The 72,089-nt window shown below is 35.6% G+C and overlaps 1 long non-coding RNA gene across 2 annotated transcripts; it reads right to left on the bottom strand.

Moving 5' to 3' along the window:
• Window positions 1-24,083: 24,083 nt before the first annotated feature.
• Window positions 24,084-52,100, bottom strand: LOC127835117 (uncharacterized). 2 transcript variants are annotated; one of them, XR_008028356.1, is made up of 11 exons: window positions 50,946-52,100; window positions 47,653-47,872; window positions 43,180-44,018; window positions 42,576-42,632; window positions 41,845-42,100; window positions 41,207-41,272; window positions 37,479-37,611; window positions 33,381-34,270; window positions 31,324-31,499; window positions 28,269-28,455; window positions 24,084-27,766 (listed from the first exon to the last, which is right to left on the bottom strand). It is a non-coding gene; the product is annotated as an uncharacterized LOC127835117 (long non-coding RNA). The 2 variants fall into 2 exon arrangements; XR_008028357.1 differs by lacking the exons at window positions 42,576-42,632; window positions 47,653-47,872; window positions 50,946-52,100 and adding an exon at window positions 47,075-47,185.
• Between the last annotated feature and the right edge of the window lie 19,989 nt (window positions 52,101-72,089).

Raw genomic sequence — 72,089 nt, 5'->3', positions numbered from 1 at the left:
GATTTTTGTACACCTGAGCAATTTAAATCCAACCGCTATTCAATTTTTCAATATCTCTCGATTAGCTCGCTGTGTAGATATACATTGATAATACACCTCGATGTAAAGCATCTGGTTTAAATGTGGAAGAATAAACGACGTAAAATACAGTTTGCGTTCGTCTGTTGTGGTGCAACATAGTAAACCGATGTTATTATACTTTTCTGGATTAATTTAGCAAAGTTTTTTTTCCTAAAATTACAATTAAAAAGTTCTGAAATAAATTACATCTTTTATTTTTATACTGTACATAAATAATATTGATACAGATCGTACAGTATACCGTCCTATGTAACGTAGAATGTAAGAACATAAAACAACACAGACAGAGGACAGGGGCGAAAAAGACATGCAAAATAACTTGCTGAAACTTAGAATAGTGAAAAGAAACTGCACCATATCTGTTTTGAATAGATGCTTATTAAATTGACAAAGATTAGCATACAAGATCTAGTTGGTAAAAGTCGGTGTTAAAAGCTCATGTTAAATAAAATTACGCGTACACGTTACACCGTAATGCCTTCTTCTGATTGGTTCATATTTAAATCAGTTTCATGGCATGGCTACAGGTCAGTGATTGTTTTTAGATTTAAGCAGAAGTTTAACTGAAGAATATATGCCTTTCTAACTTCAATTCGACAATATTTGAGGTAAAAATAGACTTCAGAACTAAAACTGAATGAGTTGGTCAAGTTCTTTTGCAATTTTACGCAAATTGATGAAAATTTAAACGTTCTGGTGTCCAACACATTTGAGACTTTTCCCCGATGAGACGTTCCAAAGAATTTAGCCCATATGGTTGTTACTGGTTGAGTCGTGGGCTCTGTTTGATTCATGGGTATAGAAATCGTGTGAAATCAGTTCGTTACGGAAAAATGTTTTGACACGGTCACCATATTTTCCAATCAAAAATGCGTCAAAAACAAGTAAATAGTCATTAGTGTAATTCATCATAACTTGATAGGTCCTTATGAAATATTTCCTCATTTATGTATTGTTCATGTAGTGTTTCAAAGTAACACAAAATCGTTTATTTTGGAGTATTTACCATGCTACATCGTCTGTTGACATTTTTTCACAAGAAATTAACCTGTCCTGCAAGGTCAGTTAAAAGGCTATTTATAATATGGAAATTTTGAAATTCTGGCAGCCAATCAGAACCCACGAATCAACCGGAAGCTAATTTTCATGATGGTAGTTTGACACTATCAACACAGTCGATTATTTTAATGTTTAAAGACAATAAACATTTGGAAAAGCATTAAACTTTAAAGAAGAAAGGTTAATAATTATTTTCATAATGATTCATGATCATATATTTATAAAATATTTGTGATGTAACAACTTTATGAAAATTACCCACGACTCAACCAGTCTATAGCATACAAAAAGTATCACTTAATAATTTGCACGTCCTATAAATGAGACTAATAGAAAATGTTTTACTTTTTGCCATTGACAGGTTGTACGAGGCTGCTATTTTGAGGAAAAACAATCACTGCTTTAGAAAGAGTAATCAAACTAGACCTGCATTACATGTTGTATTGGCAATTCAGAGCACGGTATCAACTAACTTTAAACCTAATATGATTTTAGGTGCTACCTAATTTACGGGCAAAAGCTTTTTAAGTTTTTTTAAAAACTAAGTATTTTTAATAAATATATTGACATGATTGTGTTCAAAATATTATAATTGTTGCAATAATTAAGTAATGCATCCAAAAAAAAATCAATCTTAAAACAAGTTACATGTTCCAAGCTTAAAGATCTAGCATCTTATATTTTTTTGTTTTCTAGCCACAGGAATTTATAGCTGGTTCGGTGTCTGTGGTATAGTGGATGGGGTGTCTGCTAACTGGCTTAGTCACTGGGAGGTCTCTGTATTGATCTCTTAAGTGGGAGCATTCTTTAGATAACCCTAAAGACATACTATGGCGTACCATTTGGGTTGAAAGTCAAGAAGGCCTACAAGTTAAACAGAGAAATGTACGTCAAAGTACAATAATTGTACGTCGACATAAAGATAAAATACACTTCGAAGTATATATTTGTACGTCAAAGTACAATTTGTACTTCGACATACATGTTTGTACTTCGACGTACACATTTTTTGAACAGCCAATCAAAACACTAGTCTCTTGAGCCGCTTTTCCTTCAGATTTATTCATAACTAGAAATGGCGCGGCAGAGGCCGACGCGTATCCCCACGCCGAATGTTTGACCTAGGTGTGCCCCAGGGTTGGTAATGGGGCCATGCATAGCTGAGATTGACCGTATTGTCATAAGAAAAGTTCATCATCAATTAGAAGTGAATTGGTGTAGAAATGAAGAAGTTATAGTAAAAGGCAATTTTGGGTGGGTGTGACATATGTGGGCAGGGCGCCCCAGGGTTGGTAATTGTGCCATGCATAGTTGAGATTGACCGTATTGTCATAAGAGAAGTTCAGTATCAATTTGAAGTGAATTGGTGTAGAAATGAAGAAATTATAGTAAAAGGCAATTTTGGGCAGGTGTGGTCTATGTGGGCGGGGCCCCAGGGTTGGTAATGGGGCCATGCATAGTTGAGATTGACCGTATTGTCATAAGAGAGGTTCAGTATCAATTTGAAGTGAATCGGTGTACAAATGAAGAAATTATAGTAAAAGGCAATTTTGGGTGGGTGTGGTCTATGTGGGCGGGGCGCCCCAGGGTTGGTAATGGGGCCATGCATAGTTGAGATTGACTGTATTGTCATAAGAGAAGTTCAATATCAATTTGAAGTGAATCGGTGTAAAAATGAAGAAATTATAGTAAAGGCAATTTTGGGTGGGTGTGGTCTATGTGGGCGGGGCCCCAGGGTTGGTTATGGGGCCATGCATAGTTGAGATTGACCCTAATGTCATAAGAGAAGTTCAGTATCAATTTGAAGTGAATCCGTGTAGAAATGAAAAAATTATAGTAAATGGAATTTTTCGGTGGGTGTGGCCTATGTGGGCGGGCGCCCCAGGGTTGGGATTGGGGCCATGCATAGTTGAGATTGACCCTAATGTCATAACAAAAGTTCAGTATCAATTTGAAGTGAATCCGTGTAGAAATGAAAAAATTATAGTAAATGGAAATTTTTGGTGGGTGTGGCCTATGTGGGCGGGGCGCCCCAGGGTTGGGAATGGGGCCATGCATGGTTGAGATTGACCGTATTGTCATAAGAGAGGTCCAGTATCAATTTGAAGTGAATCGGTGTAGAAATAAAGAAGTAAATGTAAAATAACCTAAAAAAATGAGTGATAATTTCTGACGCGGCCCCACCCCAACCGCTATAACTTTTGACCCAGGGGTCAGATCAAAATTCCAAATAGTGCAGGGTCGCACATATGCTCATAGCTACCATGTGTGTAAGTTTCAAGGTTCTAGTGCTTTTAGTGTAGGAGGAGATAGTGGCCAGGACGGACGGACAGACAGACGGACGGACGGACGGACGGACGGACGGCGGAGATAACCACAATATCCCCACCTTTTTTTCAAAAAGCGTGGGGATAATAAATGTTTAAAATCTCTTTTTTAATTGAGGACAAAATGAATAAAAATATCAGAATGGCAAAAAAACAACACATAGAAGTTTCAAGTATTTAATGCATTGAAATAGATTATATACAAATTTGAAGAAGATTCAATTGTTACCTTTTTAAAATTAAAATTATTCAGCATATTGTGAGTATTTATTGATCATGCGGGGCGGAGTATCACAACCGCCTAGTACATTACTGTGTAGGAAATTCCCAACGGTAACCAAACAGTTACCAAGCATTAACGGGATAAATAATGTATTATAACCTCTCCGTTGGTCGTATTTTGTGATAACCATAACTTGCATAAGTCAGAGGTTAATTCCACCACGCCAGGTCAATAAATACGCACAATATCTATGAGTTAGCGGTCGATAGTCGCATAATTTGGTATAAATTATAATAATAATAATGTTTAATAAATACGCACAATATCTATGAGTAAGCGGTCGATAGTCGCATAATTTGGTATAAATAATAATAATACTTATGTTCAATGTCAAATATCTCTAAAAGCAACAGATGTAAGGTGTCTTCTGATTGGCTTACACTCAAGGGTCGGTGAAAACTGTACGTCGAAGTACATTTCTCGTTCTACCTTAAGTAGGTCTTGTAGACTTTCGACGTCATGGTACGTCATATAGACACTAAGTACTGGTCCTACCCAGGAACCAGTTTGTTTCATCAAATGTCTCAATTCAACTTGACAGCTTGCTAAAGCAGTTGCATTTAGCTTACAGTACATGTGATGTGTCAAATCAATTTTGATTGACACATTTGACAGGATTTTTTTTTAATCCAATAAGTTTTAGACTGCCAAATAACACGCACTACGTATTGAAAGCCATACCTGGAGCTTTCGTCTGTATACCACTGACTTCATCAGAAGAATGATTTCTACTGTTGGGAAACGTTAACACCACTAATTGTCTTCTTATTTATTATCAATGTATAATTATGTGTAACAGCATAACAACATACTTGTTTCGCAATTAAAATATTTAATAAATACAGGTATCTTGTAGGTTTCTAATTTTCTTTTGCAAACTATTGTTGAATAGTTTAAATTGTGTCGCCACTAAAAAACTAGCCATTTTGTAGCAATTCTAAAATCACAGTCTAAACTGCATACACTTAGCTCTATAGTTACAATTTGAATGCAAATATTAGAATGCATCATGTTATATCATCCATATTTTTTTATTTAAACATTCAAATAACACATAATACAGTACATATATAAAAAGATATGTGGTATTGTGTGGATATACATAACACTTCACATCATTTATTTGCACATAAAATAATAGTTACAAAATAAGTAAAACTCATCAACCTACATTTCAAGAATATTTACGTTTCTGAAATTACAAAGTGGTGTTATTGTATTACCTTTTACTAAATTAACATTGCTGGTTTTGTACTAGCCATAAAACATTTATCATGGATTAGCAAGTAACAACCAATTTATTAATTACACAATAGAACGGAAATCATATTAATTGCATTATGCATTTACTAAACAAGCTATTTGCTACTGTTTAGAATTACACTATCTTACTAAAAATGATCACTGGTACTTAGTGCTTTTACATACTTGTGGTAAGTTTTGTATTACTAGTTTGACAATGATCGGCAGACACTTGTCGATATACAGACAAAATTTGCATGGAAACTTTTCATATTTTTTCAGCATAATTGCCTTCAAGTTGTTAATTTAACAACCCTTTGACATTGTTTGCACATCTGATCTTATTATACCATAGCTGATTTTGGTTTATAGATAGACATATATAGACTTTTCAAAGTTCTATAAAAGTTCACACATGTTCCATCCAAGTAAACAAACAGAACCAATAAAGATCACCACAGATAATAAATGTGTGTATAGCTTGGAAATTTTGATAGTTCGGGAATCCCTCCTTTGTTGATTTCTGTAAACCAAAACTGTCAGTTTTGCTGGATATAATGGCTTGTATAATGCCCAGCTCTTGCCTTGGCAGAACAGCTTCTAAAAACAGAAAACCAACAAATATCTTAAAATTTGATCAATAATGCAGACAATTTATAAATGTCTTGTTTTTTGTTGATTTCGAATCTGGAAGATTTTTTACGTAAGATTGTGGTACGAAAATTCCAACGGTATCGGATTTTGTGGCTTTAGGCCTAAACTATTTATAGTGATCAGGGATCATATTTTTTTCGGTTTTGTCGGTCCTAGACCGATATGGGTCATGAAAGACCGATTGAAAATCCCAAACAGTCGGTCCGAATCTGTTTGCTATTAAGATTCCCATGTCATGAAATCGATTACACAGTGTACATGCTAACACACCCTAATGACATTCTTATCTCGATTAGGTGTGGTAAACCATTTGCTGCAGTCTCTAAACCAGTCAGGACCGGTTTATTGCACGTCAGACCAAGAATCAAAAACTTGTGAACAGCGGATTAAAGACGCATCCCAAAAGACGCGTCTGAATGTGCGCTGTAACTAAACAAAACATGCCGATATATTTTCCACCAGCGTAACTATCCGGTAATATAATTATGAATGAAAGTCGCGGATCTGATCGACAGAACAGCCGAAAGTTATTTTTATGGGCGAAACTTCACATTAAACAGTACACAAGAATAATAATATACATTGAATAAATCTTTAGTAAAACCGTGTTAGAATCAAAATAATTCGTGTACTCTATACTTTGTTGTTGAATAGCTCACGACCGGAAAATTAGATGCGTGGTTTCAAATGCTTTGCTCTCGTGATTAAATCCCTACGCATCTAAACTATCGGCCGTGGGTTATTTGACAACAAATTATTTCTTAAATATTTGGTTTGTTATTGTCAGTAGCCAACCTACGCACAGACATTTGTTTGGTTCAGTGCATGTTTGTAAGCTATTATCGAGTCGACAACAGTTTAAAACATCGGTATAGACTTACACAGATTAATAATATTGACAACGATGAAAAAAGTCTGATAAAACAGCACACGAAACAAAAATGAAATACCAAATGATAAAACCAGTTGAGAAAACTTGTTCCGTTTAAAAAAAAATGCCTAAGGGAATTTTACTTGTACATGTATTATACCACCTTCATGAATGGCAAAATCAATGGTATATATTTTAACGTAATGTGTCATGATTTCGGATATACATTTTCGGATACTTTTCCCCATTTATATCCGGACCGATTGATGTTGTGGGAAAATATGATCCCTGATAGTGATATGTAACCTTTTGGGATATCGGTAAAGTGCGAGCAGACGAGGTGAAAATACTTTAGAAATTAAAGCTAAAAGACTAAAAAGTTAGATCTGAATATCTTAAAAATGTGTGAATAAATGCGTTTCTGGTGGGTAACAACGACAACTTACCAGAATATTGCTCATGATCAAACGTAAAACTTCTTTCTGAGAGCGAATGGAAAATGCGTCACAAATTCTGATACATAAACAGTAGGGTGTCGTTATTGAAATACCGCGAGAATACTTGAAGAATAGAGATGCAAACTATAGTGTTTAAAACAAATAATTTTTTAACAAGCGTTTGTGATTTGTCAGGATAATAATAACAATAAGATATCGAAAAGATCAAAGCAAACAAATTCGACAGAAATCGGAGATTCGGCAATATATTAAAGACGGGTTATGTTACCCTAAATTGTGTTCGGTGAAGACTGTTACTATATGTAGTGAACCAGTCTTCGGCTTATACCCACTGAAGAAGAGCATTCAGGGGAGATAATTGAGTAATGACCTAATTCTGGAACGGTTGCGAAGAAAAACAAATAATGCAAGAATATTTAGTGCGATTCGCTACACAATTATGATGTCATTGATATAACTTTTTCTGAGGTATGTATTTACATGTGATTTAGCATATGTTAGTGTTTTTGATTTGTTCAAGTTCATAAATAGCATCGCGAAAATATATGTAGCGTGGCAAATTTTTTTGAGACGTATCCATATGTGGTATTCTTATGTAATTTTATGTCTAAATTCCCATATGTATGAACGGTCAACGCGGGTGCTGAACGTTTCGTGCCACTACCAGTTCGTGCCACTGATATTTGTGTAGAGGGCATTGGACGTTTCGTCCCACTGATAATATATAGGCAGATAGGTGTGAATAATACCATATAGGTGTGAAATAAAAAACTATAATAGGAAACTTTCGCACCTTTGATTGTAACATCTGTTCATGGGACAACAACATTGTTTTTTTTCAAGATTGTTTAAGAGTCAATTTAAATTTATATAATCCATTAACAATACATTACATAAATATATTAAAACAGCAGAAGTGAATGCAAACATACATTTTAAACAAAAAAAGTGCATCCTACCCAATCTTGTAGGATTATCTTGTGTTGGCAGAGATTACATAACTATATATAAACATTTGCAATAAATTGACATTTACAACATCAGAGGCGAATGCATGCATACATTTTAACAATATCTAGATTGATTACATAAATATATTCAAACATTGTTGTAATACACATAATGACATATACAAAAGTGCACAAATTGAAAACACAAATACAACAGCATACTATTCTATCATACACATACACAAATCATATATACAATGTATTGCATTTCAGAAGTCCTTATCGTGGATGTCATCCTGGGTTGTGCTCGGTCCCAGCCCGATGATATGGCTGCACGCTCTCAGCAGTTGAGTAGTTGTCATGTCATTGTCTTCGTACTTCTCCCAGATCTCGAAGAGCCGCCCGTGCACTTCTTTGAAGATTTTCCGGTGTACCCGAGTCAGGGCGTGCTCCGACACAAGGGGGATATTCAGATCCACTGTTTCTGCCTCACGGCGCAACAGGGGGACGAGCACGTAAAACCCTAGGTCGGGACGCCCTGCTCGACCGTTGATTCTGCGATGCCATCCTGGAAAAAAAAATATGTTGTGAACTATGATGTATATTAGTTTGTATTTAATAATATTTAAATTATAACTATCCAATGAAAATATGATATATTAGTTTTTATAAGATATTTAAATTATAACTATCAATTGAAAATAATATATTGCTTTATTATTCTATACATGTAAAAAAAAATACCTTTAACATCGTTGTTCGTTCGTACCGTCTGGCGGTATAATATACTGTGTGTTCAATTGACTAAAAATATTAACTCTTTCAATGAATTACACAGTTTACCTCAAAGACCTCGTGAAGAGACCGGTAGGACCTGTAAATAAACTCTGATACACAGTTTGTATCATAATTAAAGCAGTGAGTTGTTTACTAATTGGTTACTAATTGGCCATTAAAGGCCCGTGTTGGTAAATTAAAGGCCCGAGTTGGTAATTAATTGTTTGCTTATTACGTAAAGACACATACGGCTAATTGAAAGTTTGTGAGTCAATACCCATTTATACCAAATACGCAGAATATGAGTTAGCGGTCGATAGTCGCATAATTTGGTATAAATTACCCACTTAAGGGATCAATACAGAGACCTCCCAGTGACTAAGCCAGTTAGCAGACACTCCATCCACTATACCACAGACACCGAACCAGCTATAAATTCCTGTGGCTAGAAAACAAAACAAAATAAGATGCTAGATCTTTAAGCTTGGAACATGTAACTCGTATTAAGATTGATTTTTTTGGATGCATTACTTAATAATTGCAACAATTACAATATTTTGAACAAAATCATGTCCATATATTTATTAAAAATACATGGTTATCAAAAAATAAATAAAAAGCTTTTGCCCGCAACTTAGGTAGCACCTATAATCATATTACACTATTTACAAATATTAGTATACTAACGATAAATCATTTTATTTGTTTGTTATTTATAATCATAATTGTCAACATTGTTGTAATTTTCTACATTTATATACACCCCAATATCATTCACACCTATACGGCATTATTCACACCTATCCGCCTATATATTATCAGTGGGACGAAACGTCTACCCCTTTTCAACACAAATATCAGTGGCACGAACTGGTAGTGGCACGAAACGTCCATAAACCGTCAACGCCCGCTTCGCGGGCTTTTGCCCGTATTAGTATTAACGGCCATGCAAACGGGATCGAACTTGTCGTGGGGCGAATTATATCAGTGTCTTCTTGTGGTTCAATTTCATTATTTATACTTAAATATATGGCAAACAAACATTATGATTGTATTATGAGAAAGGCCTACCACATCTTCATTGTTGTTGATGCAGAATGGAGCTTTTTTGTCGTTTATTGGAAATATACGAGATATTCCCGCGTTGTTTACTGCGTCAATATTTGATGTGGTCGTGAAAAAAGCTTCTTTTAGATCAATTCGTTCCTCCGAATTTCGTACCAAAAATTTAAATAAATTCCTTATCCCAACTCGGTGATAGCGTCGTTGTTATGCCGAATTATGATTCAGCAAAAGTATACAATTTCCTTGAAAATAATTTTGCCAAATAATCAGTTGCTTCATAATCACATAAATTTCACAAAAGAGGCACTTTTGCTGCCTTCGTCGCGAGGGATATGATTGAAGACCGCAGAGGGTCCATATCCGCGGAAAGGGTTTTAATTGAACGGAAATGGCAATATGTACTTTATTTTTAACCTTTACAAGCGTATAAACAATAGTGTAATACATATCTCTTTTAAATACGTTCGCACTGAAAATTTTCCCCATTGTCATGAAATATTCATGATTCGCGAATTATTTTCAGGTCCAACGATAGTTAGATACTGAAAGTGCCAAACACAGTGAAAAGGGCCAAACAGTTTCGTAAAAAGAACGAATGATGTCCTTTTTCGTTGAGTAAATAAGGGCCACGTGTCATATCGTACACAGCTTTATATAACCAGTATCGATAATCAGTGTAAATATATATTTTACACATAGCTACGTATATGTATAGCCATATATAGGTGTAGGTATACGAAAGCCTACATTTGTATCATATGCAATCAAGAGATTTCGTAATTTTTGTATAATGTTCCACTGATAAGACGAAAACGCAAACCACAACGGAAAGCAGGTAGTCTGTACACTCGCGAACCATATTAATAGAACGTGAAACATATTAACAGATCGTTAATCAAGTACTATTATTTGTAAGCGACGGAAAATAAAAAAAGTTGAATCATATTAAATTCTGAAATAATGTGTGCAATGCGTCCAACTAGACCTGCGAGCCGTTATACATGCCGCAAAAACTGTTACACTGATCTGTTTTTAAACACCTTCTGTTGTAGCAGTATATATTACTTATGAAAGCTTGTAGGCGTAGTAATTTGTACTTTTAATACTTTCATCAAACGTTATTAATGATAATCAAGAAAGCCAGTAAACAGCACTGTTACCTCCCCCGTACTACGAATGGAACTACATGTATAAATTAATTTTCTTTGAAATCTGTTTGGAAAACCAAGCTTGGGAAATGTTTGTTAGAAAAAAAGTCAATTAAAAACGAATTTCATCAACTCGAAAAATCATTGTCTGAACGTAAATGCATTTACACGTTTTATCTAAATTTATAGATTTCTGTAATCATATTAAAATCTTTCAACGAAAACAGATTCGAACAAAAACCCACCAACACCATGAACTGAAAATCTAAGTGAAAAGTAACAATTTACTTAAGCAAAGAAGGAATGGCGTATGTTATAAAAGTTAGACCTCCGTAAACAAAAATGATTCCAGCCCATAAGGCATAAGCACGCCATAGTCGGGATAGTGTATTACTGGACCCAAATGGACGACATGCAGTAAGATTGTCGTAGAGTCTAAAGCGAGCCAAGAACCATTTATGCGCCGTTCCGCGGAAACCTACGTCTGCGTCTCATCGGTGTATCAATGCGCTCTACCAAGTTGCTGTTGCAAAGACGCCACCAGTAAGATGAACTTCGGGTTTTACTTAGAAGTATATGGGGCGATATTGGTTATCCAGAAAGCAAGATGTCTGTTTAACGCAGTGGTTCGTACACGAGCTTCTCACGTTGGCGACCCGGGTTCGATCCCCGCTCAAGACCAATGTCGTTTGGTCGTCATCATTGAATGTATTTTAGCCAACACTGTATTACTGAGTAGCTGGAAATTGCAACTGTAGTTAAAAGTTAATTTCAATTGTGAGTCTATCAGAAAATTCATTATTAGTTCTCGGACATACTCTGGGTACACACACAATGCAGCCTTTGACAAAAAAGAGAACTGAATGTTTGAACATGTTCTTTAAAACATGTATATAAAACAATATCAGATGCCGGGCCATATGAAAACCGCATGATGCGCTGCTACTTTATGTTATTTAACGTCGATCATATTCAAAAGCACACATATAGAGTGTCAGTTGTATGTTTGTATGTGATTAACACAAATCCGTATCATAGACCGGTAAGTGAGCCTAGCGGGCCGCGTACACAGCTTTAGTTTGGTACAAGGACGAAAGCACAGTTTCATTAAAACACTCATCTATTTTTCATAAAATTAAAGAAAATAATGGGAATTTTAAAATTTGAATCAATTTAGTAAAACAAGTATCAGATGCCATTTAACACTTCTTCTCATGTTTGTAATGAGGATTTCTTAATCTTATTACACTATATCGATGTTTCTTATTTGTAAATTTACTAAAACTTACATTTCCTCCTTGATAAGGCATTTGACTTTAAAATTCCTCTATGGGAGTGCATTGGTCCATTTTCTCAGGAGTGGGAATATGCCGTGTTATAAGTTTAGCCGCGCTGTGGGATAACTAGGCTTTATACATGTGCGTAAGTGTCTAAGTCTAATCAGGAACGACACTTTTCGTCTTAACTGGATTTTAAATTTGGACGACACCTCCTTAAACGATAAAAAATCATTAAAAGAGGAAAGTGTCGTCCCTGATAATCAGGCGCGGACTTCACAGGCGTATCTAGGATAACACTTTACGCATTAAGCCCAGTTTTCCCAGAACGCTTCTCATTTGTATACGTGTATGTTATTCAAATCATTTACCTTTTTATGAACCGGCATCTAAGATTATTTTATTTAATAAAAAATATTTTTTTGAATAATGTTTATCAAGTTTCTATTTTTATCAGGAACACTAATTACATAAATGTGTATTTTTAAATATTCATAATTAAGTTATTGCTTTGGAAGATCGTTTACCTTATTGCTTAATTTGGTCACACAACTCATGTTTCTGAACTAATATGACTTACGCAATAATAAGACGTCGTTTAAAGACTGCTCATAAAACGTATATTGAAGTGGCGTAACATTTTCCCTTATTGTCTGTGTTCTTTGGAAACTGTTTTATCAATATTTGGTGGCTTTTTTCGGAGACCGAAACAAGTGTTATTAAGGGACATTAAGGACGATTTACCGTTGATCATTATAGATGCGATTTTATTAATTGATTATATTCGTGTATGCCATAAATAATTGCCCACGTGCATGTTATTGATCCTTTGGTGATCTGTTCCGTTCAAAGTACAGAATGGAGCCTCGTTCTGGAAAACCTGGGCTTCATGCATGTGGGTAAATTATCGTCCCAGATTAGACTGTGCAGTCCGCATATTCTAGTCAGGGACGACACTTGGGCTTCATGCATGTGGGTCAATTATCGTCCCAGATTAGACTGTGCAGTCCGCACCATCTAGTCAGGGACGACACTTTCCGCCTACACAAGATTGTCTTTTAGAATCGACTTTGTGTAAACGCAAAATTTCATGAAAGCGGCGTCACTCAATAGTCTAGCTTTTCGTTATAGCGGTCAACCTGTGAACATTCAATAAAATTAACGATTACTAGTACATCAATAATCGCAAAAATCATGTTTGATTTATAATAAAAAAATCACTATTATTTGCGGTATACCTGTACAAGAAACGATCAAATAACTCGTTAATGGATGGCACACATAAGTTGCAAAATAGTTCTTTATTTATGTCAGAAAGCACTACAGTAGTATATCCAGTTCAACCAAATATCAATCATATTCCGCTGCAATTACTAATTATTCTTTACCTAAAATGTACCATCGAAAGAGTCGCATGCGTCATATGAGATGAAAGAAAAAACATAACAAGATGCACTACGGGTAAAACGACAATGCGACAGTGCGATGACGACTGTGCGACAATACGATGGCGAGAATGCAAGAACGCGATGGCGAGAATGCGATGATGCGATGGCGACAGTACGATATGACTATCGCATTTTCGCCATCGTACTATCGCACTGTCGCCATCGTATTGTCGCACAGTCGCATTGTCGTCATCGTACTATCGCGTTCTCAAGATACACTACGGGTAAAATTACAGTGCGACATTTCGATGACGACTGTGCGACAATACGATGGCGACAGTGAGAGAGTACGATAGCGACAATGCGAGAACGCGAGAGTACGATGACGAGAATGCGACAATACAATGACGACAGTGCGACAATACGATGGCGAGAATGCAAGAACGCGATGGCGAGAATGCGATGATACGATGGCGACAGTACGATATGACTATCGCATTTTCACCATCGTACTATCGCACTGTCGCCATCGTATTGTCACACAGTCGCATTGTCGCCATCGTACTATCGCGTTCTCGAATTCTCGCCATCGCGTTATCGCATTCTCGCCATCGTATTGTCGCATTCTCGTCATCGTACTTTCGCATTCTCGCCCTCTGGATTTTAATGTGTAACCACGATGGCACTAACGGTATTCCGTAGGGAATCATATAATATAAAATATAACCTATTTAAGTCTAAACAAATAGGTAAAAAAACGTGTGCATAATAACAAATAACATGTAAGACTATGCAATACATTAATGCGTGAAAACATGCAATGATACATATACTAAATGGTTTACTTTCTCAGATCTAAGTTTAAAAACTTCTGTCAAGAACTTGGCAATGGTTTTAAGTTTTAGAACATTTGTGCAAGACATCAGTGATATGTATTTACTAATGGTAGGCCAGGATGTTCTGATATTATATTTTATACGCAATATGTTATCTAATGGGCAACAAAGTAAAAGTGATATTCAGATTTGCATACATTTTGATAACAAAGTTTACACGTCCGCTCTTCTCGGGATATCTTATTATATCTGCCAATTTCTATTTCAAGACAATGTTTACTTAATCGAAATGTGCTCATTAGGATTCTTGAGTTTTCGTTGGATATGCAATCAACGTGTTTTTCATATTCGAAGCTTTTTTAAAATTTTGAATAGAATTCCATTTTCGGCTGTAAATATAATGTATCACAACATTCTTGTACCAATTGATCTTTCAGTCTTTGAGTTACCTTGCATTCAATATCGTCTGTTAATTCAGGTGTATTTAGCATATAGCTTAAGCCAAGGTTGTCTTAACTTAATTATAAAGCCTTGCACCGTAGATTATTTTTCGTGCAATTGGTTACAATATGCATCTGCTCCGGAAACACTTGATATACCAATAATACTGAATTCTGATTACTTACAAGTTTCATCCAATAGCGCAAAGCCCTTAGTTTGGCTATAACAACTAAAGGAAATCTACCCAGTTCACTAAGTACAGCATAGTTAGAAGTAGATTGCTTTACACAAAGAGCATTTTTGCAAAATTTGTAATGCAATTTATCATTATCAGAGATGACAAAGATGCCCCAAACTTCATAAGCATACAGGGTCATTGGCGGTAACATGATTAAAAATGTAACAGCGATTAATACACGGTAATGCAAAATAAAAATAACAAGGTCGTACATGTTTTATATAATGCATTTAATGGTGTGCGGTAAAAATGCCAGAGGTAAAAATGCCATAGGTAAAAATGCCATAGGTAAAAATGCCAGTGGTAAAAATGCCAGAGGTAAAGTGGTAAAAATGCCATAGATAAAAATGCCATAGGTAAAAATGCCAGACGTTATATAGCAAAACAGATTTTTGAGCAATATTTTTTAAGGATATTGAGTATTGTACGGAAACATTTTTTTTTATTTGAACATGTTGTTAATGGTTGGGAATTTGTGTTTCTTTGATGAATCGGTCATTCAAGAAAACTTGTTAAATTCATTGTAAAAGGATATTGAGTATTGTACGGAAACATTTTTTTAATTAAACATGTTGTTTGAGAATAATGTGTCAGTAATACATGTATTCTAAAGATTCACATGCTTTTTTTAAGAAATGAAAGATTCAAATGTGTCTTATTTATATTGTATCTGTGTCTTAAATGTGTCTTATTTATATGTGACTACGTGCTTATTTTTTGAAGAAATGAACGATTCATATGTGGCATATTTGTATTTTATCCATGTCTTAAATGTGTCTTATTTAAGACTACATGCTATACCGCCAGTGCGATGCAATAGATCTTATTTCTTAATCTCCACTTTCACACTTAGCGCTGTCTTTAATTAGGCTACCTCTATTTCAAGGACAGATTACTGAAAACTAAATAAAAAGTACAACGGTGATGTTGATCCATGTTGATGTTGATTCTAGCTCGATCATATTTAAGTAAATAATATTAGTTCGGAATTATACAATTGCGTATGATATGGTTAGAATATATAGACATTTATTAACATTTATTAACTGTACTGATATCCACATCAAATAATGATTTTACCTGTATTATTTGCCATTGAAAGCGTATTTAAAATAATAATGGTAAATAAAACGGACGCTTGCAATAATTGTCATTAAATATTTCAAACGGTATAAATATAAGACAATGGTAGAGCTTTTACTATTTATTGAAGTATTTTTAAGGTACACAACAATTTAGCAATAAATGAAATCAGTTATTTTGGCAGTAAATCAAATTTTTCCAGTACAGTAGCCAGGTGCCTGTGTATTGAGCTAATAAGAAAGCGGTTACTAGATTTACCGAAAGCGCGCGAACTATTTATCGAACTATTTTACAGTTGCGCACTACGGTACGTTTAAACAAGTGATTGGAAGCGTTTGAGATCGCAATACTTGTTATCATCCGTAAAGGATTAATATGATGATACATTATTTGTTTTTCTTTTTTTTCTCAAAAATATTTTTTATTAATTTGCATGTGTATGTGTTTCAGGTGAAAGGAAATGGGCTTCCTGTTACCTATGCACTCCAACCACCCGACTTAAAAGCAGTACATCGAATAGCTAGTTTTTTTCAGTCTTTCAGTTAACGGATTAATTGAGTTGCGTTCTGAGAAAACTGGGCATATTGCATGTGCTTAAAGTGTCATACCAGATTAGCTTGTGCAGTCCGCACAGGCTAATCTGGGACGACACTTTCCGCACATGCAATATGCCCAGTTTTCTCAAAACGCGACTCAATTAATGGATGTCAAAAATTATTTGACCGGTTAATTGTTTAAAAACATGTTGCATCCCTCACAGTAGTGATTGTTTAGTTATAAAAAGAGTATTTCTGTTATGAAATGAATAAAATAAATAAACGTATGTTATTTTATTTGTCGTCACTCTTGTGCACAATAATACAAAGTCAACCATTCACTTGCATTGAATGAGATACTTAACACCTGAAAAAAACCCAGCCCGAGCACACACTTTCTCAAGAACAAGAACAATTGACACATACAGTGTGTAATGCGCTAAAGAAATTATATTCCACCTTCCACAAGTAATTAGCGCTGTCTTTAATAATCGAGACCTATATTTAAAGAGCAGATTACTGAGAACTTAATAAGAAAAAGCCGAATAATTAGAAGCATACGGTTATAGCACATATATATATTGTTGTTTCCAAAAGCTCACAATTTGAAGCGGCAATGTGTTTCATTTTGATGTGACATTAAATCTCAAAGGAAACTCAAGATGACACATGTGTATAAGCAGGTTGCTAATACACTTTTTATCATATGGATTACAATTGTCAAATACAAATTAATGGTATACGGTTTGAAAAGTAGCGCCGTTCACGATTTAACTGAATACGACACTGAAGTTATTTTATGGAAAAAAACCATCTCAAACACAGTGATCATTGATTTTCGACCATTTTATTCAACAAAAAATGTGTTTCCTTCACAGTTTATTTATGGAACGCTTGAAGGCGCTATTATTATTGCGGACGGTTAACAAATTCAGTTATCATGTAGTTATGAACGGCATAAGACACACATTTGTAGCACAGTAGCAGGCTGATGTATTTATTGAACGTGAATAAAATCATCAACTAAAATGTTTTGAAATTATAAATTTGCCCAGAATAACTGCATAACATTATTCATCTAGCGGCCAAGTGCATGAATCTGCGCTCGACCGCTGTTGGGATAGCTTAAATACGATAGTTTAAATCGAATTCATTTAATAAAGTACAAACATTCTATTTCGGAGCAATTGTGTAGTTGTGCTCCCCATTGAGACCGGGAGGTCGCGGGTTCACTTTTTGAGGAGCGTTTGTAAGATATTTGGTGTGGTGGTAGTGCTACATCAAACTGTATGTGAGTAAGAAACGTGTTTTTTGTAATTAAAATCAATTTAAACGGACTTGTTCACGGATTGTCGTATTTTGGAAACAATCTCACTAAATATAATAGCAACATAAGTTGAGTTGAATACACAATATTGTTGTTCACCGGATTCTAACCCGGTTCCTTTAGAAGCAAAATCTACCTCGCTTCCAAGCAGCCTTTCCAGATTATGTGCAAAGCATAACCGCTCTACTAACACGACGAATTTGCAACTTAGCATTATAAACGGATTATTATTCTACCGATTTCGAATGATGATTATCCGTTAATGAACCAATATTTTTAACCTTTTTTTTCTGAATTTCGCTTGTTTCAATATAATGCATACATTATTTTTTGCATATATGATAATTATTTTGAAAATCGTCATTTTACCAAACAGTTTACACGTGTCCGGTTTTGGTTTTTTCGTAAATCGTTTCGTAAATTTCAATAACAAAACGTTATGTTCCAAGAATAGTAATGAAATGTAAAATGTGCAACTTTAATAAATCAAATCAGTGACAGTGAGAAACAGATACGCCCGACTACCGCACGTCATTTGTCAGGCTTCCTACCACAAAACGAAACCATGAATGATTACTTAGACAATGTCGTAATCTCGTGCAGGCTTCTAACCTCAAAGCAAAACTGATAAATTAGGCAATGTCGTGCAGGATGCACGTTTTTGTTCAGCAGTTCGTTCTTCCCTGGTGCACTTGAAAATAGCTACGAAATTAAACATTTGTCCATAACAACCTGTTAAAAATAAAATTTGATTAATATGTTTTTGTGGTCTGTCTGTTTACATCTAAACGTTATTACAAAATATTTACCGCGAAACATGTTTTGCAAAGGGTGATGTTGATGCAAAGCGAATTTCTGCATTGTACATCAAGAAAAAAAAATATATATTGCCATTGAAGCGTGAAGCTTTCTCAGAAGCATGTTACGCGCTCTGTCAATATTGTAAACATCACGTTTATAGTTAGCGACGTAAATGCACTGGCACAAATAAGTAAATGATTGATGCAAAATTACTAAAATTTAAGTGTGAATTTAAACATTTGTCATTATTTCGAAAGAGCGTTTTATTTTTAATTTGAAGTTTGGTAAACAAGGAGGATGTGGCTTTTCTTAGAAGACTTGACGCGATGCTAGTGTATTTTTGATACTTGCTTTGCAACTGAATATCATTGTTGGGTTATCAAGTGAAAAAAAGGATGCAACTCTCGTTTGGTGATTGGATATCGGTTCTCAGTCACAACAGACAACATTCCTTACTTCTAACGTAATCGTGGCGACTATGCAACGATTGCCCGCAGACTTGCGATTTACTCAAATTCAACTATTCCCACGTCTCTTAAATTATGGAACGACCTTGACATCGGAACAAGGTCTCTACCAACGCTTTCTAGTTTAAAAAGTGCAGTAAAGCGGAAGTGCAATCCTCCTACAGTTCTTTCGTATTTCCTAGTTGGCGAACGAAAGCAACACATTCTACATGCTCGGCTAAGAAACCACTGTAGCGACTTAAATTCCGATTCACATTTAAACCACTAACGTGACAATCCAAAATGCGCTTGTAATAGTCATGTCGAGGACGTAGATCATTTCTTCTTCAAATGTCCTCTTTTCTCCGAGCAACGTATCGTGCTTTTTACCAAAATTCGTCCATACCACATTCTTAATGCAAACAAACTATTATATGGTATCCCAGAACTAACTGATAACCAAAACGATGTGTTATTTCTGGAAGTTCGAAATTATATTAAAGACAACTAAAAAATATTCAAAGCGTTTTCATTAAATACATAATTTCAACTGAAGTAAATAATAACATGATGGAACAAGATTTATAAATTAAATAACGTGTATGCATTTCAATAAATTTCAAATAAATAAACATTTAAATATGTGGCAAGAAACATTTTATATTAACAGTTTGTTCCTAATTCTCCTACTATTGTATACGTAACGCATATATCTAGTAACCCTAAGAAAGTGATCAACACAGCAGGTTGCTAATACACAGTGTAGACTTCCCCTGACTTTGATTCGAGCACAATAAATCCCAATATTATAAAATTAACAGAACAGAACAGCGAGTTTATTTGCGACATAAGCATATATAGCTAAACATCAAACAACCATAATAATAAATACACAATACACATGCATCAAAATAACACCAATAATATGTTTATGCATTTTGTACAAACATATTACTTGTGAGAATGTATGATGTAAGAGAAAGCTCTTTCTGTTTTAACAAAGTTAAGTGAATTTTTAAAATCCGCAATTGATAAAGAAAAAAATACAGTTAGATGTTATGTACAAAATTTAAGTTGTGGGGGGAAAATTTACTCTCTAAAAATCTTTATATTATCGGCTCTAAGTTTAAATGCTGTAATTAGCAAGACGTATCAATACATGCCTCATTTAATAATCAATGTAAACATAATCACCATCAAAACCCTGCTTGTTTATTGCTTTAATAGTTTAATAATTTATTATCTTTAAAAATCTAAAGATTCCATTACATCAATAAAAATCCAATAGCTTTTACAATGAATTTAACAAGTTTCCTTTAATGACCGATTCATCAAAGAAACAAAAAATCCCAACCAATAAACAGAATGAATAAAGCACAAAACAACAAAATTACAGTCAAAATGTATTAGTACGACACTTGAACAAGTTCAAATAAAAAATTGTTTCCGTACAATACTCATTATCCTTAAAAAACATTGCTCAAAAATCTGTTTTACTATATAACGTCTGGCATTTTTACCTATGGCATTTTTACCTATGGCATTTTTACCACTTTACATCTGGCATTTTTACCTATGGCATTTCTACCTCTGGCATTTTTACCTATGGCATTTTTACCTCTGGCATTTTTACCTACATTCGCATTTAATAACATCCGCTCGTGTGACCATGAATTAAAGTATTTATGAAATAAAAACAAAAAACAAATTTAACAAAAGTTGTAGATTTTCCGTTTATGCAATTGGATCGTTTACAATTTCAGATGGTAAGTGGTTTTGAGATTCCAGCGGAACACGCGAGAAATAAATTATTTTAATATATATTTACAAACAACTATTTCAAAAACACCACTGACCAATGCAATGCTAACGAGCGCTAGATACAACTAACATCAGTACTTTACAAAAAAATATACACACAATATAGTTGTATGGAATAATATAAACAACTTATGCACTTGCTATCGTTTAGTGGTTACGAACTGTTGATAACAATATGGAAGCTCGCTTGTCCCGAACCACTTCACAGCTTAATCTTTGACACGAGTGTTCCGTTTGAAAACGCATAAATGGCATTACCAATAACACCAGTGTTAATACTGAATCAACGCTTTGGATACTTAAAAGGAGCGAATGCTGATTCCTGAGGAAAATCGGTTCAGTGGTATAGATCGCAGGGCCCAATTTCAAAAATATGCTTGAACATTTAAGCTTGCTAATATTAGTAAACGAATACGCCCGTAGCTTCTTATTTTTAAATTTCACTGCTACATAATTCTTCACCAAATGTATACAATTGAAACTTTAACTATGTTTCTAAACTTATATTTGCATATAAATGAAATTAGACTGCTGTTTATATTCAATAAATAGCATAGTTACGATATCCTTCTATACAGTATGAATGATTGCATCATAGCGTAGGTTTATGTCTTACACATTTGACTTTCTTCATAAAGGCCAAGTCTCACTATGATGCCGGTGGAGCCCCGGTGCGTGATCCGGGATCTACCGGGATGAACCGGGGCTCTACCGGGATGAACCAGGGCTCCACCGCGGACGACCGGAATGAACCGGGGACGAACGGGAACAACCGGGGCTCCACCGGGAAAGTATTAAAGGGAAGGACCGGCAACGACCGGCGCGGCCCCGGCAACAACCAGGACGGCACCGTGACGAAACCGCAGCTCCACCGGGGCCCATACAGACCCCTGCAGAGCTACGGCAACGACCCGGTCGCCGGTGTTGCCCCGGTGAATGCCGGCAGAGTCCCGGTATAGCTACGGTACATCGGTAAACCGGCGCTCTGACCGGACGCCACTGGCATTCACCGGGGTTCCGCCTGGGCATTACCGGCGACGCCCGGATTTAAACCGGGGCGTTGCCGTAGCTCTGCCGGGGTCTGATGCCGGTATAGCACCGGTGAGTGCAGGTGGAGTTACGGTATACCTGGGCTCTGTCGGGACGCTGCCGGCTTTCATCTGGGCATTACCGGCGACAACCCGGGCTTCACCGGGATAAACCGTAGCTGGTCTGGAGTTGACCGGGATTCTGCCGGATTGTTGACCGGCTACAACCGGGGCGGCACCGGGAAACAGTGTGACCGCGTTAAACAAATTATACGAATCATTCCGGTTCTCGCCGGCGTTAGCTAGCCGCGACGGACCGGGGCTCTACCGACAATAGTGAGACTTGGGCTTTATGCTAAAAAATCATATAACGACATTACATATATTGCATATTTTACTTTCACTTGTTCCGGTAAAACAGGTACGTATTACTTAGACGTGTTTCTTTCGAACGTACATGTATTTGGAACCTTCATAAACGCATCCACTGTCTCAATAAATGATGCCGATAATAATTTTATTGCACGTTATTTGATGAATGACAAAACTCGATATTTTGCATAACAACGACACATACCGGTACCTTTACAATTTTAAACATTTCTTGATAATAATAATAATAATAATAATAATATTCAGCATATTTTCAAATAATCATTGGTTATTCATAAGTAGTTGGACTTCTCTTGCCTCATGGTGTCGGGCAAACAAAAAAAAAACGATTTCAAACAATAATTGCTTTACCACGTATTTATTGGTGCAGAAATCGGGCATACAGTCGCTGACATAGGAACTACGGCTAACGTCCCCAGGATTGCATTTAAATGCATCAGAACTCCAAATGGTAGTTAATTTGCCAATAAACTAATATGCATACATATATTGAAATACGTCTAACTTTAAAAAATCGCCCATCTGGCTCCTTTGACAATTACTGGAAATATCAAATACCGGTAAACACAATTTACAAATTAAAATCCGATATTCACATATGCGACTCAAGTCAAGTTTAAATTGCTATTTTTGCATTATTATTTTTTAATCCAACAATGCCGAACAAAATGCATTGAACTACATTGGAACGCAAATCCACGTAAAGATTTCAATGTTTCATTACTCGAACACTTTCAAACTACGCGTGACCTCAATAAAAATAGTTTATCTAAGTGCTCTCAGTTCACATGCTGGTCAATATGTTTGTAGAGTTTCATCACTTGAGCAGCATTGTTTTTTTTACTTATGCATACAAAGTTAAAAAGTGATTTAACTTGCTTAATTAGGTCCATAACCCCGCTTATTTGAAAAAAGGCAACAAACAAACTTTTTTGTCTTAGTTTGTTGACCGAGTGCCTTAACTCAGCATATGGTCACAAACTATTACACAGCTAACATGCTGATAAATATGTATGTACAAATACATCACTTAAGGAAATGTACCTTTCATGTTACGTGCGACACAAAACTCTGATGGTCGGCCAGAATAATATACAAAAGCACATCTACATGCCAATTCGCCCCCCCCCCCCCCTGAACGTATAGGCATGACAACATTCATACAGATTAATACTCTTCTAAAAGAAATCATAATACGACTTTCTGATTGACTGAGCCTTGGAATATTTCACTCAAGACAGTGTCTGATGTTGCTGAGCAATCGTATGAAGTTATATCAATTATATCGGTTATATAATCGAATGGTTCGTATATAAGTTTCATTTACGTCTAAAAAATGTGACCCATGTGACATTGACATACTAAGCACATAATCAGGAATGGTCTTGTACCCGTACACACGTGAAATATGAAAGCTCTGTAATGAATGATTCTCATGATTTTAAACAGAATTTAAGTGTGACGGCCAACTATCTGACATACGAACAAAATTCATGTGTCTCCCAATTGAGGGGGGGGGGGCTTTATTCAAATAATGAAAAGTTATATAGAAGTAAGAAAACAAATATGTTTTTTATTTTGATAGCAATGAATTGTTAACGTACAACAATATTTCCTCTCAAGGGATAGCTATGTACATTAACGAAAGTGGAACAACAAATTTGGTTCAACAAATATACATATATACATACACATTATTATTACATCCCTCTACAAACAAACCACTAATTATAGTAGCGGTTGACTCTACACTATGATTAGTATAATTTGCGTTGTCTTAAAAAAAACAGTTATTGACAGTTATGACAGAACACTATAGAAAATATTTATTTTAATTACACAGACAGTAAAATAATGATATAGTTATTTAACACGTATGTTTACAGTTTAGAGAAATATCTAAACATGAATAATTAAAATTCACTTACAAGCAGAGACGTTGTTATCTACGATATGAAGATATTGACGCACGTGAGACAAAATGATGCAATCAATTGAGGAGTCAAAAATCATGATGTGTTACACAGGCTCTTTATAAAGGCCTTGGAGCTATTTCCATACAATTCACTTTATACAACAGAGCCGTGCCATAGCAAAATGTCACGTTGGTGTTGGACGAAATATTAAATTAATCATACCAATATAGCCCAATAATCATAATTTTTACACTTGTATGGTTACCATTTTATTTAAGCTAAACAATGATACAAATTGAAATAAAATGTGTGTTTTGTTCTCACTGTAAATATCAATATACTATGAAATTGAAGTATGACATAAAATGTACATACACAAAGGTTATTTAATTGTTGAACAACACAAAACGCATTTGATTTGAATTTAAGTTTGAATATAAACAATCAGATTTTATGGGGAAGTCTGGCTTTAAGATATGTGTAAAACTTTTAAAGCGTCAGTTATATGTTAAATATAAAATAATTAGCAAGTATAATAATATCATAAAAGTGTATGAATATATTGGAGTGCCATATTATATTGTGCAGTGCATGCTTTAATATAAGTCAGAATTACAAAAATAATTCAACACTCTATTGTCATTCTATCAAATTAATTTTTTACAAATTTCATTAAATATGAATTTTGTTATAACAAATACACAAGTGTTTGTTGAGCATGGGGAATTCAATTGAACCTAAATTAATAAATAAATATTACTTAAAATTGCAGTTATTGACAATTTCAAGCACATCCCATTGCTCTCACTTGATATGAAATTGTTTTCCAAATTTCCACATATTAATATTTTTACATGATTTCCTACATAATTAAAAATATTGTCAATATGTGCTGAGATTGTTATTGGATATGTTAAACGTATGATCGTATAAAACAATGTGTTTCTATTACTTAATATATTTTTGTTTTCAAGATATTTTATTTTGATATAGCTATAAAATCTTACAAGTTACATATGATCATTCACACAAACAAGATTATTTTTATTGTCTTTCAACTAAAATATGCACGTAAAACATCAGTGTGTTCATCAAATTGAAACAAAACACAAATCATAAATAATTTACACCGGCTATGAATGTATTTTGCTATATTATATCAACAATAGCATAATGTAAATATATATATATACCTGTATACTATAGCGATTTCAAAATCTTGGTCATTAGTTATATCACTCATTTACGCACATTAAAATCTGGTTTCTATACGAGCCTGCAGTGTTTACAAAGCATCATGAACTATTCTCTCCGAATACAAACGTCAACACTAGAGATAAGTGTTAGTTATAAGTGTGTTATCCACCATTAGCTATTTATAATTATAACGTTGGTTAGTATTCACGAATAATCTCATCATAATAAATGAATTAATTGAAAATATTCCACAGAATTATGGTCTTTCCATATCATTACAAAAAACATAGCAATTTAAGTTAAGATAACCTTTCAAATTTTATTCATTTCAAACAATCCTCTTTCAAATGTTGACAACATAGGTTTTGTGTCTATTATCAGTGTTTTGAACATGTATACAGCTTTTAAAATATGATGAAATTGTGTAAATATTTACTAATAATACCAGTTGTCAATACAAAATTTACAATTTACAGAAGATAAAACAAGTTTGTCGTAAATTAATTAATATTTTGCATTTTAAATTGTATGAGACTACACACGATTCTTGGTAAAATACTGGGTCCTCTAAGCAAACTAATAAGTATTGTATACAGACTGAAATACAGAAAGATCAAAATAGAAGTGTCAATTTCTTTTATCTTTCTTTAAAAAAATAGCATGTCTAGCTATATTACTGGTAAAACAATACTGAAATATGTTTTATTTAATAAAAAGAAGACAATGATTGAATATGACATTTTGTATAAGTTACTAGTATTATTTAAACAGCTTTGCTTAAGTTGAAAGTCAGCATATGCGAACTCTTTATTTAAGTTTTTCCAAAATCCGGCAAAAATGAAGAGTGATAATTTCAGAATCTTAAGTATTAATAAATATAAAGAAGTGATCAATACAAAGACTTTCTTCTTTTTGGCTTAAAATAATAATTCTTTATATAAGTGCTTTAAACAAGTAATATTCACTTCATTTCTACTACCTATGTTTACTTCATTTAACAAAAATCATTAACATCATATCATTGACAGCATTATAATGCCCATAAACCATGAAATGTATTCGCTGGTCACATGCCACAATGCCACACTACTTATGGTTGGCCACATGACTTTCATTCTGCAATTTCATTTTGAACTATGCCACTCGTTTCCAACCCATCCCACAGTTCTGATCTTCCATTATTGTAATTGTTCACAACAGAAGGCGAGGCTATAACACAACCAATGCAGGCACTAAGAAAGTAGCAAGTGTTTAAATTTTATTTATAACTGATCTTCCAAGGTATGACTAACTGATGCAACAGGCTGTCTTGGCCCGTTTGATTGTGTTGATTAGTGTCTGAAAAAAGGAAGTTGCATTTTGTTAACATCAGTGTGTCATTTTGTTTGTTTTTTAACAAGGAGTCTGAGAGCAAAGAACACGCACAGTCATGATGATCCTGGGCTGTTGTTTAAATTACAAAAAACTTTAGGTGAATAAAAACTGAAGTATACAAGTGTTTGTTTCTTTTTCACCTCTTCATTTCCAAATATCATCCAAAACCATCAATTAGGCAATAAAGGATGGGATATCAGAAAATGATAATTTTTTATAGTAGAAAAATATCACACATTATCAAAATATCTGTGTAAGGCGATATGTTCTGAGAAAACTTATATGTCCTCTAAGAATTAGTGCTGGCAAGCATTTCACAGATGCGCCCACATTCCACTTTTGTCTAAAAACTCCATTAATGTCAACACTAAATAAACACAATATAGCCAAAAGTCCAACTTCAATCTCAGATTAATATGTTTGGAGATTTTTATCCATAGCAGCATAAGTATTCCTTTTGTAGTTGCAATCATTTTAATTAATGACTTATTAAAGAGAAAATAATTGCAGCAAGATCTTAATTGACATGGAAGATGTCCCATCACTCCAGTCTAACATGCCAATCTTGCAAAGGCCACCAAGGCCCATGTGACCTTGAATTTTTCCCTGACACCAAGGTGAATACTGGGGCGAGTTGGAGGACGTAATGGTATGGCACTGTTGTGAGGGCTGACCTCGCATGGATCTCTTTGAGTTGATGTGCTGCGACATCAAAGCCCACTGATTTGCTCTGAGAGGTGTGGGTCAACCTTGGTAGAAGAGAGGCAAGGTGAAATATTTATGTGTGAATATATTGTTCAACAAAACTTATTTGTCTGAGTGTATTGAAAATACATACAAGCAAGTTTAAATACGTATATAAGACTAATAGGTTTGTTTCCAGATGCACTTTTTTCAGAATAAGTTAATTTTGTTTACAAAATTCTTATTTTTATTGTTGCATTACTTATTTCATTAGTTATAATGCTTTATAATTCTTGCCTTTATATATTGCTTTCTTAGAACCTTTATCCATACATTGTTGTTTCTTAAATGAATAAAGAGAGTGATTATGCATTGTTTTAATATGAGTCTATATTTAGATGAAATACCTCCAATAATACTTTTCACCCAAAATGAAAAATATCTTTCTCAAACAACAATTATTAAGCAGAAACAACATTTAAATTCACAATTTTCATTCTTAACTCCATAACAAAATAGATAAAAAAACTATCCATACTGAGCTTATGTTTCAACAAACTACTGCACCTTGGCTGCCAAAATATGGTTGACAGCTTAATTGACCACTTCTGCTGATGTAGCTGTTGCTGGGCAATAATGGGTTTGTTGCATGGATACTGCTGGTAGCTTAATATGAAGCAGTGTTTGGAGATGTGTACAGCTTCAAGCCATTGGAGAGAGATCTGTGACGATGTTTGTTTCTAGGGGCACATTGCTGTGAAAGAAAATAATGTGCAGTTACATAACTTTTTACTTAACAAGTACGGTCGGAGAGTGTTGCTGAAACCAAATATGAATTCACTAACCCTGTAATGTATACCCACATTGTTTTGGATCATTAAGAAGCCATGAAACAAATTTATGTAATTAAGTATCATTATTTCCACAGCATAACCGGTAAAATAATTAGCTACACTGCATGACATCATCATGTTTATTTCCACGCCATTTGTTGCTTGCAGGAAAAGTAACTGACCTAATAAAGAAAATTAAATGGTTATCCTTGTGAGCTTTGCTGATTAAAAACTACTATTTTTTACAAGGAAAGATAGTTGTTGATTTTATAGTTATACTGCATTTTATTTCAGATTTCATTAAGAGGTAAAACATTTCCACGACAGGCGTTGATTTATTCTTTCCATTTTTTTTAAATATAAACAAGAGCTTGTCACAGTAGTGCCAAATCCCCGCCGAAATGTGTTTTCTTGTATGACTACATTTGTTTTAGAGTAGAATAATATTTGTAAAAACAAATAAAGGGAGATAATTCATTATGCTCCGGACAAAAATTTACTTTGAAATTAAATAAAGGGATATAATTCAAACACTAAGGTAGATAGAGTTATGGTTCTTAGTCACTGCACTTCTCCTACTTGCAATCTGTTTAAGTTTGCAGTTTGAAGTAAATCCCTTTAGTAGATTTAGAGTTATGCTTCGGACAAAAATTTACTTTAAAATTATATAAAAGGAGAGATAATTAAAAACTAAGGTAGATAGAGTTATGGTTATTGGTCACTGCACTTCTCCTAGTTGCCATATGTTTATATTTCAAGTTTTAAGTAAATCCCTTTAGTACATTTAGAGTTATGCTCCGGACAAAATTTACTTTAAAGTTATATAAAAGGGGAGATAATTCAAAAACTAAGGTAGATAGAGTTATGGTTCTTAGTCACTGCACTTTTCCTACTTGCCATCTGTTTATACTTAAAGTTTCAAGTAAATCCCTTTAGTAGTTTAAGAGTTATGCTCCGGACAAAAAATTACTTTGAAATTATATAAAAGGGGAGATAATTCAAAATCTAAGGTAGATAGAGTTATGGTTCTTGGCCACTGCACTTCTCCTAGTTGTCATCTGTTTATATTTCAAGTTTCGAGTAAATCCCTTCAGTCGATTTAGAGTTATGCTCCGGACAAAATGTACTTTAAAATTATATAAAAGGGGAGATAATTCAAAAACTAAGGTAGAAAGAGTTGTGGTTCTTAGTCACTGCACTTCTCCTAGTTGCCATCTGTTTATATTTCTAAGTTTCAAGTAAATCCGTTCAGTAGATTTAGAGTTATGCTCCGGACAAAAATTTAAATTAAAATCATATAAAAGGGGAGATAATTCAAAAACTAAGGTAGATAGAGTTATGGTTCTTGATCACTACACTTTTCATAGTTGCCATCTGTGTATATTTCAAGTTTCAAGTAAATCCCTTCAGTAGATTTAGAGTTATGCTCTGGACAAAAATCTACTTTAAATCATATTAAAGGGGAGATAATTCAAAAACTAAGGTAGATAGAGTCATGGTTCTTGGTCACTGCACTTCTCCTAGTTGCCATCTGTTTATATTCTAAGTTTAAAGTGAATCCATAAAATAGATTTGGAGTTATGCTTTGGACAAAGTTTCAGTCGGACGGACAGACGGACGGACAGACGGACGGACAGACGGACGGACAGGACCAATTACTATATCCCCTCCGAAAATTTTTCGGCGGGGATAAAAAACAACACACAGCCTGACATTTGTTAAACTAAAACTGTGAAGACCCCGAAATATTCACATTTAAAGGTAGAACTAACAATTTCATACAGCAATAATTTAACAAGAAAAATCGTTGAATTGATATCCCCCACCAATATGCTTCTGGACACAAAAGTGTTCTATTTGACACTCAGCTAAAAAAGCATTTTTTGAAGATGCAAAGGGCCATAACTCCGTTATTAACAGATGGTGTACAATGCCATTTGGCGTGCATCATTCTCTTATCCATATATATGCTCATACCAAGTTTCAATGAAATCCGCCAAAGCACTTCCAAGATATGGCTCGGACACAAAAACGGAAAGACTGGCGGACGGAAAGAGGGACGGACAGACGGACAACGCCAAAACAATATCCCTCCGCCTATGGCGGGAAATAATAAAACATGTTTATTTTATTGTTTAATTCATAAAAGATAGATATTGTGCTAGTTATCCGTATGTGGTATTTTTTAAATGTAATATATGTTGATGATAATTACCAATGGGTTATTCAACATTTCACTGTACAATAGGGGTACATGCGTATTTAGACAAGTACACACTTTGAAACTTCATATTGGACAAGCCATTAGATATCATCAGTCTAACGATTCTGTCAAACTTATGTAACAAAATACAGATATTTCATAGATTTTGGGTTCTGTCATATTGTTCTCCATATATATATACTTTGAACTATCGAGAGTGTGACATCTGTTACGCTGAGTCTTGCTGGTAACAGAGGGCATACTGAGTAAAGATGAGGTCAAAGTAATGACTTAACAGCATGAAACCCCACACATTGTTGACTGCTTATTTTAACTTAAGGTAACCATTAAGTAATGCTTAATTATGGTTTATATGTATACATAAACAGTTTAGTATCAGTTTATATAGTATATATAGTAGATAGTGACTGATACTGGTCAATTTTTTTCCTTTTTTTATTGTTCCTATTTCAAACAAATCTTGCAATAACAATCAATTTTAAAGTAACGAAGCCCACAGGCCCCACTTAATCAAATATGTCCATATCGCCATGAACTTTCAGACCCACGTGACCCTGAACCTTACCTTTACCCCAAAGGGAGTACTGGGTTGACGTCAAGGATTTTGTAGCCAATTATTGTCGCCATAAATACAGTGCTGTTGACCAGGGGGAAACATGGCGCTTGGCATGATGTGAAGAGGGTCACAACCAAGGCCCTGGGAACCTAATGGGTTCTGGAAAAAGCAGGTTTACCCACGACCTGAGCAAGAGAAAAGAAGTCTTATAAGGTCGCATTTGCAGAGCGGATATAAAGCCTGCTTAGTGATAATGAGGTCCTGGGTTCAATACCCTTTCAGGTAGTGATCTCTGGATTTTATCCTAACACTCATAGAAAATGTACATGGGAATATCTTGATAAGCATGAGGTTTTCAATGAAATAAGCTTAAAGGAATATGTTAAAACTGAATGTTTATGGAAATATATTGGTAAACGAACAGTTCCTAGCTTAAAAATTAAACTTAGGATAATTAATATTTAATATGTACAAGTTGATATCACAAGCAACAATTAATGTAAGTGTAAATTGTGAACTTGAAGTATAAATAGGAGCCTGGTTTTGAGAAAACAGGGCTTAATGCAGTCAGCACAGGCTACAGAAATGTACACTTTCTTATCAAATGGTATTTTTCATTAAAGGAAGTCTCTTCTTAGCAAAAATCTGGGACACTTAACACAAAGGCATTAAGCCCTATTTACCATAAGCACTTCCAAGATATGGCTCAAGACACAAAAGTTCCGGATGGACAGACGGAAAGACAGACGGAAAGGCGGACGGATTGACGGACAACACCAAAACAATATCCCTCCACCTATGGCGGGCGATAACAATTCGCTGTAAATGATATTGAATCAATACTTGTTGATTTCTACATTATATGGCATCTTTTGTAAGAAAAACCATAGATATAAAGTTTCACTTCTAGTCATGCGTGCTGATTTTGTGTGCATAAGGATATAAAAGCAATATACAGTGTCATTATTTTTTGCAAACATCTGGGCACTGATTTAAATAAAAATCAAATTTAATTACAAACCAAAAGCTGTATCAAAAGCATCAACTTCAATTAGGTAGAATAGTTATGATTAGCGCTAATTGTTAACAACTGTATTATAATCCATTGTGCGTTTTTCAGGGGTGTTGTTAGCAAATGGCAGATCCAGTTCAAAGACAATAAAAAATAAAAGATGACGTTGTTTGATCAACACCGGACTGATATAGATTCTGCGCTTTTATTACAAAGAAATAAAAAAACTATTTATTTGTGTTTGATTGTTTGCATTTACCAACATTTACTATTATCTAATTTTTTATGTATCAATTCAAATTTGTTTAATGCATTGACATTATTGTATGATTTAGTTTAACTTTCTGTCACAAATGGCCAGAATTATTTTTTAATTTATGTAATTATATTCGATTATTGGATATATATGAACATTAGAAAAATGGTATGTAAACAGTTATTCGGTCCCACTAATCAGCTAAATTTACAACAATGAACTTCTTAATCGCATACAGTTATAAGGGCCAGTTACAACAGGGACCTATACAAACAAAGTAAAATATCACATGATAACAAAAGACTAGTTAATTCAATCTGCTAAACATGGTCTACCTCCTGCAAGTTATTCTCAAGGGTTTTCCCCTTTTTCCCAACACAATTTATCGCAGACATGTACTACAAACAAATAGGGTATTAACTGACACAAATTTTTTTCAAAATCAGAAATGAATGAATTTAAGTGCTGATGAAAAAGTCTTTTTTTTAAATGACACTTTTTGTGCTGACCGAAATAAATGGTTTCACAGTATAAGTAAAATAAACAACATGTACAATTTTTTATAAGAACAATAACTTCAAAATAGTAATAAAACTTAGTGAAATAAGCAAATTAAGCCAGTTATTCTTCTAAAAGACTTAGAAATGTGCTAGAACTAGGGACTATTTCTGTGAAAAGTGTCCTTTACTGTGGTAATTTTAGCCAGTAATTATGTTAAAATATAGAAGTTTTGAGATTAGGAATGGGACTGAATTATCAGCCGTAATTTGCCAAGTAAATAACACTGTAAGGACTCACCCGAAGCTCAAGAAGCTGAGACGACATTCTAGCCTCGCTGATATTGATAAGGGCCGTGTTTGAGTTCTAATTAACGTTGCGTTGAGAGTCAAAGGGCATACTGGACCACACATCAAACTGCTGTCATTTTGCAACGCCTTCTCAAGCATCAACTCAGTGCGAGACCGTTTTGGCTTGAAGTGTGAAGTGCTCATAACAAACCCTGATGGGTGCACCTTAAGCACCTTGTTAACAATGTTGGGCAGAATTTGCACCTGAACCATGCCCGATGTATTCATTGTGCTATGAGCGTTCATAACAAAGTTTTTTTTGTCAGAACTGCGTCAAATCACATTCACTTTGGACATTTTAACGGCCTGAGAGGTCAAACCAGGATGGTTCATAATGCTACTACTATCGAAACCAGAAGTAGCCCCAGTGGATAGCTTATGTTTTAATCTTTAACTCTTCAATTGTTTATAGATTTTCTCCCATAATTCTATGAGGCTCTGTTAGTCCCATAAACCATAGAACAAGTTATCCAACATTTTATTCTTCATAATATTCGTTGTGATGCCCACGGTCAATGACTATAATTGTTGCCATATCTACTGCTATTACTTCACGTGTCTGCAATACTTGTCCCATCCCCGGCACTTGAGCTTAACAAACTACTCAGGCTTGAGTGCGTATCAATCAACAAGGACAGTGCAGTTGTTGAGAACAGCTTGAGGAAACTCAACATGCTCAGATATTCCAGCAGACCGGTATTGCTCAATGAAGCTTTGAGTCAGGAGGTCAAAGGGGAGTAGCTAGGGGTCAGGGGAGGGGAAGGGTTGTCCTGGACTGAGGCTCCTGGGGTCCGACTGGTGCCATTGCCGCGTCAACTCGATATCAATGCTCCTGCTCTACTGAAAAACAACAGCACCATGGGTGATATGAACCATTCACAAAAAAGGTTTATACTACAATCTATAACAAACTATGCTTCCTGATTTGATGTTAAGGTTTTCAACAGATACATTTCATTCTCATTAATTTTTAATCAGGCGTTTAATTGGTTCCTTGTCCAAAAAAGCATGAACATTACTTCAATTAAACCATTTCATATTAAATCATTAAACGTGTTGGTCAATGTTATATTAAACCTGTCAATTCATAAAAACGATTTTGTACTTACCAGTAACATGCAAAGATGTTATTTTATAAACCAATATGCAGCTCAGGCTAAACAAAATAAATTCTGTGTTTCGGGCAACCCGGCCCTACCTAGCAAAACCCCGCCGACCCTATTGTTTTTAAGTCCTTAGCGCTTCATTTTCAGGGCAGGTAATCAAGTATAAACGCATATGGTGTGCAGTAACATTGTCGAAAATGTTGGCAATTGTAAGTGTTTTTCGACCAAAAATGCGAACATTAACAAAGAGATATGCAAATGTTTCCTGTTTTTAATGATACGACTTTTTTCTATAAGTTACAAGGGCATCTCCGATGCCACCAGCAGACATTCTCAATAGTGTCTAACCATCTGACCTGACCGACGTTTTTAAGACAGGTCCGATTGAAAATGCTATGTTGCCAGTCCGAATGTCCAGCAAATAATAAAAGAGCAAACATTTATTTATTTCAAAGAATTCAAATCTGAAAATAAAAGAGAGCTTAAAAGAAATATGAGCAGTAAACACTACGTCGTATTTTTGCTAACATTCATAAAATGTTTTGCGCATGTGCAGCTAAAACTTTAGTGTCAATAGTTTTTACAGTCAAGCAAATACACTCAGATCGTTGTAACTGGGGCATAAATTGTTAGTTACCCCATTAAAATGTACGCATAATAATGCATTTTCGTTGATTTATATATCATTGTGGCAAGTTTATTGACTTCTGTAGCAAAATTCTGAGTTGTTACATAATTTCGCGTACGGGAAATTGTCAATGAAACTTTGGTAAAACCGAGAATGGCTTTGCGCTTTTTAATCTTAGTCTGTTTTCATTATGTTATCCTTATCCAGCATGTGTTTTGTTGTTTGAGGTACTTTATTGATTCCTTACAAGTATAAATGTGATTTTTTTGTAAAAATAACTTACATTAACTATCAGCAATGCGTTTTTTCTTAATGTGGTGGAAACGTCTGGCCTTCAATTTCAGGGGGAAAATATACACAAAAAGAAGTAAGCAGGGATTTTTTCCAAGGTAAACTTAAAATGTTGGGAAATTTGTACTATTTTAAAGAAATAAAGTTGGGGATAGAGGTCTTTCCCTTGGAGAAAGGGGCCAATACATAAGGCCACTGCTAAAGAAGGAAAAACACCTGATCAGTATCTGACGGTTTTCCAATTATCAGTATGTCAATTTATTTGAGTCAGTGATGTGATGTATTGGTCCTATGAATCCCAGTCCGGTCCTGCAAGTTTTTTAAGTTTAAAAAAATACTTTTGGGAATGTCTGCGCGAGGATGGAATGATTGAAGTAGCACTTTCAAAACATAAGGTTTGTAAAACGGACACGATGAATTTTAATGGGTGGGGTAATTCTGCAAATTAAGTTATTCAAATGTTTTGTTATTTGTAATAGCATTTATGTGGGAAATTCATCTTAACGATTTTTTTTAAACGAATGAGTTACTTCTTAAGTTCTTAATATTAACATTGAAGTATTTGAAATGTTTTTTTTTAATCTGACACATGAAAATGCCACAGAGAAAAAATGCAACCACATTTGAAGGTAGCATTTGAAGTTTAATGTACGTGCATCATATATAATTTGATGACCTAACTTCTATGTAATAACTTAACTTTTTGAAAATATTAGTGTTTGATGTCTACACATTTCATGAAGTTAAGCATTGGCATATTTTAATCTGACACAATTTTTATGAAATCAATCTCCCTCGGCAGTCCAAAAATATTATTAAAACCATGGAAGAGGAATAGTTACAGTAAACTATAATAAGTGTTAAATTAATCAAATATTGATGTATCATAAATAGATAAAAAAAAACATGTAGGACTTTCCATTTATATGTATATTTTTAAGTATTGTTTTTTTCGAATGGCACTGAATGTATAACATACATTGAAAAAAATACGAATGACAAAATGTATTTATTTTCAATAATTATTTACAATTTACACCTGAAAATGAAACACGTGATTAATACAATAAATGTTTGAACTTGAAATTATTTTGAAATAAAGTAATATTAGTATCATACTTTGTTATTGATGCAAAAAAGTAGGCAGTAGGAACACCGTTGCAAAACCTAGATTCTTGGGGTTAAGAAAAAAACAAAAAAACAAAAACAACTCAATCCCTGCCCTACCTAGCATTTTTGACACAGTTGCCCTAAACACAGAATTTTTTTGTTTGGCCTCATCAATATTCAAATTGTCGTCCCTTATAAGCATGTGAAGTCCACATAAGCTAATCAGGGAACACACTTTCTGACTAGACTCGATTTATAATAAAAGGAAAATTCCTTTCAACGAAAAATACCTTTGAAGAAGAAAGTGTTGTCCCTATTAGTCTGTGCGGCCTGCGCAGACTTATATGGGATAACAATTTGAGCACATGCATTAAGCCCCATTTTTCCACAACATGGGTCATTTATATTTTTAGCCAGTCCATTCCTGCATAACAACAAAAAAAAAGAATGGAAAATCAACTTGAAAACAATGTAAATTGTTTTCTAATGGTACTTATTCAATTAATCACTTAGCATTTACAATGCCTCAAAGGTGTTTTATTGTAAAAATATATTTCAATAAATGAGGGGCAAAAACTGAACATTTATTATTTACTTTTAAAAACACACAATTTTGGACCATGCCTTTACAGATCTTTGATTGTTTCAATCTGTTTCAATTTACAATAGACATAAATTCAAAAGTAAATCAACAGATAACATACAGTGGTAGACAAAATTAGACAGCTTGTGCAGATCTACAGTTCTGTCCCTTGTTTATAGTGTCAGCTTAATTTATTTAATAGCAACTAAAAGGCAAAAACTCACTGCTGTTGCAGATCTAAAGTTCACTCCCTTGTTAGTGTCAGCTAAATTAATTAAACAGTAACTTAAGGTCAACAACTCACTGCTGGTACATATCTAGAATTCTCACCCTTATAAGTGTCAGCTAAAGTGTCCTATATGATGCGATCCTCAGACATGGAACAGCAACGTCCCCCCACATCACTGAACTTTGATACAGCTGAGCCTTTGACCAGACAGTCGTCTTCTGTGCTGAGCAGTTGCTGTAACGTTAAGCAAAACAATATGAAATATGTTGGCCCAGTCAGTCTTTTGAACTAGTACATTACTAGTAATACACCAGCCAATCTTTTGTCCAAATTGGATAAAGTCCCTTTACCACATCAATTGGGAATAATAAGTGTGATTATAAATGACATTTGTAAAATTCGTTGACTTTGTGTGTGTGTGTGTGTGTGGAAAAAATGGGTTGTTTTATTGCATAAAACTTAATTGCACAAACCCATCAACTTGTTATTTTACATGCGTTTTTGCTGACATGTTCTGCAGTTTCAGTGCTAAATTTACTAGTCCACTGACTAGCATATAAGGAAATGCATTGAACGTGTTCTTTATACAATGGGAAATAAATGGCTATTCACATTCACATGGGAGTAAAATTCTGTTACAGGCCACTTGCCCTGAACGACTACCAGCTGGCGAAACTAGCAAAACAATATGAAATATGTTGGCCCAGTCAGTCTTTTGAACTAGTACATTACTAGTAATACACCAGCCAATCTTTTGTCCAAATTGGATAAAGTCCCTTTACCACATCAATTGGGAATAATAAGTGTGATTATAAATGACATTTGTAAAATTCGTTGACTTTGTGTGTGTGTGTGTGTGTGTGTGGAAAAAATGGGTTGTTTTATTGCATAAAACTTAATTGCACAAACCCATCAACTTGTTATTTTACATGCGTTTTTGCTGATATGTTCTGCAGTTTCAGTGCTAAATTTACTAGTCCACTGACTAGCATATAAGGAAATGCATTGAACGTGTTCTTTATACAATGGGAAATAAATGGCTATTCACATTCACATGGGAGTAAAATTCTGTTACAGGCCACTTGCCCTGAACGACTACCAGCTGGCGAAACTAGTTTGCCCGTATTTGAAGATGCCTAAATTTTCACAGTAACCAATACAAATACACTTCAACACCGTTATTTCGAACACCGATAATCCGAAGTCACCGTTATTTCGAAGTATTTTTCTGGTCCCGATTTTGATTCTTGTTTGTTTAATGTAAAATTTCATTGTTAATCCGAACTTCGTTAAACCGAAGAAATCGTTAATTCGAAGTGATTCTGTCGGTCCCAACACCATAATTCGCACCTAATTATCAATCTTTAATCCGAAGTCAAAACTGCAAAGTACTGAGCGTAATTTCACACCTTTGTCGTGGCGCGTCAAAAGCCGATAATTACGCCTTTGTCGTCTGCGCGAATGCCGGTGTTCAGAGAGACATCGCGTATTATTAAAAAAAGATGAATTCATTTCCGAAAGTGTATGCATATGTATGTATGTCTGATAATTTGTGCTATTCGTTTTATTTTATATGTTCTGTAATTAGAGAAAAATAAAAACAAGAAAAAGAATCGTCTTATTCCCCCGTTTGTTACGAGTAGAAATATATTACTATCTGACTAGTTTACGTTTTAAAGTAAGCGTGTAACCGAACCATGCGAATTCCACAACGTTTTATTTTTAAGGAATCAAAGAAGTCTTCTGTCAAATGTTTATTTCAAATTATCGTTAATCCGAAGTTTTTTTTAACGGTCCCGACGACTTCGAAATAACGGTGTTGAAGTGTACATGATTTTTTTCAAGTAAATGCGAACATTAACTTTATTTGATATGTTCAAGGAAAACAAATTATTTCAGTAAAAATAGTACCCAAACCCCCACAAACATGAAGCAAATCTTTTGTCTCATCCTTGTGAAGCGGCTTTGGCCCTTCATGTTGTGAAAAATTAAGTCCCAAACTTCTCAAAACTGTACACAAATTAGTCATCAACTTTTAAAAAGTTTGAACATAAAGATTAGTCACAAACTTCTTTAAATTGTGAAAATTTGAGTCGCGATATTCTCAAATTTGTGAAAAACAGCCATTATGTACAAAGGAAAAAAAGCCCCCACAGTCATGTCCCTTTCAAACGGGTAACTTTTGCAAAAAAAGGTGCTGGCTGAAAAAAGGGGTTGCAATCTGATATTTGCCCAGAGCAAAATTTTAGCAGCCAATTCAAACTGGAAACTGAATTTAACATCCCTGATCTTGTAAAATAATTTATGTACGTTGGCATAAATTTTTGGGCATTTCAAAAAATGACTTTGATATGGACATGTAAATTTGTGGATTTTTGATTTTGGAAAAAAAAGAATTTGCAAAACATGAAGGTTTGTAAAAAGGACATTTGTTATGTGTGTGAATTAAATTTGTGTATCAGTTAATTCATGATATCAAGATTTATTAATGTCCCACAAATAATGGCGATTTTAAAATTCATATTCCATATTTTCTGCGAAAAGTGTTTGTAATACTATTCTGAGACGACAATTTCCGCCTAGAATTAATTTTGTTAAGATGAAATTTCCTTTATACAAAAAATTCCTCAAAAACGAGAAGTATCCTCCCTGATTTGCCTGAGACAGTGTGCACTGCACAAGCTAATATGTGGATGGAACTTAAAATGGTTTAAACCCCCTTTTCCCAGAATGAATCTTACTTTAAAACACATTTTGAAATTCTGTGTTACTAAGGTTTGGAAAGCATCCAGCTGAAGAAGGGTTGAGTCATTGATCCTCTAGTTAAGTAAGTCATTTTATCTTATGTGAAATCATATCATTTTTGTCCAATTCATCTTTAGCATTCTTAATACAAAGGTACACTGTCAAATTATTATTATTAGTGGGACATTATTTGGTGTTGATTTTAAGGGTTGACATATCCACAAATTTAACACAAACACATTAGAAAAAAAACTGACACAAATTCCTCATGTATTTTTTCCAAACTGAGAAATCCACCCATCAACTTATGTGTCCATGAAAGTCTGTTTTAACCAGGAAAGTTCATACGGACAAAAATAAACGGTTCACAAGTTACAATCAATTACAGAGGATATTTTACCTCATGTAAATTTATACTTTGCTTTCCCACCTCATTTCTTTTTTGCTTTCTTAATACATATGAGATACACAAACAAGCCTTTTCCTGGCATATTGATGGGTCTGTTATACGGAACTATAACCAAACTTTTTTTTTTAGATAAGTGCCTTAAGCTTATTATATCTCAATTATGTTTCAATAAGATCTAAAACAAAAGCTGTCACCATAGGATGACTTATGCTCCCTATAAACGCTTGATAGAATTTATAAGCTTTTTTCGAAACCTAAAAGCAGATTTCGAAACCTAAACGCGGACCGGACCCTAAGTTCAAGGTCAAGGTCACAGGGGTCAAAATTTGTGTGCATATGAAATAGCCTTGTCCATATACACAAGCATGCCAAATATGAAATAGCTATATGAAGCGACATAGAAGTAATGAGCATTTTTCGAAAACCTAAACGCAAAGTGTGACAAACAAACAGACGGACAGTCCGATCACTATATGCCCTCCTTTGGGGGCATAAAATGTATAGAACTATCATTATATGATTATATTATTATAATCTGAAGTGTTAGAAAGAGTAATATAAAATTATTATTCCCAACTCAATTGATTTTTCATGCGAAATAATTCACTATCCAAAAAAACAATTTTCCCCCAAAATGGCAAAGAAAACACCTGACAAATAAAGCATCTAATTTACCTTCTGCGTATTCAGGTCATTCTTGTCCACCACATCCACAGCATCTTTGTCCGGACTCAGAAGCGACTGGAGCAGCAGAATAGCTTGATGTATTTCTTGTATGTATACTTAGGATTAACACACATTTATATAAATGTTATTAAAATCAATAACCAATGTTCGACAGCATAAAACAAAGTAAACTAGAAATGGCGCGCCAAAGGCTGACGCGTATCCCCATGCCGCATGTTTGACCCAGGGAAGCCCCAGGGTTGCATATTAAATATGAAAGCAATTTCTGAAAGGACACTGTAGTTATCAGCACATTTCGAATCGCGGTCATCAGCACATTTTGGTTCAGGGTTAAATTTTGACCAAAAAATAAACTATGCCCTAATTTCTATGATATAAACATATATCAGATCAACTTTCCTATTTATTAACCAAGGTTGATCAATTTAAAAACAAAGAATACACATTTGATGTTAGGAACTTTCCCTTAATCAGCCAGAAAAAGTACTGATGTGAAGTGAACTATATGGGTTGCATTCTGGTAAAATAGGACTTAATGTATGTGCAGTCTGCACAGGCTTACTATGGAATGATTTTTTAAGCACAAACATTAAGCCCCATATCCCAGACCACAGCTAAAATACTACCTGCTGTTCTTGTTGCTGCTGCTGCGACCGTGCCATATGCAGAGATGAAGCGAGTCCCGACACCTAAGTCACCAATCCAAACCCGGGAATTCCCGACAACAACTCTTGTTGAATGGCGTCAATCGCAGACAGCTCTCCTGGTGAGGTTCACATTATTCCAGAGCAACATATTAAGGCCAGTCACATTTACGGACGAATCAATCAACGCCTGTTCTATCTGTTGGAACAAATTGTTTCACTTTGAGCGTCTCTACAACTGAAAATTAGAGACTCTACAATTTAACATGTGAGACTATACAATGTTAAATGTGAGACTGTTTTAAGCTTTAAATCTGAGACACAACAATTTTAAATTTGACACAATATAACTTCAAATGTATGACAATACATCTTTAAATCTAAGACTACACAACATTAAACAAGAGACTGAACAACTTTAAATGTGAGACAATACAACGTTTAAAAATTTGCCACTATACAACTTAACATGAATGACTGTACAATTCAAAATGATGGACTATACAATTTTAAATGTGAGACTTCTAAAAATATTTAATCTGAGGCTATACACCATTAAATTTGACACTGTACAACTTCAAATGTATGACTTTACGCCTTTAAATATGAGACAATACAACTTGAAACGAGAGTCTAAAAAACTTAAAAAGTGAGACCATGTTAAGTAGTGATATTGATTTCTACATTAAATAGCCTCCTTTTGTAGGACATACCTTCTAGTCACTGGTGTTATCATCAGAATATAAAGCAATTTTGCAAACATCCAGGCTCTGATTGAAATAATAATCATATCAAATTATATGTGAAATAAACAACATAAACATTTTTTTATAAAACAAACTACTTCAAAATTGTAATACAAATTAGTGTAACAAGTAAATTAAGCAATTTGTTTTAAAAAAAAGACTTCAAATGTGATAAAACTAGGTGCTAGCTCTGTGCTGAGTCTATAATAACCATTTTTGAAATTGGGTCATAGCCTGTTGGATTGGGAAAAACCTGGATATTTTGACTAAAATTGGAATATTGGGGTTAAGTTTTTGCTTACAAATACTTAAAAATCGAAAAATCAGTAACATCAAAATTTAATGTATTTATTTAACTTAAGTTCAATTTATAGAGCTGAATCAGGAAATACACTCAATGTTGCGACCTATTAAACACAATTTTTTGTTGGAAAACTTTCAATTGGGAATGAAAGCCAGCTATTATGGAAAAAATATAGATGTTTGGAGATTAGGGCTGTGGCTGAATTATTGGCCCCCAAATTTAACCAAATAACATCTGACGCTCAAGAAGCTGAGACGACATGCTTACCTTGCTGATATTACTAAGGCCCGAGTTTGAGTTCTGACTAACTCGGTTGAGAGTCCAAGTGCGTACTGGACGACATTACAAAACTGCTGTCATTTTTCAAAGCCAACTCTATTCTCGATTCAATACAAGTGCCAAGCATGTGCTCGTAACAAAGCTAGACATGTTCACATTTTGCACCTTGTTTACAATCTTGGGCACAATTTGCGTCTGAGGCATGCCCCATTGATGTATTGTGCTCTTGGTGTTCACAGCCAAGTCATCACTGCCTTTCTTCATCAGCAACAGCATCAAAAGCTTTATGTTCCCTTTGGACAGTTTAAATGCCTGAGAGGACAAACCAAGACGGTCCGTAACGCTACTACTGTCCTAACTATCAACAGCAGAAGTATCTAGCCTACACTTCTGTATTAATCGCTTCAATTGTTCCTTGATTTTTTGTCCCGTTCCTCGCTGAATTTGTGTTTGTCCCATAACGAATGGAACAAGTTATTCAACTTCTCATTCGTCGTGATATTTACAGTGATGTCCAACAGCAAGAACTGACTGTTGATTGAGCATTACCATAACTACTGATATAATTCCTTGTGTCTGTAACACTCTTCCCACTCGGACACTCAAGCTAAACAAAACTACTCAGGCTCGACAGTGGATAACTTGACGTGGACAATGCGGTTGATGAGATCAGTGCAAGAAAACTGGATGTGTTCAGAATTTGAGGCTGGAGGTCTTGGGGGAGGAGATATGAATCAGGGTAGGGGAAGGGTTGTCCTGGACTGGGGCTCATGCATGCCAGACTGGTGCTGTTGTTGGGCCAACACAATATCAATGCTGGTGCTCTCCTGAAAACCAACAACAGCACAATGGGTAATATGAACTTGTAATAAATGTTTATATTACAATCTTTTACAAACTATGCTTTTTGGTTTGCTGTGCAGGTTTTCAATAGTAAAACTTCATTCCCATGAATTTCTTATCTGGCGTTTCATTGGTCCATAGTCCTTTATAGCCTAAACATTGACACAACTTTATCATTTCGTATTAAAACATTAAAAGTGTTGGTTAATGCTATACTAACCTGTAAATTCATAATTATTATTTTCCCTTAACTTTCAGAGATGTAATTTCATAAGCCAATATACCGCTCATCAATATCTGAAAGTGTCGTCCCAGATTAGCATGTTAAGTCAACATAAGCAGGGAGGACACTTTCTGACTAGACTGGATTTTCCTAAATATTTCTGTTCAACCAACATACCTTTAAGAGAAAAATGTTGTCAATGATTAGCCTGTGTGGACTGCACAGGCTAATCTGGTTCAACAATGCATTAAGCTCCATTTTCCAACAGCACAGCTTATTTATCTTTTTAGTCAGTTTTTTCCATTGAGAAAAATTGATACTCATCTTGTTAAAAATGTCATATATTTCAATTGTTCTAATGCGTTTAATCACTTTACTTTCGATTTGCTTATACATTTGTTTTATTGTTAATATATGTTTTAATCAATAATGTCTTCCCAAAGTTGAAAAAAATAAAATTTCTACTATTCCTTTACAGATCTTTGATTGTTTAAATCTGTTTTAATTCAAACAGGACAACATTTCCAAAGTAAATCAACATGTAACAAAAGTTGAAAGACATAAAAAAAAGAAAAAAAAAAGAGATGTGTTCGTCAGAAAAATAATGCCCACTATTGCGCCGCTTTGAAAAAATGTGACCTTTGACCTTGAAGGATGACCTTGACCTTGAACTTCCACCACTCAAAATGTGCAGCTTCATGAGAACACCCCTTTGAAAAAAACAATTAAAAAATTTGACCTTGAAGCATGACCTTGACCCTTGAAGTTCCACCACTCAAATTGTGCAGCTTGATGAGAATGCCGCTTTGATTTTTTTTTACCTTTGACCTTAAAGGATGACCTTGACCTTGAACTTCAACCACTCCAAATGCTCAAAATGTGCAGCTTCATGAGAACACCGCTTTGAAAAATTATATTTATTTTTTTTACCTTTGACCTTGATTTTCTACCGCTCAAATGTGCAGCTTCATGAGAATGCCGCTAAATTATATTTATTTTTTGACCTTTGACCTTGAAGGATAACCTTGACCTTGAACTTTCACCACTCAAAATGTGCAGCTTCATGAGATACACATGCATGCCAAATATCAAGTTGCTATCTTCAATATTTAAAAAGTAATGACCAATGTTAAAGTTTTTGGACGGACAGATGCCATATATTTGACATTTTACCTTGAAGGATGACCTTGACCTTCACCTTTAACCACTCAAAATGTTTAGCTCCATGAGATACACATGCATGCCATATATCAAGTTGCTATCTTCAATATTGAAAAAGTTATGGCCATTAAAGTTTTCGGACGGACGGACAGACTGACTGACATACACAAAAACTGACACACTGACGGACAGTTCAACTGCTATATGTCACCCTGCATAAAAACATTTGGGCTATGTTTCATCAATATTGAGCCACACATGTGGCCTCTAAAGTGTTACATGTAACAGTGATTTCATATGATTTAAATATATGTGACCTTGTAACAACAAGGCTTGTTGAAGGATTCATGTGACCCAGATGTGACATTGCCTAGATATTGTCTAGGACCAATCAGACCAAGTTTAATCAATATTTTATCAAAAATCAGGCTTCTAGCTTAGTAACAAGCTTAACATAGGGTGATCACAATTGCTTTTAGAATTGTGTGCTCAAGTCAGCTAAAGCAGATCTGTAAATGTGTTGCAGCACATATCACTTTTGAGTCTTTTTGGGTAAATATCCATATGGGAAATTCCTGATACACTCAATAAAACGCGACATACAACACTTAACTATCATGTGCTTTTGTTAACTATTAAAACTAGAGCTTTGTCAAAAAAGTGACCCCCACAAGCCGCATTGAATTGACACAGAATATTTTACATGTTTTCTTCACAAAAAATAGCAGACACCATGCTCAATGTTTAAAACGCACTTAGTGACAATGTGACCTAGTTTTTGACCCGGCATGGTCCTTGTTCAAACTTGGCCTAGACATCATTTAGATACAACTTCTGACCAAGTTTGGTGAAGCTCGGATAAAAACTACTTGAATTAGAGAGCGGACACCATGCACAATGTTTAAACGCACTTAGTGACCCTGTGACCTAGTTTTTGACCCGGCATTATACACATTCAAACTTGAACTAGACATTGTCTAAATACAACATCTGACCAAGTTTGGTGAAGATCGGATGAAAACAACGTGAATTAGAGAGCAGACACTGAAAACGGACCGACCGACAGACTGACCGGCAGACCGACAGACAAGCTCACTCCTATATACACACCTAAACTTCGTTTGTGGGGTATACTTATAATCACATAATTTATAGGTTATAATTGGTCATTAAAGTTGATAAACTGATTTCAATAAATAATAAAGAAAAAAATCATGTTATGCAAAGCTACAAACATCACTGGCCCCACTTATGTATCAATGGTAGTTTAAGAACCATAATTACAATTGATATAGAACCAGATTTTGAAAATAGTTTAAGAGCCAGATATGTTGGTACCTGCTGATAAATGGCTCGTTTGTTGTTTTTAGTTTTATTATATCTCTAGATGTTCAATTTAAAATGCAAATATGAGAGTTAAGCTTGACACTTTCGCATTTTCTTCACTTTTCTATATACTATACTAAAGTTTGTCGCTTAACTTTTAAACTGAAATACGATTAACATGTCAAGTAATGGAAGAGCAGAAACCACAGTTGGCATTTAGTCTAACCTATTTATTTAAGTATTATTGCATCAAAAGTCTTAGGCTATAAAGAGTGGGTCTCTTGAAAGCTTTGCCACAGTGACTCCTTTTGCAATGGCAAGGCCACTTACCTATTGTGATATAGGGGCTAAGTTTTAGTTGGGGACATTTCTCTCTGGGCCTGAACTTGTGAGTATAAACCTCTGTGAACAGATAAAATGGTCTTAGCACCTCCCAGAAATGTGTGCCTGTAAACCAAATAATTCAATGAATTCTGAAATGACCTCTGCTATATTGAAAGTCAATGAAGTTGGTTTGATTAAATAAATGCTCAAATATTGCCTTCCATATATGTACTCTTTATACAAACAGTTTTCATCCCTCTGGAGCTTATTAAGTTATGTGCAAAACCAAAAAAAGTGAAACGGATATAAGGAGGATGAAATGAAGGACGGAGCATACTGGTAATTAAAGACAATGACAAATCTTTTCACCCCCCCCCCCCCCTGCACCATTTCATAACGTGGCAACTTAAAAATCCCTATATACTGCAAAAATCTCAAGGCTATTGGTGGCTTTTATGCATATTTACGAGTGCATAGTAATGTTATTTAAATTTTTTAAGTTAGTAGCATGGAGTTAAATCAACTCGTGAAATTAGGAGTACACACCTGCACATTATACACGGTAAATTACAGCCCAAATATACCTTGTAAATGAGATAATCTTGGCCCTTAGGCAGGAAAGTTTGAAACCCCAGGTTTAGACTGGCTGCACCCTGCGCTAAGGATTTGTTGAGCATTTGGCCCGAGGTCCTGTGCCAAGAGCCAACTACCCCCGATGCACAGGAAGTGTCTCTGGGCGTCTGAGACCAGCTGACCAAAGAGCCTGTTGTTAAGCTGGGTACCAATCAAGGATTGCATCAAGTCCTGACAACAATAAATTTATATTTAGGATATCGCAATTGATTGTTCACCAATAACAACTCATCAATGTTTAACACGCATCATCTTGAAATTGAAAGTTAGGGGTTTTAAACCTCAAGGAATACATGGTAACGTACAGTTTGTAGCAAGGTGTAATACTTATTTTTTTAAATCAAAAACAGGCCTTACTTGAGCAATTTAGAATGTGAGACTGTACACCTTTAATTATGCGATATACAACTTTAAATGTGGTAATAAACAACTTTAAATGTAAGACTACATAATTTTAAATGTGATACTCAGCAACTGAAAATGTGAGACAATACAGCTTTAAATGTGACACTGTACAGCTTAAAGTGTGAGACTGCACACCTTTAAATGTGACAGTTTATGACTTATATGTGAGACTAAACAACTTTAAATGTGAGACAATTAATACAACTGTATGACATATAATAAGAAACAATAGATGTGAGTTGAATACTGTAAGTGTATGAGTACTTGATCACACATGTTTTAGGAGGCAGTCTACAGTTTTTTAGCCTTATCTGCGCATTGGCCCCGGTCAATTTCCTGAATTTAAGGTGTATGGCCTAAAAGAAATTGTTTTTTGACTCCAGGAGCTGAAATGTAAGTATAAATGGTCAATATTCTAGTAATTTCACATGTTTTGAGTAATTCGAAACTAAATGACCTGAATTTTAGTCAACAACAACAACATGCTGAGTGAGAAGTAAACACATGTACTTTCTGCTTGAAACAGCCGGCATTTGACAGATTTCAACGGTGGGTTTAAATAAGTTAGCAGTGCAAAAAAGTTCAATGGTAATGACCCATTTTGTTTGGGTTAGTTTGAAAGCATTTGCTTTGATAGTGCGAAGCATGTTGTCGACTGTGTGCGTATTCTTACCCGGAAAGTTAAATGTGATTGCCGGGTTTATGTAAAAATGGGGTTTTTATGGGCAATTTCCGAGACCCCCGAAAAGGTCTATTTTACCCCAGATATAAATTTAAAGAGCATTTTCTGCATTGTTTTGTGCTTTATTTTCAAGCTGTTGACGGGCCGCAATGAATATGGTCTGAATATATTTTCAGGTTGTGACTGAAGGCCTTGTTTTGAGGGTGTTTTGCAGACCAGTGCTTGTCGGCCTGGGGATTTTCCAGAAAAACTGTAGACTGCCCCCTTATCTATGGATCGGATCATAGGCGCTCGCTGTCAATGACAATGTTTTGTTTATTTATTTGTTTTTTAGTTACCCGTTGTTTATTATAATGCATACACATACTAAATTAATAAAAATCTTCTGACAAAACGTCTTCTTAAAAAAAAGATAGTTCGCCTATGTACATAGATATTGACAAGGTAAATCACTCCATTTTGTACACACCGGTCTTACTGACCTGTGTACTTACGCGAAAGGAATTGTGGGTAGCACTTCTTTTACAAGTGAAAAGCGAAAGAAGGTCAGGTAATCATACTTCTAATAATCGCTATCAGTCTGGATAGAGATTAAAAATCACATTTTAACATAATTAAATAACATTTCTTTAAACAACATTACGTTTTAAACACACAATAAAGAACGGTTTTTCTTTCATTATTAACTTTTTCATTCCTACGCAGAACCATTTTGGCGGAAGCATAATTCCCCAAACCAGGGGAATGTGATGCGTCTAAGAATAGAGGTGACAATAACGTAGTGACGTCACGATCTATGTATAGAATGAAATCACTCGCCATTTTCTAAAGCAACGGAAGTGCGTCATTAATAATTAATTCGCTGTCACCCCGCTCGCTTGTTGAAATGCGCGCGCAGGCCGGGAACCTCGCTCTTTCTCTATCTACTTTCAGTTTCAACAGAAACATCCACAGACGATGTTCTTAATCCTTGTAACTATTGTTTCACTCAATTAATGGGGCAATCAACAAATTATTTTGTAAATTGCATACACATGAATCATTCCTTACCAATTGTTTAACTTGATTTCGTCTGCCATGGTGATTTCCAGAAAAAAATCAGCACGTCAAAAATCAAATCTGGCGCCCATAGTGTTTAGTGGCTGTTATTTTGTATAAAGAGCGAGGTTCCCGGCCTGCGCGCGCATTTCAATGAGCAAGCGGGATGACAGCGATTTAATTATGCATAATGACGCACCTTCGTTGCTTTAGAAAATGGGGAGTGATTTACCTTGTCAATAACTGTACATACATAGTCGAACTATCTTTTTTTTTTAACGTTTTGTCGGAAGATTTTTTATTAATTTAGTATGTGTATGCATTATAATAAACAACGGGTAACTAAAAAATAAATAAATAAATAAATTTAAAATAAAACATTGTCATTGACATCGAGCGCCTATGGATCAAACAGAAATACAGATGAACGTCTATATTGAATTCAGTCTATGACACTCTTATCTTGCAACCAGGGGTTGTAATAATTTAAGTAGTAATTATTGCCTATTCTGGTTAAAACTATTCACTGTAAGTGATTTTGAATTGATACTTCTAGCAACTGGTGCTGAAATTGTGTGCATAAGGATATGAAAGCAATATAGTGCTATTGTTTTGAAAACATCCGGGCTCTAATTTGAGTAATAATCATATCCAATTATATGTGAAATAAATAATTTATGTAACTCCAACTTCAAAATAGTAATGAAACTCAGTGAAATAAGCAAATTAAACAAGTTATTCTTATCAAAGACTCTAAAATGTGCAAGAACTAGGGGCCAGCTCTACGCAGAGTTTATTTTAAACATTTTTGGATTTGGACAATTCGGAAAAAATCATGCTGTTTTGAATTAAATTGGAAAAATGGTTGTTGTTTTTGCTAAAAAAAATTAAACATTGAGAATAAGTGCTATCTAAATTAATTGCACTAAGGTTCAAGTTATTGAGCTGAATAAGGAAATGAACTCAATGTTGCAACCTATTAAAACATTTTTTGGGGGCAAACCTTGATTTGAAAATTTTCGCTAACAATTATGGGAAAATAGAGACTTTTTGAGTCTAGGAGTGGGACTGAATTTTGGCTCCAATTTCGACAAAATAAATAACACTGTAAGGTCTCACCTGAGGCTCAAGGAGCTGAGCTGATAGTGCTAAGGGCTGAGTTTGAGTTCTGATTAACGTCGGGTTGAGAGTAGAAGGGCATACTGGACCACACAACACAACTGCCTTCACTAGCCTCGATTCAATACGAGGCCTATGGGCTCGGAGTGGGAAGTGCTCGTAACACAGCTAGACATATTCACATTTTGCACCTTGTTTATAATCTTGAGCGGAATTTGCGTCTGAGGCATGCCCCAAGGATGTATTGTCCTCTGGGTGTTCACAGCCAAGTCATTACTGCCTTTCTTCGTCAGCAAAAGCGTCAGAAGCTTTTTCTCTTTAGACAGTTTACACGCCTGAGAGGACAAACCGAGGCGTCCGTAACGCTATTACTGTCAAAACTATCAACAGCAGAAGTATCTACTTTGGAAAGCATACACTTCTAAATTAATCGCTTCAATTGTTCCTTGATTTTTTGCCCTATTTCTTGCTGAATTTCTGTTGGTCCCATAATGAATGGAACAAGTTATTCAACTTTTTATTCTGTGATATTCTTTGTGATGTCCAACAGCAAGAACACTGGCTGTTAGTGTTACCATTTCTACTACTTATATTTAACAAAACTAGGGCTCACTCAGGCTTGAGTAAGGAAAACTGGACCAGGACATTGCGGTTGTTGAGAACAGCCCGTGAAAACTTGAAGAGCTGAGAATTTCCTGGAGAAGAGAATTGTTCAGCGATGCTGATCCTTTGAGGCTGAAGGTCAAAAGTGAGGAGTTAGGGGTCAGGGGAGGGGAAGGGTCGTCCTTGACTGGATCTCCTGCATGCTGGACTGGTACTGTTGCTGGGCCAACTCGATACCAATGCTGGTGCTCTCCTGAAAACAGCACAGTGGGTGATATGAACGTGTAACAAATGTTTATATTACAATCTACTACAAACTATGCCTCTTGATTAGATGTGAAGGTTTTCAACAGCAAAAATTCCTTCTCATGAATGCCTAATCTGGTATTTCATTGGTTCCTTGTCCTGAATAGCATGAACATTTATACAATTAAACCATTTCATATTAAAACATTAAAAGTGTTGGCTATTGCTATACTAACCTGTAAATTCATAGTTATAGCTTATCTTCACTTTCAGAGATGTAATTTCATAAGCCAATATGCAGCTCGTCAATATAAGGAAGTGTCGTCCCAGATTAGCATGTCCACATAAGCTAATCAGGGAAAAAAATTTCTGACCAGACTGAATTTTCATAAAGATGATTCTTTTTTCAACCCAAAAAATATCTTTAAAGAGGAAAATGTTGTAGCCTGTGCAGAATGCACAGGCTTATCTGGGACAACAATTAAAGCACATGCATGAAGCCCCATTTTCCACAGCATGGCCTATTTATCTTTTAAGCCATTTTTTCAAGCATAACAAGACCAAAGAATGGCAAATTATCTTGTTAAAAATTTAATATTGTTTGAGTGTACCCATTCTTTTAATCACTTTACTTTTACAAAGCATTCAAATATGTTTTACTGTTAATATATGTTTCAATAAATGGAGGGCAAAAACTAAATAAAAATGTCTTCCCAAAGTTGTAAAAAGACACATACATTTTTTACCATGCCTTGAAATGTCTTTGATTGTTAAAATCTGTTTAAATTCACAATAGAAAACATATCCAAAGTAAATCAATATCTAACAAATGAAATGTTTAGTTTCAGTGCTCATTTCATTATTCCACTAGCATATAAGGAAGCGCCTATTATGGTGTACTTTATAAAGAAGGAAAGACAATCTGTTCAGTTTCCACATACACCTGGCAGTAAAAAATTGTTACAGGCCACTTGCCCTTAATTACTTCTAGCTGATAACACTACTTTCCTCTTACTTTGATGACGCCCACAAATCCAAATTTTTACAGTAACCAATACCAAGACATGAATTTTTTCTAAGTATAAAATTGAAAACATTAACTTTGTTTCATATGTTTAGGGAAAATACAAGTTTCAGTAAAAATATTACCCACACACCCTCAAACACAAATCATATACATGTAACAGGGCTTGGTTTGTCTCATCTTTGTGAAGCGTTTCAGCCCACTCATTTTAAATTTGTTAAAGTTGTGAACAAATGAGGAGCAAACTCCTTAAAATTGCCAAAATTTGAGTCACAAACTTGTTTTAATTGTGAAACTTTGAGTCACGAAATTCTAAAATTTGTGAAAAACAGCCATTCGGAGGTAAAATAGCCCTGAATCATGCTCTTTGAAAACAGACTTATATTGAATACCTCTTCAAAACAGGTCCTGATTGATAAAACAGAGCAAAATATTAGTCACCAATTCAAGCTGGAGACTGGAGTGTTACACACCTGATTCTGGAAAAATATTTATACTCGTTTAAAAAAAACACTTTTTCATGGACACTTAAATTCATGGATTTTGTATTTTCGAAAAAAGGAATTTGCCCTGGGTGATTTTGTTATAAGTTTGAGCTAATTTCATGGATCAGTAAGCCCAAAAAATCAACATTAATTAATGTCCCACAAATAAAAATGAATTTACAGTTCATAATCAACATGTTTTTTAGAAATGTGTTTGACGAGATTTATTCTATTTATTTTTAATTTAAAATCAGACTTAACTTGAGTCTTATTCTGGGACAACTGGGCTTTATGAATGTATATAATGTCCTCCCACATTAGCCTGCACAGTCCTCACAGGCTATAACCTGAGACGACAATTTCCACAAAGAAATGATTTTTGTTTGGAAGAAATTCCCTTAAAACTAAAATTTCCTCAAAAGCGGAAAGCATTATCCCTGATAATTCTGAGTGCGCACTGCACAGGCTAATCTGTGGATGGTACATAACATGCATTAAGCACCCTTTTCCCATAACAAGGCTCACCTGGTATCATCTTGTACAACTCTGTAACAGACTGTAGGGGGACTTACTTTGAGCCTCATTCTGAGAATACAGGGCTTAATAAATTGTGCACTAAGTGCACGAGCCTATAGAGCCACACAGGCTTATCAGGGACAACACTTTCCACTAGACTGACATTTTATTTAAGAAGAGACTTCCTATATACAAAAAATTGCATAAATGCGGAAAGTGACATCCATGATTTTCATGTGCAGACTACCCAGGCTACTCTGGGACCACACTTTACACACATGCATTTAGTCCCTGTGCAGACTACACAGGCTAATCTGGGACCACACTTTACACACATGCATTTAGTCCCTGTACAGACTACACAGGCTAATCTGGGACCACACTTAACACACATGCATTTATTCCCTGTACAGACTACACAGGCTAATCTGTGACCACACTTTACACACATGCATTTAGTCCCTGTACAGACTACACAGGCTAATCTGGGACCATCCTTTACACACATGCATTTATTCCCTGTACAGACTACACAGGCTAATCTGGCACTTCACTTTACACACATGCATTTAGTCCCTGTACAGACTGCACAGGCTAATCTGGGACCACACATTACACACATGCATTTAGTCCCTGTACAGACTACACAGACTAATCTGGCACTTCACTTTACACACATGCATTTAGTCCCTGTACAGACTACACAGGCTAATCTGGGACCACACTTTACACACATGCATTTAGTCCCTGTGCAGACTTCACAGGCTAATCTGGGACCACACTTTACACACATGCATTAAGTCCCTGTACAGACTACACAGGCTAATCTGGCACTTCACTTTACACACATGCATTTAGTTCCTGTACAGACTGCACAGGCTAATCTGGGACCACACTTTACACACATGCATTTAGTCCCTGTACAGACTACACAGGCTAATCTGGGACCACACTTTACACACATGCATTTAGTTCCTGTGCAGACTGCACAGGGTAATCTGGCACTTCACTTTACGCACATGCATTTAGTCCCTGTACAGACTACACAGGCTAATCTGGGACCACACTTTACACACATGCATTTAGTCCCTGTACAGACTACACAGGCTAATCTGGGACCACACTTTACACACATACATTTAGTCCCTGTACAGACTACACAGGCTAATCTGGGACCACACTTTACGCACATGCATTTAGTCCCTGTACAGAATACACAGGCTAATCTGGGACCACACTTTACACACATGCATTTAGTCCCTGTACAGACTGCACAGGCTAATCTGGGACCACACTTTACACACATGCATTTAGTCCCTGTGCAGACTACACAGGCTAATCTGGGACCACACTTTACACACATGCATTTAGTCCCTGTACAGACTACACAGGCTAATCTGGTACCACCCTTTACACACATGCATTTAGTCCCTGTACAGACTACACAGGCTAATCTGGGACCACCCTTTACACACATGCATTTAGTCCCTGTACAGACTACACAGGCTAATCTGGGACCACCCTTTACACACATGCATTTAGTCCCTGTGCAGACTACACAGCCTAATCTGGGACCACACTTTACACACATGCATTTAGTCCCTGTACAGACTACACATGCTAATCTGGGACCACCCTTTACACACATGCATTTAGTCCCTGTACAGACTACACAGGCTAATCTGGTACCACACTTTACACACATGCATTTAGTCCCTGTACAGACTACACAGGCTAAACTGTGACCACACTTTACACACATGCATTTAGTCCCTGTACAGACTACACAGGCTAATCTGGCACTTCACTTAACGCACATGCATTTAGTCCCTGTACAGACTACACAGGCTAATCTGGCACTTCACTTAACGCACATGCATTTAGTCCCTGTACAGACTGCACAGGCTAATCTGGCACGTCACTTAACGCACATCCATCAAGCCCAGTTTTTCCCAGAGCTAGGCTCAAATACTAGTAAACAATTCAAACTTATCCCTCAACATTGTTTCATTCATACATCGTTCATTAAAACAATCACAAATAATTACTATCACACTGATAAGAAAAGAACACTAGCTGTGATTATTTGATAAAGTAAACTCTTGGGTTGCTCACTTGTAAAGATTCCCAAATAAAATGCAATAGATACAAAACAATTGTTGGAAATGGTGAGCTATGCAATTCATTATGAATATTAGTTACCCCATATATTTTATCGCAATGAAGAAAGTGGGCATTATACACATATTGATACAGGAAAGTTTATTTATTTACCTTATTTAAGAAGAGGTAAAATGCTGATTATGTGATTTATCAATTAAATTAAAATAGCACACCAAGCAATAATCTAAAGAAAAATATATGGATGAAAACCATACTTATACATGTATCAAACAGAGCTAGAAAAGTTTGTATTTTGTAAAAACTACTGAATTGCGGCAAGGTTTAGCATTTGATAATATCTACTATTATCATTCCAAAAAAGTATTGCCATAAGGACAAACAATATACGTGGGTTTCAATTCCTCAAAATGCTCTATACAATATTTATTTTGGGAAATATTTTGGGTTTAATGACATAATGAGAAATAACAACCATAGCCAACCAACTATTTTCTTTACATATCTTACTAGCTTGATTAGTAAATAGCAGAAGCATTAACATGTCATCAACTGTTTAGGCATAAATATATTAATCTTGCTCCGGAAGAAAAGGCGTAATAATGGGTGTGTAAAGCGTCGTGCCATATGAGCCTACGCAGTACGCACAGGCTATTTAGGGACGAAACTTTCCCTAAGACAGGATTTTGCTAAGAGGCTTCCTTAACAAAAAAACTGAACATATATTACGGAATAACTGACACTGCCTTCAAATTCATGTAAGATTCATGTTAATATGTACAAGCAAAAGCAATAAATGGAATGTTCATGAACCATATTGGCAAGTCTCTAGCCGCTCGCACAGGTGTTGGGGGCATTGCCTATTCACTAAAACACTATCAATAACTTTGACAACATGAACAAACAAAAATATGATATATACGATCATATATAATATATCACAATTTCTTTTTGTCATGGTCATAAAAATGTTATTTTATGACATATTGAGAGTGTTTTAATGACTCGCCTGATGACCTGCGGTGGCTTGGTATGGTGAACAAAATACAAAACAAAACAATGATCAGTCAACAAAGAATATCCTTAATAAGGGCAAGAAATCACCATCCAGCTTGAGACTTAAGCAGGGCTCTGGGATAATTTGGCTAAATGCAAAAGCATTTAAGTGTCGGCCCAAATAAGCGTGTGCACTTTTCACAGTCTTAACAGGGATGACATTTTCCGCTTTCATGTTTTTTTTTGTTTAAACAAAAAATATAATCCGTGCAGAAAGCATCTTTCCTGAATAACCTGTGCCGTCTTGTAGCGACACTAATCACACCATGCGTTAAGCCTGTGCAGTCCTGTGACGACACTAAACACACCATGCGTTAAGCCTGTGCAGTCCTGAGACGGCACTAAACACACAATGCATTAAGCCTGTGCAGTCCTGAGACGACACTAAACACACCATGCGTTAAGCCTGTGCAGTCCTGGGACGACGCTAAACACACAATGCATTAAGCCTGTGCAGTCCTGTGACGACACTAAACACACCATGCGTTAAGCCTGTGCAGTCCTGTGACGACACTAAACACACCATGCATTAAGCCTGTGCAGTCCTGGGACGACCCTAAACACACCATGCATTAAGCCTGTGCAGTCCTGGGACGACCCTAATCACACCATGCGTTAAGCCTGTGCAGTCCTGGGACGACACTAAACACACCATGCATTAAGCCTGTGCAGTCCTGTGACGACACTAAACACACCATGCGTTAAGCCTGTGCAGTCCTGGGACGACACTAAACACACCATGCGTTAAGCCTGTGCAGTCCTGTGACGACACTAAACACACCATGCGTTAAGCCTGTGCAGTCCTGGGACGACACTAATCACACCATGCGTTAAGCCTGTGCAGTCCTGTGACGACACTAAACACACCATGCATTAAGCCTGTGCAGTCCTGGGACGACCCTAAACACACCATGCGTTAAGCCTGAGCAGTCTATGGACGACACTAAACACACCATGCATTAAGCCTGTGCAGTCTAGGGACGACACTAAACAATGCATTAAGTCCGGTTTTCCCAGAACTATGCTCAATTTAATCGATTTTTTGACACACTAGCCTTCCTTGCAAATACCCTCAATTATGTATCCTTCCTTGCAAATACCCTCAACTAAGTAGCGTTCCTTGCATTTACCCTCTACTAAGTAGCCTATCTTGCATCTACCCTCAACTAAGTAGCCTTCCTTGCATCTACCCTTTACTAAGTAGCCTTCCTTGCATCTACCCTCTACTAAGTAGCCTTCCTTGCAACTAGCCTCAACTAAGTAGTCTTCCTTGAAACTACCCTGTTCTAAGTAGCCTTTCTTGCATCTAACCTCTACTAAGTAGCCTTCCTTGCAAATACCCTCAACTAAGTAGCCTTCTTTGCAAATACCCTCAACTAAGTAGCCTTCCTTGCAAATACCCTCAACTAAGTAGCCTTCCTTGCAAATACCCTCAACTAAGTAGCCTTCCGGTTACAATATACTAAATACTCGTTTCATGTAGGGCTGTACTCTCTAAAAAAATATCATAGTTGACTCGAAGGCATGTTTTACATCTTAAACTATTGTTCGGGCTTTATCTTTCGGAGATAATGGTAGGGCATAAATAGGTGTTCACGACCGAATCCCTGAAATATGATAAACTTGGAGACTTTAGTAAAGCCTTGCCCTGAAAAAGGTTACATTCCACTAAGAAACGGCCGAAAAAAAGTTGCAAAAACAGTCGATTTTGATTAGCGTCAAGTTCTTTTTTGGTTTGAACATGACATATCTTTTTTATTGCATAAAACGATTTCGCTTAGAATGGCCTTTAAGAAAATGTATGGTTATGGGGGTCTCTATGTGCAAAATGTTGCATTTATTTTCGCTCAAAGTTGTCGCTTTTACATTGAATTATATAGGGAAACTATTTAGTATATTGTGGCCTTCCTTGCAAATACCCTCAACTAAGTATTCTTCCTTGCAAATACCCTCAACTTAGTAGCCTTCCTTGCAACTACCCTCAACTAAGTATCCTTCATTGCAACTACCCTCAACTAAGTAGCCTTCCTTGCAACTACCCTCAACTAAGTAGCCTTCCTTGCAAATACCCTCAACTTAGTAGCCTTCCTTGCAACTACCCTCAACTAAGTATCCCTCATTGCAACTACCCTCAACTAAGTAGCCTTCCTTGCAACTACCCTCAACTAAGTAGCCTTCCTTGCAACTACCCTCAACTAAGTAGCCTTCCCTGCAACTACCCTCAACTAAGTAGCGGCTCATCTGTATTCGTGTATGTTATTCACATAATTATTTTGTTCATATGCCGGCATCTAATATTATTTTATTTAACCTATATATGTTGTTGTATAAAAGTTTTTGTCAAGTTTCTATTTTTCAAGAACACTCATTTTTAAATGTGTATCTTTTAATATTCAAGAATATGGTATTGCTTAGGACGATCATTGAACTTATTCCTTAAGATGGTCATCACACTGCCCATGATTCTGAACTAATAGGATTTACACAATAATAATATGTCCTTTAAAGATTGCTCAGAAGACGTATATTGAAGTGACGTAACAATACTTTTATCGTCTGTATCCTTCGGAAAGAGAGTAAGCCATATTGGGAATTCTTTTCGAAGACGGAAATATTTAAGCTCAGTACACACTGCTAAATACGATTATGCTATATACAAACTGACCACAAGTGCTATACTTTAGGATAACCCTGTACAAGAAATATTGGTGTAAAAATATTAGAGTGCAAACATTATGTAACTTTTCAGGATCTAAAAAGCGTATCACAATGTCAAGTTCTTCCGTTTTACGGAGGATCTCTTATCTGGATCGGAATCATTCGTTTTGCTTAATGTGTACATAAATCTGCAACTGCCGTCATCAAATTCCGAAATTCAGCTGCGTTTAAAATACGGGAGGCGGAAAACTACAACGGGCGAGGCATGGTCAGGGGTGATAACCCCAAAAAAGGGTTAGGGTAAGGGTTACGGTTAGGGGTCGGGTTAGGGTTAGGGTTGGGTTTAGGCTAACCCAAACCCTAACCCGACCCCTAACACTAACCCAAACCCTAACCCTAACCCTCTAACCCCCCTTGCGCAATATCATACCATGCCTCGCCCGTTGTAGTTTTCCGCCCCCCTTAAAATACAACCGAGCATTTCGTTTCTTATTAAATCAACGTTATACGACAAAATATAACGTTGAAATGATGTAGTTTTTTTAGCGTTGAAATGTTGGTTATTACTATTAGGATCATGTATTTGTTATGGTTAAACTTTATTTTAAGAAGTATTCTTTGATTTTAGCATGTTTGTATATTTCATTACATAATGATTATTACAAGAAATACGTCATGCTTTCAAAGCTTCCGAAAGCCATTCTTGCATTCGCTCGTAAATGTTCGGATATTGTCGCGGGAAATTTAAATTGGTATATCGGCCCACATAACATAAAAACGAGCATTTTGTTTCTCGTTAAATAAATTTTACCAGACCAAATCTAGCATTGAAGTTTTGCTAGTGTTACAAGGAACACGGATTGTGTTATGTTTAACTTTAAATTCGTTGATTTCCAGCATTTACGGATCTTTATGGAAAATTAAAGACGATTTACCGTTGATCATTATTAACGCGGGTTATTAATTGATTATTGCCCATGTGCATGTTATAATCTGCAATTAATACTTAGGTGACATGTTGCGTGTATATTACAAAATGGAGCCTCGTTCTGTAAAAAAGGCCGTTATGCATGTTCGTTAATTGCCGTCCCAAATTAGACTGTGCAGTTCGCACAGGCTTATCAGGGACGACACTTTGCGCTAACACAAACTTGTCTTTTATAAAAGACTGCCTTTAAATGCAAAATTGCATAAAAGCATTATGTGGCGTCTCTGATAAGTCTGTGTAGACTACACAGGCTAATTCGATACGAAACTTTAAGCATATGCATTAAGCCCAGTTTTCCCAGGTCGTAGCTCAATGTTTCAACAAGGTTCCTGTCTCAACTGACTGTGACCAGGTGTCGACTAGTTACATAGTGTTCCACCGATTGTAGTCAACGGATTTTCTCACAGAACATATAACTATGCCTTCTGTTTATATGTCATATTCAGTATTTTCGCGTAAGGTGTATCATTAAGTCGCAGTTCAAATAATAGACATGCACAGGAAGTATTTATTTAAGCCTCGGTCTGGGAAAACTGGGCTTAATGCTTGTTCGTATGCAATGGCTAATCTGGGACGACATTTTCCGCCTAACCTGGATTTTCGCTAAGAATGGACTTCCTTGAAACGACAATAAGATATGCCTGTATGCACTGAACAGGCTAACCCGGGACGAAACTGTACGCACATGCATTAAACCCAGTTTTCCGAGAAAGAGGCCAATTTCATGTTTGAATGTTGGGAAAGTGTACACAAATAACCATTGCAACAGGAGTATATGAACTTGTTAATCCACGGATATATTTTTATGCATCTAATATACTGGTATATAAATACAAAACATAAAAAAACACATTATTACAGTCAGTTACGTGTTCAGTAATAATGTCTACACTTGCCACACTATAATGTCAAGTGATAAGTATGTATATGTTCTAAAACAATAGCACGCAGTTTCATATCTCGTTTGAACAGGTTATATATAACCTGAATTTAAATCATAGTTAATACACGCAGAGATGAATTCATGCATATTGATGTTCTCAGATACATTCTATTTTACCTCTAACAGAATACATGTTTTTAATTGCAAATATGAGATCATAAGCTAACCGTGTATTAATAGTAACACGGCCCCTTATTCGCTGCGTACGATGTAATAGGGTTAGTAAAATTCACTCTCGTTTACTTTCCTGTATCACAGCGTGCGGGGTAAGTAAAATTGCGTGAAATGAATTCATCTTATCGAGTCAACTGCATTCTCCCGCAAAATCTTTAAAACAGGACGAAAGTAAGGTATATTGTTTTTGAAGGCGTCATTCAACCGGGTGCAGGATCACGTGACTTTGATGGATTCCCAATTAAACGTTAATTAATGAAAACACACCGGTGGTGATTTTTTCAAATAACTTTTTAAAATATGTTTTCTTAAGAATTTCGACTTGTGCTTAAAATAAATATTTTTATGCTGCTTATGGCAATGGGAAAAACATAAAAATTACTTTATTTGATAAGCGTGCTCCTAAACAAAGTCGTTGTGTACTGCACGGTTATGCTGCACGCAACTTGAAATGTTGTTACCGATTTCAAGCGTATTCAAGGACTTATTCTTCACGCCGGGTATGCGAATACTTCGTTTACGGATGGCACTTCACTAACAGAGAACAACAAACGCCACGCGCTAGAGGTAAGTTCCTCTGTTTTATTTAAAGTTATATCCTAAAGATTAGTTTTTAAGACAAGACACATGGTCGAGTTGATAAATGGTGTATCCTTTTGTATTGGGAATACACAATTTCACGGAAGAATGGAACAGTTTTGCCCAAAAAATAGAAAATTTGATCGGAAAACAGCATAAACTGGATGATCAGTAAACATTTTAACAAAATAAAACTACTTAGAATTATTGCAAGAAATTTTTTGCTATTCCAGCATGTAGAGTAATCACTGTGCTTCAAATACTGAAATTTTGATAGCATTCAATGAAATATAAACAAAGATAGTACATTTTGTAATAGGTGGCATACATAAAGTTGCAGCCACTTTGTTTACCGATAAAGGGCACTTCAGATTACGGAGACTTTCAACAAAGCGGGCACTCTAATAACTGAGTTTTATCTTCTACCTCAAATGCATTTATTTATATTATGGCTATTCATACGAAACATTTTTAAAATATATTTTTCAAAAATCACATGACTATTAATTTATACTATGTTTATTATAATTGCAATTTTCAAATAAGATAATATTTATTATTAAATAAATGTGTACGGATAATGCGAATCAACACAATCGTGTTTAATTTTACTTATAGCAGGGCTCTAGATAACGGTAGTGAAGGGGTCTTTATGACGCAAATACACATTTGTTCTTCATAAAATCCTATGTCGGTTGTGCTTATTTGAATCGCATCATCAAGACGATACTTATGCGTAGCAACAAAATTAAAAAGAGAATGGTAAAACTCCCTGTATTTTGAGCCCTGCTTATAGGGAGCACTTCCCTTTACGCAACGCTAACGTTTGCTCGAAGTGCGATTCACCTGACCCTAAATCACTGTATTGGTTGAGTTTTAAGAATCACGGTTAAAATTAAATCGTAAAATCAACTGATTCTGGAAAAAAAGGAATGCGTACATAAAATGTTTAAATGTCATATTATGGAGTCAGTACTTAGTATACCCACACAAACGAAGTTTAGGGTGCTATATTGGATAGAACTTCATATGCAGCATGTGTTGTGTTTATATTAAAAAAAAGACGGATATGCATAATTTTTACACCACTATCGTGTGATTAAATCAACCCCGCCCGTTCTTTTATTGCTATTTTCGTTTATTGGCATTGAGCCAAAAAGTTCCAATAGAATTTCGAACCTGCATCGCTGCTGATATTAATCTCTGAGAGGCAGTTTAAGCAGAGTGATTATTCATGACATGCTATCTAATATAAAAGAAAATAGCCATAGTACCTTCATTTGGACATAAAGATAAATGCTTTAGATCAACCGCTTAGAACGTAATTTAAAATATATGGTCATAAAGATTTTACTCATTAGACATATCCAATTTGTTTAACATTTATCTTTCACATTTATACCAAATCATAATCATATTTCAAAGGGATAAGAACATGCTTCGGTTATTCGTTTTTTATTTGCGTACTAAGTACATACATTTTTATTTATTGCCTGCTTACTTTAACAGTATTCCACAGCGAATTCTGCATTTTTGATTAAAAAAATACGAGTGTGTTATATCTGGAAAAAAGTGTCTAGATGTCAGGAAACGAAGTGCCATTGTTTTTTAGATGATCGGTAAACAAAGTGCAGATGAAAAATGTGCATGCGACTCTTAAAACATTTGAATTTTCTCAAATACATTAGTAAACTAAAATGTAACATGTTGTAACATTACTGGATATATTGATCTTTTATTTCGAATAGTAAGCACGTTCTTGATTTATTTCCAAGTATGTTTATTTTGTTTAAATATGTACTGATCATTCAATTCATGCTGATTATCGATGAAATTTTATCGTTTTTTTTAAATAATTCACCGTTTTTCCGCGAATTTCTTTCTTCGCAATACGAAGTGCTATACCATTAATCACCCAAACAATGTTCTGTGTCTAAAACCCAAATAAACAGAACATAAATACAAGAAAGCTGAAGAACTCACCTCTCGCGCGTGGCGTTTGTTGTTCTCTGTAAGTGAAGTGCCATCCGTAAACGAAGTATTCGCATACCCGGCGTGTTCTTATACCTTAAGAAATCTTTTATGCACGAAATATTTTTACAAATGTATTGCAATAACTTAAGATATTAAAACAAAAATTCCTAACGGTGTGTTTGCATTATGTCCAGCCCGTGTGTAACTCCCTGAAAACCCACTTTAATTTGCACCCTGTTCAATGCTACTGACTGCGTGTGAAAAGCTACGGACCTTATATAGAGCAATATATGTGTTTGTCTGAAACACTATGTCCCCTTCTGCGCCGCTTTGAAGCTATATATTTGACCTTTGACCTTGAAGGATGACATTAACCTTGACCTTTGACCACTCAAAATGTGCAGCTCCATGAGATACACATGCATGCCAAATATCAAGTTACTATCTTCAATATTGCAAAAGTTATGGCAAATGTTAAAGTTTGACGCAAACACACAAACAAACAAAGCAACAAACCAACAGACAGGGCAAAAATAATATGTCCGCCACTATAGTGGTGGTGGACATACAAAAACATTGTCAACATGCTTTGCAAAGAAATAAAGAGTATTATGTAAGGTGAGATAATTTTCCATATAAGCTTCGAGGCTTTCACGTGCAGTCGGCTACGTTAAAACAATAAGGTTAATGTTTGTCATGTTATTGCGTTGTATGCTGGAGAAATAAAGGTACTCGATTAAATAAATTCATGACACGGCTTCTTATTGACCTCGCTTAAGGTAGTGCACCTCTAATGATTTCCCGCGATTTCTTCGAAGGTTGAAGAGCCAACTATTAGGTGCCGTAGCCTAGTGGTTAAGGCGATAGACTAGAAATCTTTTGGGATATTCCCGCGCAGGTTCGATAATGTGATACAGCTTAATATGTTTAATGGGCTAACTAAGACGCCATATAACTAATTATCTTGTCTACAATAAATTTTAAATATCTTGAATAAGCGATAACAGTAATTATGTGCATCATTAGAAAGGTATGGAAGACGAAAACATCCTCTTTATATTGTCGAAAAAAGTACCTGGCTAAACCATCGAATAATTCAAGAAGTTATATTTGCTGCATTATGCTGTTTTACAACAATTAATTGTTAACACATATGCCTGTTCTTTAGTGCAACATTTTTAATGTTGCGTTAAGCGCATTCTTTTCATTAGTGTATTTTAATTTTTAGATTCAACAACTACAATGTGCTATCTGTAACTTTTACTCCCTTTTATGTAAAAAACCCGCTCCCTCCTCTTGAATAGAATATTGTCTCCGCATCTGGTGTCCCACTCGCCCCCTACTCGCCTCTATTCCCAACGCCACTTCATCTTACACAGAATCATGTCACCGCGTCTCGTTAACTTCGCGCCAAATATTACCCACGCTACCTCCTCTGACACATAATAACGTCACCGCGTCTGGTTTCTTAGTCGCCCACTACTCGCCTCCTACCCCTCCCCTTACAAATGATTATGCACACGCGCCTGATGTCCTACTCGCCCATACAACCTGGAGCTGGGGGACACAAGCCTTTCCGCGCTATCGTCGCGCTGGTCAAACGCACTACTCATCTAATGTTTCAAATGATTTCTCACAGTGTTCCACGTCGAGCCGTTGAAGCCGGAGCCGGCGGATCGCAGTGCGACTGCGAGGTTTGCTCAGCGTGAATACCGGACTGTCGGTCATATCCGGGAGGAAGCGCCGTTTGCTGCGCGTCCGGGCATGAGGTCCGTTTCGAGTGCTTCCGGAGGGACAACCGACCAATGGTGCTCGTCCGGGAGCGGCGAAAGCGCCACCGGAACCAGAAGCGCCGCTCTTCGGTGTGAACCTGTCATACACAAATGACATTGTAAAGTTAACGGTCTAAACTTACAACGCATGGACCAACATTGATAAATGAACTCAATCTAACACTCTAGACTTTGTCCCAGCTTAATGGGACTGGTAAACAGATAAAATGTGGTATATTGAAAAAGATAGCATTCATGCTATTTAAACAAACGAAACAAAACATATGAATATTTCGTTTTGTTTCTTGATAGGTAAATCAATAGCGTTTGTAACGTTTTTGTCGATGCATTGGAAAACACATGCTTTTGCCTCCCTGACGGGTTCCTTGCCCGATCGATAGTGGTTCCGAGATCAATCCTCGATGGCGAACGCGGCTTGTTGAGTTGCGATACTTTTCACGAAGTGCGAGAGGGGTGTTAGTATCAATGACTGGATCAGGATCATAAACACCGGAAATTGATAAAAGTTTGTGAAATAGTCTATCGTGCCATACCCTGTCAAAGGCCTGACGAGCGTCCAGAAAACATAGATATACACTTGATCCCTGATAGAAGCGAGTATACCGTCCTTGCACCGGCTTAATAAAATCGATTCATAAAGCTTTAGCAGCGTTGACGATAGTGTAATTGCTCGGTAATTATTAGGCTGGTCTCGCCACTTTCGCCCGCCTTTAAACAGTGTAATAATCTCACCTTCCTTAAGTTTGTCAGGTCTGCTCCACCCACTTCCTGTCTGACAACATACTCCCAGTGTGAATCGAAGTCCGGTGAGCTTGAAGGGGTGTACAGGTCTTTAAAGTATTTCGCCCACTGCTCCGTTATTTCCTCCCGGCTTCTGTACATATTCCCATCGAAGTTGATGCCACCTCCTATGTCGGCACCGGATCCCCGTTTCCTTAAGTTTACTGTCCACCAGAAACTCACACTGTCATGTACAGAGTCATATTCGAGTTTATGGTCAAGTTCTGTCATAAATTGTTCACCGCACCGCCGCATGGCCCTCCGGAAATGTGCTTTAACCGCTTTATACTCACGATATTCCTTGTGCTGTGCGCCCCGTGGTCTACCAGCGCTGCACCACGCGGCACGTGACGATCTCATAATTATGCGCATGTAGTTCCGTGAGCTCCTTTGTCCAGAACGGTTTCAAATGACGCCTTTTACGTTTAGTGGGGAAACATTTATTGGCACAATCACGCAGACTGCTACACAGCACCGAATACAATTCATTTTCATCTATAGCTCTATTTGTAACAACTTAAGATAATGTTTCACACATGATTTATACTTGTACAAAAAGTGACTGTGAAATAAACAAAATATGCAACCTATGAATTCTGTGTTTGTTCGTCCGTCGTTGTCTAACACCTTCAATTGTTTGTGTAAGAATAGGCGTTCATTACGTTTTCTGTAATGTAAAGTTGTTGTCATAGGTGTGAAACCATTGTTTAAGTAAATATTTAGAACAAGACAAATGAACATAGTTAATTCAGGGTACACACTTTGATACTAGCATAAGAATGGTAATTAAATGATAACATAAAAATAAAGTTAAAAGCAAAAGCAGATATTCACTTTTCATAAAAAAACTGCCATGTTCTGACATCTTACACATTTTCGCTAATAGATGATCCCCTAGACTAGTAAATTTAAAATCATAAAATTATTTTCCGGCTAGAGATGTTTGTTTGAAAGCAATTTTCACATAAAATATATTAATAAAAACAACACAGTTTTAGACTAAACCATATACTTTTTAATAAGAATGGTTTGCCTCTACATGAAATCGTACAGAGTTTCGCTTATAAATATATCCGGACGAATTTTAGCTAAAGTCACAAATTTTATTTCAGCAAGAGCTTTTACATAACATTAAAAATGATACTTTAATAAGAAATAATAATAAAGAAATAATAAATCTTTAGAAAACAAAGATATGTACTATTCAATAAAAAAAAATCTGTCTCGGTATTGAATCCTATACATTTTCTTAATGGGTATATCTGGAACTATGTAATTTTTTTATAAAGAAATAATAATGTCATTTTCAAAGGTAGATATCTGATTTTCAAAGAAATTGTATATCTCGGTCATAAATCTTTAAAATTTCGCTAATTAACATCTGCGGAATTATTAACGCTAAAATCATAAAGTTTACTTCAGGCTGCGGAAATGACCTTTATAATTATCTTCGAATAATAACATTCAATAAATAAATAATTGTGTTTTAAGCAAAGGCATAACTGAAAGGATTTATTTAAAAAAAAAATACAGCAAATTCGGCCTTAAACAGTACGTGAAGAATTTGACAGATAACAGCGATCTACATGTCACCCATATAAATGAAAGTCTTTCAGTGTCAACTAAATAAATGGAAATTGCAGCTATTAAGCAAAATTCGTCCCACCTTTTGTAAGCCTAGTAAGCTGATTGGGTTTGAGTGCTTGGACACACGCCGGGTCCTCACATAATACAGCATCGGCTGCGTAAAGACCTTTGTATTTTCGGAATACCCACACACGTCACGTGAAGGTTATTTAATAACAAGTTTAAATCTCCCTGGAATATTTACATGATCTGCAATGTTTTTTAAACCAGTATTTTTTACATGCTTTATTTGATGATGGTTCTACATGTTATGTAATAAATTGGTTTAAATAACACAGTGCAACTGTAGTTTATCTTTATTTGCTTTATAATTTATGTATGTTAATGAACTATATTCCATTACTTTCTTAGAGTTTGAATTATAAAATATGAGAAAGGTACACATTGTATTGAAATGTTCTATAAATTAATGATCTTCTTACATACACAAATAGAGAAATCTCGATGAATATGTAAGGATACCAAATTAAAGAAGTTAGCTTTATTGTAAGTGCATTACCATGCCGGGGGGACTACTTGGCTATGTTTGGAAGTCAATCCAGCAGCTGTTCTCTCCCTTTAATTCTTCAAAGAAGCGAACTGACTATTTTCCCAAAATGATTCATAAAAGAAATAATACTCTTGTCTAAGCATATTGCGATTGTAAAGCGTGTACAGGTTTATTCAATATAAAAATGTTCAGCAGATCAAAAACATGTTTGCATTCTTCTCGATTGTTAAAAGGAATTGTTACGTTTATGAATGATCATAAATTAAAATTGATAATATTAAACACATCTGGAACGATCTTCAACGGCGAAAGCAATGCGTGTTAGAATTTACTTATATTTTTGGATTATTTGTACACTATTCCAAATGCATACATAATTATTGTATTATATTAAAACATGTAAACGCAGATCTATCAGTATATGGACAGGTTTTTGCATCTGGTACAATAGTTGTTGATTTCTGTTATTTAATTTGATTTGACATTATTTGTCATTATCAATGATGTTTTCACTTACTATAATAAAAAAACATATTGATAAGTGTCAATGAGTCTCGTTCTGGTAAAACCGGGCATAATGCATGCTCTGTCCGCAAAGGCTTATCACGGGCGACACTTTCTGCCTAGAGTGGATTTTCGTTTAAAAGAGACCTTCTTTAAACGAAACATTCCTTAAAGTGAAAAGTTTCATTCCTGCTAAGCCTATGCGGACTGCACGGGTTGATCTGTGACGGCAGTTTACACTCATTCATTCAGCCCAGTTACCTCAGATTGCGAGTCTACTATACTTTAAAATTAAGGTATTCTTTTGAAGACAAATACCTTCCGAGTATTCTTACGCAAGCAATGTTAAATACACAGATATCACTGGAACAAGCACTTATTGAGATAAGTATACAACTTGATTAACTGTGAAAACAGAAGTCAATAAGTGTGACCCCTGTCTGGGGATCACAGGCCAACATACACCATGCTGTTGGTTACATAGACGCTAACAAGTGGCACATGTAAAACGTATCGTATCTCTACAGGAGACTCAAACCATTCTGTTTTAAACAGCTGTTATAAAGACCTTAGTTTACTAAAATATTTTTTAATATTAATTCTTAATCAACATCTCTTTGAAGTGTATTTAATGAGCACAAAAGACGATCAATTATGGACTTAACAATAACTCAGTTCCTACCAGGACCATTCTTGGTATGTTAATTAATAGAGTAACAAAATGTCAAAATGTCTTCTTTTAATTGTTAATGTATCGCTCAAATGTTTTTATTTCCGAAACGGGCACCCAGCTTGAGAAGCTTAAAATTGATTTGTAAAATTATCATTGGATTTATCAGTGGATGATATATAAATGATGATTTTTGTTGCAAAATAAGTATTTGTTCCATATGAGTAATAAAAAGATGATAAATGGAGCATAATCCGATTACGTAAACATAATATGACCATGAACGTTTTATTTAACATGTTTACGCTCAGAGCACACATATACATCGTATTGTCGCATTCTCCTTTTCCTTACATAGAGTGAAATTGAACGTTGTGCCATAGAGTTCTTAGTTTTTACATTGTTAATAACAAAGTGGTAGTGTCGGTTGAACCAGCGTGGTAAAAGTTGTTTCCGATCAAGGGCGTCTAAAGCTTAGTTGTCACTATACAGAACATATAGAGGTACGTGCGTGGTTAAAATAGTTGTCGCTATACCGAGCATATAGAGCTACGTGTGTGGTTACAATAGTTGTCAATATACAGAGCATATAGAGCTACATGCGTGGTTACCATAGTTGTCACTATTAAGAGCGTCCGGAGTTACAAGTTTAATTACACTAATTGTCGCTATACAGAGCATATAGAGCTACTCGCGTGGTTGCACAAAGTGTCGCTATACAGAGCATATAGAACTATGTAAGTGGTTACAATAGTTGTCGCTATACAGAGCATATAGAGCTACGTGCGTGGTTACAATAGTTGTCACTATACAGAGCATATAGAGCTATGTGCGTGGTTACAATAGTTGTCACTATACAGAGCATATAGAGCTACGTGCGTGGTAACAATAGTTGTCACTATACAGAGCATATAGAGCTACGTGCGTGGTAACAATAGTTGTCACTATACAGAGCATATAGAGCTACGTGCGTGGTTACACTAAGTATCGCTATACAGAGCATATAGAGCTACGTGCGTGGTTACAATAGTTGTCACTATACAGAGCATATAGAGCTACGTGCGTGGTTACAATAGTTGTCACTATACAGAGCATATAGGGCTAAGTGCGTGGTTACAATAGTTGTCACTATACAGAGCATATAGAGCTACGTGCATGGATACAATAGTTGTCACTATACAGAGCATATAGAGGTACGTACGTGGTAACAATAGTTGTCACTTTACAGAGCATATAGAGGTACGTGCGTGGTTACAATAGTTGTCACTATACAGAGCATATAGAGCTACGTGCGTGGTTACAATAGTTGTCACTATACAGAGCATATAGAGCTACGTGCGTGGTTACAATAGTTGTCACTATACAGAGCATATAGAGGTACGTACGTGGTTACAATAGTTGTCACTATACAGAGCATATAGAGCTACGTGCGTGGATACAATAGTTGTCGCTATACAGAGCATATAGAGCTACGTGTGTGGTTACAATAGTTGTCACTATACATAGCATATAGAGCTACTTGCGTGGTTACAATAGTTGTCACTATACAGAGCATATAGAGCTATGTACGTGGTTACAATAGTTGTCGCTATACAGAGCATATAGAGCTACGTGCGTGGTTACAATAGTTGTCACTATACAGAGCATATAGAGCTACGTGCGTGGATACAATAGTTGTCGCTATACAGAGCATATAGAGCTACGTGTGTGGTTACAATAGTTGTCACTATACATAGCATATAGAGCTACTTGCGTGGTTACAATAGTTGTCACTATACAGAGCATATAGAGCTATGTACGTGGTTACAATAGTTGTCGCTATACAGAGCATATAGAGCTACGTGCGTGGTTACAATAGTTGTCACTATACAGAGCATATAGAGGTACGTGCGT

This window comes from Dreissena polymorpha, chromosome 6 (genome assembly GCF_020536995.1).
Source record: "Dreissena polymorpha isolate Duluth1 chromosome 6, UMN_Dpol_1.0, whole genome shotgun sequence".
In the NCBI taxonomy this organism is placed as follows: domain Eukaryota; kingdom Metazoa; phylum Mollusca; class Bivalvia; order Myida; family Dreissenidae; genus Dreissena; species Dreissena polymorpha.
This window is presented reverse-complemented; position numbering and strand designations above follow the sequence as displayed.